This window comes from Rissa tridactyla, chromosome 2 (genome assembly GCF_028500815.1).
Source record: "Rissa tridactyla isolate bRisTri1 chromosome 2, bRisTri1.patW.cur.20221130, whole genome shotgun sequence".
Taxonomy (NCBI): Eukaryota; Metazoa; Chordata; class Aves; order Charadriiformes; family Laridae; genus Rissa; species Rissa tridactyla.
In genome coordinates, this window is record NC_071467.1 from 23,497,741 (window position 1) to 23,568,921 (window position 71,181).

Below are 71,181 nucleotides of genomic sequence, written 5' to 3' on the forward strand. Positions count from 1 at the left end.
TCCCTTAAGGTCAAATGTCTCGTAGTGGCCAAACCCATGCAGGGCCTGTACTGCAGCCTGCCAAAGCGAGCAACGTGTTCAGTCACAGCGCGTGGGTTAGCCACTAGCATGGCACTGCATGCTCATGGCCATGGAGAACTTCAGGTACTCACCACTTCAGGTCTTCCCATCTCAGCCTGGGATGCTGTTGCCCACTCTCCATGAGAAATCAAGAACTCAAAGATTACTGCCTTCTCTGCGTACCGGCACCCTTCACTGATGCTCCAAACTTCCCATATACATATAAAAGCAGCCCAAATTGAAGGCTTCAGCAGTATGTGTGATGGGAGCCTGTCGGTATGTTTAAGCACCCTCCTGAGCTAATCTTGCATGAGCGACTGCTCCTGAGGATCCAGTAGCCAAGTTCCCAACATGAATATGCTGCATTAGTTGCATTTGCTTTTGTTTCTTTCAGACAAATGTTTCTATTTGCCTCATGACATGACAACACCCACAAAGCAGCCAAATGGCTTTTACAAGCTGCTATTTAGTTGCTTCACACCGGTAAAGACTAGTTATACTAGTCTTAGGAAGTTGACCTGCATCCTTTCAGCTGTTATTATCTCAACAAACGGGCCAACCTTATGCTAGCTAGCTCTTGCCCTGTCTTGTTTCAATCAGTTGGCACAGTGGCTCTTTTTTCAAGGATTCATATTTCATTTGCATAAGAACGTTAATGGACTAATTTCAGAAATAAACGCCCAGCTTAACTCTGCTGTACCCTTAGGAAAAGTCCTCTCCATTCTGAAGGCTTTTGGTGTTTTCCTTGTCCTCCACTGGCTCACAAAGGCACACACGAGAGAGGTCATGCTCCTCTGTGCCACTTTCAGAAACAGTGGCCTTGACGATCACAAAATACAGCCAATGTTTCCTGTCTGGTTTATGCTAAACTCATAAATCATCTTTTCTACTAGCAGCATCAATGCAGAGTAAGACCACAGCAGGCAGGACAGAGAATCTTACCGCTGGCAAACATCTGGGCTTTGCATTCAACTATGGTGTGGTTAGCACATGTGGCTGGGGGCAGTGCCACGTTCAGGGCTCTGTTTGCACATTTCACCTGAGGCAATGACAGGTATTTAGGAAAAAAAAAATAATCCTAGAAGCGGGAAATCCCAAATCTCCCTGCACAGGGCACAGAGCCCAACTGCTCTGTGCAGAACTAAGCTCCTGTGTTTCCTCTTTTTGTTCTCTGTGATTTTTGCATCCACAGCCATGCTGTAGTGCGTTCCCCGTTCCAGTGAGGAAAGAGTAGAAAATCTTTCTTTATCCTTGAAATAGCCTGCAACTTGCTGGTTTCTGTGAGGAGGTGGTGGATGTGTGCTCAGGCCCATCCAGCTGAGCAGATATTCCAAGTGCCAGACAGCAGTCTCCAACACGCAGGGAAGATGATGCCTGTTTTATCCCGTCCTTCACACTCCCTTTCTCTTTTGCTATGAGCTGTGCAGAGAGATTGTGCTTTGTCAAGGTTAATGAGATATATATTCTACATTTGATCTCTCCATTTAAAGCTTAATTACTGCCCTAGAAAGCTCCAGTCCTTGGAAATCAGCATCTTTGTGTAACAGAAAGACGGAGCCCTCAGCTATTTCACACTACATGAAAGAAGCACCATGTCAGTTCATGTTGTGAGGTAGCTCTGTTTTCTGTGATTAGGTCAATCATAGGTTTTCCTCAAGTGCTCTCTACCCTCTGCTCTCATCCTCCTCCTTCCTCTCATCCTCCTCCTTCCTCTCTCATACCTAACTCCTTGACACCCCTGTAAGGACACCCAGCTGGGGTGCGTGGTCCCCAAGGCCTCGGAGATCCTTCAACCCCTTGTGGAAAGATTTCCTTCCCGTGAAGGCACTTCCCCATTTGGTTGACAATTCCTGTCCAGAGATGCTTTCATGCTGTCTGCATGACTTTCTATCTGTCCATCCCTTGAGCCAGATGCCTATCTCCATGTGGATGCTTTCCCTGGCACATAGCTATGGGCCTTGTGAAACAAAAGAGAGAAGGCCCAGAAACCCAAGAGAAGCAAATGCTACAAACGCAGGGCTAGCTCCATGCAGAACATATGCACCATTCTGTGGGTGCTTCTAGCTATGACAGCCTGATGCAGCACAAGCTGGGGTGAGGGGAGAACTGAGCCGTGCTGCTGCTCCCGCTGGGGCCATCACCCTACACCAAGACCTGGTAATGAAATGGCAACATCATCTCTGGCACCTCTGTCCAACCTGGGTACCATGGCAGAGCCAAGGCCTGCAGTATTGCACTGGGTGAAGGGTGCATTGGAGCAAGAAGAGCAAGTAATACATCAGGTCAGAAACTTCCATCAGGCGGGATACGAAGCAGCACAGGCCAAACCTCCAGACTGCGTCAGCGGAGTACATTACGCTGAGCTGCACTAATTAGTAGCCTAAAGAGAAACAGCATCAGCATGGATGAGTTCTCTCTGAATCAAGTCTCCCTGCAGAGACCTGCTCGTGCATCAGCCCTTTCTGCAGGCATTGCACCAGCTTCCAGCTCTGGCTCCTGCTCATTGTGTTGGTCTTCTCCCATGCTGACGTCAAGCAGACCTGGCAGGTACCTTCTGGGGGGACAAGGAGAGCGGTGGGGTCACTCAGGCTCATAAGTGCTGAGGTGTATTGGGCAGGAAGCTGAATGCTTTTTTGGAAACACTTCTGGGCCATGCGCTTTCCCAAGGAGGCAGGGTAAATGGGTCACCAGGAGGTGCTAGCAGTGGCTCCTCAAGTGTCGGCAGGGAACATTTGCACTGGGATGTGTTTCTGAAGTCAGGATTATGTGTGTTCTCTGAGCTTTATATAGTCACTTCTGCTAAGAGAGGAATAGCCATATGTCTAATGTGGTTTAAGATTTTAACAAATTATTCACCAGACAGTTACTCTGAACAATAATGTTTTTAGCATGGCCCATGAATATATAAATATAAATGATCATATAATAGAATCATAGAATCTTAGAATGGTTAGAGTTGGAAGGGACCTTAAAGATCATCTAGTTCCACTCCCCCCGCCATGGGCAGAGACACCTCCCACCAGACCAGGCTGCTCAAAGCCCCATCCAGCCTGGCCTTGAACACTTCCAGGGATGGGGCATCCACAGCTTCTCTGGGCAACCTGTTCCAGTGCCTCACCACCCTCACAGTAGAGAATTTCTTCCTTATATCTAATTTAAATCTACCCTCTCTCAGTTTAAAACTGTTACCCCTCGTCCCATCACTACGCTCCCTGATAGAGTCCCTCCCCAACTTTGCTGTAGGCCCCCCTTAAATACTGAAAGGCCACGATAAGGCCTCCCCGGAGCCTTCTCTTCTCCAGGCTGAACAACCCCAACTCTCTCAGCTTGCCTTCATAGGAGAGGTGCTCCAGCCCTCTGATTATCTTCGTGGCCCTCTTCTAGACTCGCTAATAATGAAAATATTGGGGCTCCCTCAAACAGTCTTATTCATGGCTCTTTCAAACACACTCTGAAATTAATGGAGCAGTTACAACTCATCAAACATACATAGATATTACTGTGGGCAAGATAAAACATTCCTAAATGTAGCTGCATGACTCTTACTTGTTACATTCGAGGTGAGTGTCCTTCCAAGGCCAGTGCTACAATTGCAGTTATTCAGAAGTAAAAAATACTCAACCTCTGTGTTTCAGTTTGAGACAACTTGGTGAAAGCAAATCCAAAGAATATGCGCAACTCAACTTTGCAAAATTTAATTTTTAACTTTTACTTTCACATAGTTGTTCTATTGGTTGTTTAGCCCAAAATGACTCAAAATTCCTTGATTACCTAAAGAACAAGTAATGAGAACAGCAGCCAGCCCTCTTCCAGCGTCACAGAAAGGGAAGAGCTCTTTGCCTCTCTGTTCCAGCCTGTTGTCTTCCCAGGGCAGTTGTGCTTAGTCTTACCAGAAGAGCATCAGGTTATGACCCTCCACATTTTCCGGCTGAAAATTGCTCCGTTCTTGGAAAAAAACTCTTTTGTAATGCTTGTCCTAACTATCTTTTGTTGTGCTATACTATTAGCAGCATTTCCTTGAGCCATATAATTTTGAACATCTCTAACCTGTGATAGCTAGTGCCAAAGCCTATATATTTAATGCAAAGAGAAACAAAAATCTTTCTTCTAAAGCAGCCTGTTCTGGAGTCCGCTTTTAGTTTTATAATCTACACACCTTCCCTTTTGCCATACTGCTCATGTTTAGTTCAGCTGTAATTGCTCTGAAGTCTGAGGTGGTGGCAGGGCTGCATGTTCTAGCTAGCTGCGAGCAGGTGCTCTTGCTTCAGGGAACCGCTACCTGTGACAAGGTGCCTAATCCTGTCTCTCCTTCCCCATTTCTTTCTTCTGCCCGTGGATGGCTACAGCCATTCTCATAGTGGCATTTCCTCCTTCCTTTTGAGACCAGAGGGTTATATGGTATCAGAAGTTGGCCCAGAAGGGCAGTGCCTGAGATGATGGCTGAGCCAGCTGAGGAGGTTTAGGGCTGAACTTCCAGAGCTGTGCAGAGAGAAGCTGGCATCTTTTCCTCCAGCAATGCTTTTGCTGTTTAGTTTGCATTTCTGCTTTGGGCTGAGAGGTTACATTTTCTGTAAAAAGAAGATGGCAGCTCAGTGACAGTCTTTTCAGTGAGAAAAATGTTTGGGTACAGGCTTTTCCTTGGTGTCCCAGAAGACAATAGTGTTCTTTTTGCAGGCATATAGCATATTTATTCACATATCGCGTATAACAAAGTTATTCATACTTTTAAACAAACAAACAAACAAGCAAACCAGTAATAATAGAGGTGAGTCTCTCATCTTCTACTGCAACAATAAGGTTAAACCAATCAAGATGTCATCACCACTCTGGGAGGTGTCTCTGGTTACGACAGCTCTGACGCAGGGAGGGGAAACTCCTCTCGGAAGTGTCAGGACATGCCCAGCAGTGGCGATGCGTAATGTTTCCTGTTATCATGGGATCTTTCATTAAACATGACGAGAAAACAACATATGTCATGCTAGGAAAGCCGTCCATGCTCCATGTACTGTAGCTGCAGCCCGCGAGGTGGCAGAAGGAAGCGGGTGTCATCACAGGCTCAGCCCACTTGGGCTGTGCTTCTCTTTAGTGCTGGTATTTTGAATTTTGGAAAAGGAAGGCAAAAGAAAAAACAATTGAAGAACAGAAGCATGTTTAACTTTCATGTAAAAGCTCCCCTGAGTAGAAGAGTATAAGCTACTATGAGGGTTATTTATATACATTAAAAACAATCAAGAGAGTTGCAGAAAATAAAGTGCATGTCTTGGCTCCCTTTTAGTACCATGTATTTCAAAAAAGTAAGGCAAATAATAGCAATGGCCAGGAATTATTTTATGCCTCCTTGTGAAGTGATGACTGCCAAGAAGATGCCCACAGACAGCTCTGTTGCAATACAAATTGGCACTTTATCAAACCAACTCCCTACCAAGCCCACCTGGCCTGTATGTTTATTGACTTGTTTATTGACCAGATTTATATCTGGTGGTAATGAGTTAAAAAAAATTGAGCTTGTTCAGCTCTTCAGTCTTACACATATTAATATCCTGAAGGAATGCAATACATTAATTTATTCAGGAATCAGCAGTCATCCTCTCAAGCTCCAGGAAACCTGGGTCCTAGTGAAGCTTCTGGGGGAATCCCAGAATACAATTTACCCACACAGACTGCAGCTCTGGGCTTCCCTTTTTGGAGAAGACACAGTGGTAGCGTTACTGAATGGCATCCCCCATAGCCATGTACTTGGGGGATTTGCTTCCTGGCAGAACTGTGCATCGAGTAGACAAATCCTATATATATATGTATATATATATGATTGATAGATAGATAGATAGATAGATAGATAGATAGATAGATAGATAGATAGATAGATAGATAGATATGTTAAGCTCCTGGGTGTTCTTTTGCCGGACTCCCAAGGTGTCCTGCCTCTGCTGCGACTGTCTGCTGCAAGAAAGGAAGCTCATGCAAACACCCAGTCTCATCCTATATTGCAAAGGACTTTTAAACCACAGCTGCAAGATACTAGTCTGCCCAGCGCGATAGCTCAGCAATATGGCTTTGCTATTCGTTTCTTGGGAAAAGACACAGAAAACAGAAGAATAATCTGCTTAATTCCCCCATTTGGCGGGGGGGGGAGGTCAACGTGAGCTCATCACATCTCCGACAGCAGAGATCCTGTGCAAAAGACCCTCTGTGTGCCTGCTGCCTGTGCAACCCTGTGTGTGGCCCAAAGGAAAGGCCGTGATGAGAGCTCATGACCACAAAGCACAAAGTCTGAGGAAACGCGGGATTATTCAGTCTGCCCCTCACTCCTGCACACAGTGTTGCTGGGCTGGGGTCACGTGTTGTATTTCCCAGAGAAAAGTGAGTGAGGTCTTTACAGTCTTTATAGTAGATCATAATTAGAGTGCCCGGGGACTACACACCTTCCTTGCCACTGCTGCTCTGATGAACTAGGCTCACTGGCCATTACCCGAGGAGTTTTGCTGGCTGAGCTGCCTCTGCTCTGGATTCCTTGGAAGCATGGTCCACAGCAGTCAGTGCTCACCAGCTCAACCTGCAACACCTGCAGAAAGCACTTGAGGAAGGGCTCCCTTTTGCTCCAAGGCTATTGTGTTATTTCTGCTCTATATTCCCTTCACTAACTTAAATTTCCATAAAGCTCCCCCACGAGCAGGCTGACACTACCGTCTCAGGAACCTGCAGTGTTTCTCGCAGATCCAGCGAAAGCATCAAGCACCCACCACTGGGGAACGTTCCTGCTCTGGCGCTCTTTGGATACCAACTTGGGTTGTTCTGTCTTTGGAAACCGTAAGTCCTTCCTAGTGGGGCCTGCCTGGTGCTGTTTTATCACTACAGAGCACAGTACACTTATGGTACCACTGTTTAATTAACATTCATACAATTTGCTGATGATCCTCCTTTATTTCTCTTGTGCTGCAGCTTTGGGCAACTGTAGATATCCTCAGCAAAAAAAAATGACTGTAAGGTCATTTGCATCTAAGAATTTCTATGGATTTAGTGCCAGCGCTCTTAGTTATAATAACAAGCCTTACCCAAAAAAGTTAAAAAGCGATTGAGCAGCAGAGCTAATCTGTGTTTTCCCATGGATTTATAGCTGGATTCTCTGGTGTCCAGCAAGACACAAACTCCCACCAAAATTTGTGCAGGTGGGATGCATTGTCTCTTCCGTGCTGGTCCTGTAGTCTCTAAGAGCAAAACCCGCAGTGCAGCTTGCAGGGCCTGGGGAGGATGCTCTGTGCACGGATGACTGCCTCTGCTGATTAACTGCTCCCTCAGATTTTTGACTGAAATCAGCCAATGGGCCCAAAACTGCTAGTGGGACAGACTGAATGGTTGCATAAGCCTCCTTTCCATGGGAAAATGCTGCAGAAGAATATATGGTCAGACCAACTGCGTGCATGTCACTAACTGCACTCTGAGTAAGCCAATTTACCTCAACCAGCCTGATCCTGTCAACAAAATGTAACTACTAAAATAGGAGACGTGCCAGTAAAGCCTAAGTAGCTCTGATAACATTGTGTATGGAACAGAAAGGTTAAGATAAAGTCGATGGAAAGAATTTAAAGCCGGGTGAGATCTGAGGCTGAAGCAGAGCTCTGATGAGCCAGGAGCCCTGGGCTCAGCTGAGCTTTTCCATTTCTGTGGCAGAAGTACCCCCTGCGCTCGTAAAGGCTCCCCCTGGGAGGAGAGACTGCCAGGGACCGATAGCAGGGTGCTACGCTCCTCCTGAAGAAAAAGTCCTTAAAAATGCAGTCATCATCTTAATTGCTGCCTCTGTCTGTTGGCAATAGAAAAGAAATCAGAGCTACTTCTGAGTTAGTGAGGTTGCACATGCTGGGCCAACATACTGCAGAGGCAAAGCCGGCGGATGTTGTGCTAGAAGTAAATTGGACTCTATAGCTTGAATAGATGCCAAGGAGCAAGTTTGATCATCTCCAAAACAGCAGCTAGCAGACCATGAAGAGAAGCTGGCAGGAAAACGCAGTGATCAGCTGTCAAGATCTGTGACACGTCCTGTGGATGAGGAGCTCAGGGCCAGGTACCGCATTCTTGTACCATGTGCAAGCTGCAAATGAACAACTACACCTCTTTTAAATTCACTTGTGGGCCTTCTGGAAAGAGTCAAACACAGGCAACAACGTTCAAACCAGTAGAGGTGGGCTGGATTCCTCCCAGTATTTCTATATCACACATAAGACTTCATTAAATAGAGAGCAGAACCAGAGAGGAGGCCAAGTACAGCTGTTGCCTGAGCGTTTGCCATGCACCTAATGCTAATGGAGCTGTTTACGTCAGTGCTAGCGAGCAATGCAGCCCATAGTATTACATAGGATTAGCTCTTAGGATGCCTTGCAAGCAAATCAAAGTTCAGAAATTCTTAGTTGCACCTTCCTTAGATGTTAAAGGAATAAAGTTATTCACAGCTGACATTATCTGTCATGGTACTACTTCTGTCCTTATTCAGACTAGCGCTGGCTAAGGCTCCGCTGTGGCGTGTGCCATTTGATTGTTGTTAGCCCCATTCAAAGCCAGTGCCTGAAGGGCAGCAGTGGAGACTTTACTGGACAGCAGCTACCCCAAAGGGGTAAGGGTTTAACTTCTCTAGAGAATTTCACAGCAGGTTGGAACGCGTTCACTAACACCAGGCTTGTCCAGCCTGCACTCAGCCCTTTCTTTGAAGAATGGATATTGGATACTTTTTGAGGATTACCAGTATTGTGGTGGATATCATTGCCATGGTCTTTCTATAGCAGCACAATGGAACAGCTGTTTCCCCCTTGGCATCTGAGTAACGAGATCTTGAGGCCTTTCCTAGAGGCCACCTGACACTTTTGGTCAAAAGGGACATTACTAGACTGTACCAGGGCAAGTAACCCTAATGCTACAGTCTGCTGTCTCCCTCATCACAAGGAATTTAAGAGCTGCAGGCACTCAGGAGCAATGAGGCTTTCTACTGTGTGATCAAGTTGGTTCATTTCTGCTCCAGTAAATCCCACCTAAGACTCTTCAGGATTCACTAAGGTTAGATGAGACACAACATGCAAGTATGCTTACTGGTTTAATATCCCCTTGCCATCATGCTTTCTCCTAACTGCTAAAACCAAGTATTTTGCACCAAGAAAGATGCTGGATGAAGTGATCACCGGTTTCCACAGCCACAATGCCTTTGCCCAGGGCAGGATGCTGATGTGTCAGGGTCTCTGTGTGTTGTGCAGCACACCCACACAGACTGCAAGCACATCTAACACCCCTGCTGAGATTTAAGAATGTAGATGTCCCATCATGAGACAGCTGACGGGCAGGGGATCCAGCATCCGAAGGTGGTGCATTCCACAGGATCAGAAAAAACAGAAGTGAATAGTGAGCCTGCCAGCTGTGCCCTTCACTGATTCTAGAGTTGTCATATAATTCTCCCCGACAGCCCTGAACAAATTCATAGAGACTTGACCAAAGCCTTTTCTCTTGCCTGGGCTGTGCTAAGCACAAGGGTGGCTTCTTCCACCTCCTCCTCTTTCCCAAGACAAAGATTTCCACTTTCTTTGCAGGCGGGTGTGGTAAAAAGCCACCTCCAGTGCTGAGCCAGCAAAGCCATACGTTCTTCCCTCTATCATCACTGTTTGCCCAAGCACCTCGCCCTCCGCAGCGCCTCTCTGAGCGATGAGAGCCACAGGCTCTCGAGCTGCGTAGAGCACAAAGGTTGTTTCCTGACCCAGGCCAAGGTCTAATTAGTGGAGTTAAGAGCTATAGTGCCTGTGAGGAGAGTTGGTCAGGGAGGCTCTATGCCGGCACAGGCTGCAGGGTTGGAGCTACAAGGAAGAAGGTATTTGAGCTTCAGAGTAAGCTACATCAGCCTGAGCCCTTCCATCAGTCTGTTTTACTTGGCCGGCTCCATCTGGGTACTGCTGGAGGTTTCCAAGTCAAAGGTGGTGTCTGAATATCCATAGTGGTTAGTGAACATCAGGCTTTACCTTTTTCTTCATGGAAACTTTGCCTGGCATATGGGAAGGGACATCCAGAGAAAGATTTGGGGAAGATCCTCAGGACTTCTGACCACCCAGTAAAGCAGTCAGGACAGTGTCTCCAACAGGGGTGCTGCTCACCAGTGAGACCCAGGCCTGGTTACTCCAGGGAGCAGGTCGACTCTGCAGTGTATGTCCACCCACGACCTGCGTGTCCTCAGCACAGTGTTAGGAAGTCAAGAGAGAAATACAGGTATCCTGTTTATAAAAACTAATGGAAACCATGGGAACAGACTGGGACCTGACTACACAAAATCTCAAAAAAAGCTTGTAGATGGGAAGCCACCCTCAGTGTCAGCCTTTTTACTAGTGTCGGTCCCACAAGGGCCTGTTCTTAGCAAAGCACTATTCAATGTCAGAAAGAAAGGTAAAAAAAGAATCTGATCCTGATTTTAAATATCTGAGGAAAAGATTTCTCTCACCAAAGAACTCTTTACAGTATCCGAGAAAAATATAGAGGCAACAAGCCTGGGAGATCATTTCCAGTCTAAATTTATCTTGCTTAAAGGTGCACATTTTTAAATAGGGAACAGCTGAAGTGTGAAAGGGCTCAGGCTGTGCTGGCAGCCTTGGTTTGAGCTTTGCACAGCTGGAGTTATTTGTTACCGTGGGTGCCGGGACACAGGGGGCAGTGCCAGAAAGAGCTGGGACAGGGGGTTTGGAGAAGGGTACACTGGAGATGTGGAAGAAGGAAGGCTCAGGTGCAGGATGGTAAGGGATTGCAATCTTGTCTTGGGGATGGAGAGAGAGTGCAGCAGGCAGGTCTTGAAGCTCTGTACCTGTCTAAGCATGGGCAGGATCAATCAGACCTTTGTTTTCTATCCTGGTCTTTTTGCCCATGGAAGCATTGTAAAAGACACTTCCCCATTGGGACAGATATGCAAGTCTCCAGCACCAGGCATTTCCACTTCAGTTCATTATAATTTTTCAGACAAGTTGCAAGAGCACAATTTTTCAAATTAGCTTTACAGACCAGCAGTCAGATTAAAATGAGTCGTCTTTTTTTTTTTCTTTAATCAGGTAGTTTAAATGAGAGCTTTAAATTTTTCTAACTTAGTAAATACTAATGTGCAAAGTCTGTACCTAATGTTACCTCATAACCAGGTCTTGTTTCTTTTCAGCTCTGGGACTCTCCTTTAAGCGCTATTCTGTCTTGCCTGATTAGAGATGTGCACTGAGTATTTTCACAGCAGCATAATTCATCCTCCTTGGTTTTCTCCTGCAGTTTCCAAGCAAAAGCCAGGCTAAAGGACACAGTGAAAAAAAAGCCCTCTGCCTGTGCTGCTCAGACACCAGCCATATAGCAGGAACAGGGATTTCTGTTCCTCCATTTGTGGCAGTCTGTCTTAAGAGTAAACTTATGAGCGTCTACTGAGTAGATGCCCCATGACTGTGCGCTTCATATATCCACAGTAACCCAGCTGCAGTAATACTGACAATCAGCACGTACGTTCCACCTCACTGCCCTGCAAGTAATGTCTTTTGCCATTACTTAGCTGCAGTCTTTTGGCATTGCTGGCTGCTTCCAGAAATGTTTTCTGTTCTGCATCCCATAGCGCATTGCTCTGCTGCTATGGGATCTTTTGCAGAAAGCAAGGGGATACAGTGGCCTGGTGCAAACCAAATCATTCTCCTGATTTCTCTTGCCAAGTCCTATTTAGCCACCAGTGTTTGTGAGCTAGACCTTACTATGTTCAAAGGGCTGTCAGCAGCTGGCAGGAAACACTCGCGATCAGAGCAATCCTCACAGCTCAGTTTGCAGTAGGCTCTTTGGATTCCTGCCTTTACGTCATGCAGTGACTTCAGAGTGAGTGTAACAGGGCATCTGAAAAGGAAAAAGTTGAAATCCAGCAGATGTTTCTCGTGGATCTCTTCCTGAAGCAGCAGACTGCTGGGGCTGAGCCAGCACTGTGGATCTGTGAAAACCAGCAGTGTGTGTGTGGCACTTTCCAATGTCCAAGGCTGCTTTCCTTCCATGAGGAATGTCCTGCAGCTGCGGGGCCCTTTCCTGTGTACTGACTCTCTGTGTGCTCATTCTGGGATGTGTCATTCTGGGATGCACCCTTGGCCTCTGCTTCCTGGCCCAGCAAGATTTCACATGCTATTTGGACAGCAGAAAGAGCTTCCCACCCTGGCCTTAGCAGTTCCAGAATGGCAGTGAAATCTGCAGGTGGATGACTGAAAGACAGATGGAGAGGCTGCCTGGGGATGAGAAGTAACTGCCCCTTCTGCAAGATACAATAAGCAGCTACCAAAATATTTGCTAGTACGAGGGCGGAGGCTTGCAGATGGGCCTGAAGAAGGAAGCAAGCAGAGCTGGTGGATGCTTTGAGCCACCTCAACGTAGAGGCATCTCTGGGATGTGCAGAGAAAGCGGGATGTACTGCCCTCCTTGAGGCTAGAGGCAAGTTGTCAACAATGTTGGCATGTTCGTGAGAGGTTTTAATTACAATTGCTGCACATATTTTAATGTGCACATGACATAGTGCAAGGATTTTTTTCATGCTTCATACATATATTTAACTATATTGGTGGAGAGGAGGGAAATCTAGGTATTCTGAATTAATTAAAAATGTACGGATATATTGGTTTTCACGATAAGGCAGGCACTTGAACCTACACGAGACTCAAAAGCATGAATGGAGGGCACACGCAAAAAAGGAATGAACACATCGGATCAATTGGTGTGCATTTAAAAATAGTAACTGCACGCAATGCTGTGCAAAGCTAAAATCTATTTTAAACTGTTTATACAGAATGGAAGCGTATGTTCTCAAGGTCTCCAGTTTGTCTATGTGGGTTGGTCAAAAAAGTTGTGACATGCCGAGGTAGGCATTTGTGCCTTGTTTTTAGCAAAAGTCACATCCAACAACATGGATTTAAAAGAGAAGAGACTGCAAAATACTTAAGAGGCCACAAAGCAATCTTTGCCCATGCTCTTCAGGAGGTGCATATGCCTTGCACACCTTTGAGGAACTGTATCTCCAAGCTTCTGACTGCCTTCCTCTCTGGCATTCTTCATTCTTTGCTCAAGCCCTTTCTTTTTTTGTCTCTCGGAGGATGTGATCAGCTCTATGTCACATCCTCCCTTGAACATTGTTTTGCCCTTCCAATGGAGAGGAGTGTTCGCTGAAGCAGCTGTGTTCATGATTGCCACAAAGGGTCAGGAGCTATGGGAGGGAAAAAAAAAAGAGAAAGGGCAATTAGTTGTAGTCTCTGTGCCAGCAAAAGTAAAGAAACACAACACAACCTAACATCAACTTTGGGACACCCTTCCCTGGGTTTGTCCTAATTTAAGGTTTGGTGGCAAAAGTATTTCCATAGGCTGCCTCATTGCACAGGATCCTGGGCCCATGGTAGGGGTGAGGTAGAAGCGACCATTGTATCAACTTTTGGAAAAGGTTAACAGATGTGTGGGCACCTGGCAGGCTGCCAGCTCACTGGGGGTGTGGAAGAAGAGGGGACAGTCCTGCTAGGAAGGATAATGTCACTCTTGTTTATGTACCTCTGAAGTCTGCTGATGGGAGGATCAGTATGGTGAGCAGCACAGGGAGGCTGTCAATATGGTGGACATCACATGAAGTTGTCCTTGTTCTGGTGGGTGTCACCTATCAGGTGTCCCTGAAACAACAAGACTGTTCAGAATGGCAGCAGGCAAACTAGGAAAAGATGCTGCATTGCTGCTAATGGGGCTGGTTCTTCAAAGCTAATGTGGAAGTGTAAGGGTATCACAAGCTTGAGGAGCCCTGCCAAGATTGCTGCATTGCTGTGCCGGCTTCCTTCAAAACAGAGCACGGTCTTTGGCTTTCTTTCTCATTTTATTTACTCTTTTTTTATTTTTCCCTTTCATTTTCCATTTTTAAACCTTACAGATCAGCATACTGTACACTACAAAATACTTGGTTCTACAGTAACATGCAGAAAGAGGCATACCATCACTTGCCTTAAAATATTTCTTTCTGCAGTATATATGTATTGTGATTTGGTATCATCTCATACCAGTGCAGAGCTAAGAATCTACTGAATCTATGAACCAAATATGTGATTTAAGATCTCACTCTTTTTTGTATTTGCCACGACAGCGATACTGGGCAATCCCATGAGGTGCCAACACTCCCACTGCAGAAAAGCAGCACACAGCAACCAGGGTCAACGGAGGGACAGGAGTTAATGTTGTGTCAGGGAGGCATGAACTGGATGTATGAGAGCTGGAGCAGTGGTTGTGAAAAAATGCATTCACAGGAAAAAGAATGGTATGCTAACGCATGGGAAAGGGAGGAGGTAGAAGTCCATAAAGCAGAAAAAGGATAAATGAGCAAAACGCTACCCTGTCAGTCCTGTGAGCTAGGTTAAGGGCTGTTGCACAATGTTTTATATCAAACAATACTACCTGTAGAGGACTTCAGCCTGTCTGGAGTTCTGCCTGTGACCATGTCACCTTGAAATTCAGCGATACTGACTCTGATCTACCACCGCATTGGCTTTGAATATCCTTTCAAAGGATACTGGCTTAAAATTCTGTGTCTTACAACCTTCAACTGCAAAGCCAATCTCTGCTGTTCTGCATTCTTGTCAACATTGGTCTGCATCCACAAAATCTAGTGTGAAGATCTCTGTCACTTGCAGGGCTCAGGGCATGTCCTCTTCCCTTCCCTTAACTTGTTCAGACGTGCCGAGGGGTCACGGTGGGACACCAAATGAAATCAATCAATAGCCAGGCACACGGTACTGGCACACATACTCCCTGCAAGTGAATAGCAAAGGGCAGCACTTGACCACAAGCCAGCGTTTAGCTGGTGAGATGATGTTTGATCAATGAGACACTGGATCAATAGCGATCACGGAAGCAAACAAGCAGGAAAAAGATGCAGGCAGCGAGCGCAGTCAGGAACAGCAGTGGGAGGACCTGGCAGGCAGACAGGAGTTGATTCAGAAGGGAGATGCAGCCCCACCTATGCTGCTGTGAGCAAACTTGACCTGCACCTCAGAACAATTGCTTTCAAAATGGGTTTAATAACACATGTCGAAATGTCAGCTGGTGCATAGCAGGGAATTGTGCTGGGGATGCCAGTCACACTAAGGTGACAGACCTCAAACTGACTTGCAACAAAATACAAGTGTCAACAAGTTACTGTTGAGCAGAACAGATATTTTGATCTAATGACAGAAATTGCACCTCTGTGCAGGCACAGAAAATGATGGGGGGCTGGAATCCAAAGAGATGGGAAATGAGCATGAGAATAATGAACAATGAAGACTTTGAAAAGAAAAACTAAAAAATAATCCTGTCTTACAGCATTGCTCCTTCCTGTTTCTTTTGCTGCTTTCCTCCTGAGTAGACCAGCATTTTGCTTTTTCTGGTCATGTTGTTCACTACATTCATGCTTGGCCTTAAATTGGAGTCTTGTTCCTCATCAACAATCTCATCGTGAGAAGATAATAATGTATTCTTTAAAGAAAAAATTGGACTATTCTTAGGAGCTCCATGAGAGCTAAAATGCCTTATCCATGCACATATGGAGCTGTGTTTTCTATATGTATGATGCTGCCACAGATTTCAGTGAATTGTAACCACTGAAACATTTTTCTAAGGCTTGGCTTGGGGATAATGACAAACTCCTTGCAGTTGGTCTACCCTTAACTACTGAGAGGTATTCTTGATTTTCACTCTATTTTAATGCAGAATACTTGGTAATATCTGTGGGGTTTATGAGTTGTTTTTAAATGAGAAAACAACAATTAAACAAGAAGCACGTATACAAATGCTGCAGTATATTTCTAGCAATTTAAAGATACAACATTTCAGTCTAAAGCTTACGTTTATTTTTCATTTTAACTTCTATTTATACTTTCATTCATATACTCTGGCTTGCTTCACCTCGTATGGGAGGAACACAAAGCAGAGGAAGTCCGTAAGTCAGATAAACTGCAATTACGATGGGTTCATTTTGTCAGAGCTATGCAAAGCATCCAGCACACAGACCGGTCTCGCCTCTCCACCAGCTCACCGTATCTATCACCCGTGTATCTCTGCTAACGGGCACACATGCATGGAAATATCCCTTTTGCTGTGATAAGTAAGTTTCTTGCAGTGAATGAATTTTGAAAAATAATTTAGAGCGAATGGGAAATTTTCCTCGTTCTCTTCATAGTAGAAATCTCAACTATTGGAACTCGTATTCTTTTTTCACGCCGGGTTTTTGTTTCCTAGCAGCCTCTTCGGAAGCACCTAAATTGCACAGCCGTGCTTTGGGCAATACAGGGACCAATGCTGTGACCAGGATCTACAGCACAAAGGGACAAAAGTCAGAGCAGCCAGAGGGAAGGCCGTAGTCCCCCATCCTGCCAGGAGATCCTCCGTTCCACCAAAAGCAGAAAAACGTTCAGAGACCAGTTCAACATGGGTTCAAGAAATCTGCTGTATTCGAAATTCTTGTCCAGCCAGGTGCACAGCAGCACCATAGTATGGGGACATGACACTTGAAAGCCACCTCCGGTTCCACATCTGAGGCCAGCAGTCTTCCTAAAATAGTATCAGCCAGGAAAGAGCCTACTTTTTCACTCAGCAGTCTTCTCTCTGATCAAAGCGAAACCTCATTCTGAAAGCCACCTGCTTCCAAGCACAGAACCCAAAATGCCTACCTCTCCCCACCGCCCCACAAGCATGCGCACATGTACTTTCTGGTTTTTTATAGTTGCGTATTTTCATAAAGTGCCAAATGTACTGACAAGATCATTTCAATGCATTTTGGATTGCACTGCCCAGGTATAAGCATTTTTATTGCTGTCAGTTTAATATGGAAGAGATCACTGAAAACAGGAAAAATAGAACTTCGTTTGTTATCATAGGCTTATGTTTGACTGTCTTAGATCTTGTCACATCCAGACCTACTTCCAGTGACTTAAATGTCAATAATCTGCTAAATAGTTCCCCTGTAACTGCCATTGTGCTCTGGGCACGACTCATAATGATGGCCCAAAATGTTCACTGTACTGCTTTGGGGACTTTTTTTGTTGCTTTTCTTCTCTCTCAGATGGAAGGGAACATTGCAGCCACCTAGTCTAGGCCTCTGTAAAATGCATAGCCAATACCTAGTAATTCCTCCAGTAAGTGTATTATGTTTGCTGTTTTGCCCCAGACACAAACTGTTCAAGACTACAGGCTTATTTTAAAGACACAACAATTGCTCAAAGACTGGTAGAATGTCATCTCTGAGCAGAGATGCTGCCTCTATTTCTCCTTTTCCTACCAGGTGTATAATCTGAGAAGGCGCAGACGTTCAGCCTTCCCTTGGGATATATGAAAATGTTGATAGAAAATACAGTGCTAAAGTAAAGTGCTCCTTTAGCCTTCTTTACAGGACCCGCCTACATCTGTATTCAGGCAAGCCAATACCTTTCAAATCGCTTGCGCTGTGAATGCAGCCTGTGACTTCCTCTGCGGTTCTTGCTTTAAATGACACAATAAGATCTAGCGCACTTCAACTTGAAGAAAATTCTGCTTCTCATCTCTGGCCGTTTCCTTCTGCTTTCAGTTCATTTAACCCCTGTAGCCTCTGCATGGGCTTTCTGTGTGAGCTGACACCTGAACAGAATTTCATCCTCTCCGGGATCCCTGCCCGGCCTCCAGCCCCTTCCGTACAGCCTCCCCAGAGCCATTCTCCTGGATCCCACTGAGGAGGAGCAGTAACTATTTTTAGGCTGTGCCGGTATGCTAAGCACAGAGGAATGTGGCTGCGAGCAGGGCCTGCCGGGAACAGAGGAGATGGTCTGAGGGTAGGCTCCTACCGCAGTCCCACCGGCGCTGCGGCGCGGCGCTGCCCACGGCCTGCCAAGGCCGGACGGAGCTCGTTGAAAACCTACCTGCGGGGCAGCGGGGGCCATGATGCTGGGGAACAGCGCGGGCAGAGCTCGGCTGGATCTCTGGCCGCAGTCATGCCACGTCCCTCATCCTTTCCCGAGCACCAGGCCCCCGGCCATGCCGGACATTGGCCCCTGAGGCGTGAGGCACGGCCCTTGCCTCGCAGCCCCCTCAGGGCCGAGGCGGCCTCCGCGGGCCTCGCCCTGCCCCCGAGGACGGCGACCGCCAGCCCAGCCGCCCGGCTGCCAGGACCGGAGGCCGGCGACAACCGCGGCCTCCCGCCTCCCCGGGACCCCCTCACGGCAGGGCGGGGCGGCCAGCGCGCGCCCAGGGCAGGCCCGCGCGGCGGCGGCAGCGCCCTCCCCCCCGCGTTATGTAAGAGGCGGGCGCCGCCATTGGCCGGTGGGGCCGGGTCGCGCGCTGCCAGGGCCGGGCAGCGCGGGCGCCGGGGCGGGGCTGCGCATGCGCAGTGTTCCCCCGCCTCTCCTCCTCCTCCTCCTCTCGGGCAGGCGGCGGCGGCGGCTGCTGCGGGGCCGCGCGGAGCCTTCTCCTCCCGCTCGCCAGGGCCGCCCAGGCCGGATCGCCCAGGCCGGGTGAGCGGCGGGCGCCGGCCCTTCGTGCGGCGCAGCGCAGTGGGGCGGGTGGGGTGGGGGTCGGGGCGGGTGTGACGGGAGCGGGCCTGGCATGGCGCGGCGGAGCAGGCCCGCCCTGGGGGGGAAGGGGGCGGCCCGGCAGCGAGACGCGCTGCGCTCCCGGCCTGCCGTGGGCGGCCTTCCCGCGGCTGGGGCTCCGCGCCGGGGCCCGCTTCCTTCCTCGGACCCCTTCCCGCGGGGCGTGTGGTGGGGCTGGTCGGGCTGCGGCCGCCCCCGCCCCGCGGGGGCCTCCCGGCGGGGCCGTGGCCTCCCTCTGCCCCTTCGCGCTTCAGGCCGGGCCCAGGCCGCGGGCTGCCCTCGCGGTGGTGCCGGGCGAAGGCCGAGCCTGGCGCTCCCCCGGCCCAAGCCCTTGGCTGCCGGGCCGGGGAAGCCAGGGTACCTCAAGCCGCCGTTTGTTTCTGGAAGTGACAGCGGAAGCAGCTGTCGGTGTCCGGTTTTAGGACTTGAAACTCTCTGCTCAGGTTCTGGCTACTTACAAGGAAATGACCCAGCGTGAGGCATTAACATACTGAGGGTCCAGCCTCGCTGCTTTGTAATGCCCCTACTGTTGCCATTATGATTTGGCAGCACGTTTTTGTGGGGTGTTAGGCTTCCTGTGGGCTCGCACATTTTTATTTCAAAACAGCAGGCCGGTTTGCTGGACTCTCTGAGGGTGTGCCTGATAGGGAAAACAACACTTATCTATGTTGTGCAACTGAAATACAGATTTAGCCTTGTAGATGAGTTCATCATTCTTTTAAACGAACTTTGGGATTATTTTTGTCACTTCGAATACTGATAGTCCAAATAGTCTTAATTTTCCAGCAATTGCGTATTCACTCTGTGTGTTTCAACTGTATTAGTGTAATCTGCAGTATTTAAATTTGCAGTATTTCTTACATTATCTTGGATTTTTGGTCTTGGGTATCATATGGAGGTTGATATTTTTAAGCAGATGTTTGTGTTCATGTTTTCTTGTTTGTCTTAAATAAAATGAGCAGTTGCCAAATACATACAAGCTCAATGTGTTTGGCTGTTGCAATGTACTACTTAACAGGCTCTTATCAAGGGACTAAAATATTAAGTAATATCCAAACACTTCATGAAAGTAATTATTTTTTATTATATCTGAATATTTTCTATCAGGAACGCCTGATTTCTATTTTATTAGCATTACAGTAATCCTTCAGAACTGAAGTAAAACCTACAGTTCCTTCTAGTGTATGCAAAGCTGTTGGCAATATCTCTCCTTTATTTTATTCTTTTTAGATGAGAATTCAGTGTTCAATTTAGTGTTCTCATTGAGCCATGTTGTACATAAACAGTGTGAGGCCCTGGCTGGGACGTTCTGGTGTAACTAGCATACAGTGAAACGTAGGCTGATATTTTTAGTCTTATTCAATGCTGTATCTTATGGAAACTGTAGAATGCCACATGTATTTCTGTATGCTGGTTAATAAAATTTGTGTTTTCTCGTGTTCAATTTTGTTAGCCATATGGACTTCTAAATTCTCCTTTAGAGAAACTGATGGGGGAAGAGAAGGGAACGCTGAAGGTGTAGTGTAATGCTTATGCAGAGGGTTACGTGGTGGTGTTAAATACAGTGAAAGAACTGGACTGTGGCCTGAGAGGTGCCTCTCAAGCCGCAAGAGCTGTTCTGGGTCTCAGGACCATCTTTCTGCTCAGTGTTAAGCACTGTGATACATGTCCAGAAATTCTTCCTCTACTAGTGAATTTCCAGATGTAGTTGGTGTTTCATAGAAACTTCATTTTCATAATGGTTTTAAGGGCTTTTCACACGCATTTACTGTAGGTCGGTCTTTGTTTGGATAGGCTGTTCTCCCTCTTGCAGCAGTACAAGGCTGTCAGTCCTTGTTGGAAGGACTGCATGACGGACCTGTGGTAGCCACGCAGTGTCTCTCATGAATACCAAACTTACAGCAAATGCCCAGGCTGTGTAGAGGGGCAGTGACCAACCAGCCAATCTTCTGAGCATGTTAGACTTTACTAGTTGTCCTGCAAACAATGGACGTGGCTATCTGTCCTGTGCTTGTATAGTAAGCCTTGTGCTTCTTTGAGTGCCGCACAACTGGATTGTGTGTGGGCTGTGAGGGACTGCGAGAGAGCTAATAGCGGAAAGTGGGCTGCTGGGTGATATAACCACGCTCTGAAGCCTGCGCTTTTGGTGTGCCCAAATCCTGCCTGGCGTCTGCTCTGGGGGTGGGGTGCAAACTGAATAGGGTGGCCTAGTGGGCTGCATGCGGGTGGAGCGTTACTGTTGTAAAATGTGCTGTTCTGGTGCTCCCTGAAATGTGATTTTTGTATCTTGTTTCTTTCTATGGTGGACCTTCTAATGGCATATGGCAATAGTGTTTGCTTCCTTTATGCTGTTGTGTTATATAGAGTAATGGCTTCTGATGGGGGCGATTTTACTTCTTTCTAAGAAATATGTATGCATGTAAAGTTGGTTGAAAATCAAAATGAGTGGCCACCTGGAAAAATAGCCTTGAATAAAAGGGGATGACCTATTGTTCTTGGCATTTCCAAAGCAGCTCACAAGCACATGCACCAGAAGACAGTACTATAGCTCGGGTAATGCTTTGATTTGCCTTTCTTGGAACCTGTTTCAAGTCCTAGAAATAAAGGTTGAGTCTTAAGCTTTAAAAAAAAAAAAAAGAAACAACTAAATTTTACTGTACCCGTGAAAACAGATAATAAGTATCTGTTAACTGTAAAGGAAACTTTAATTATTATGACTATTGAAAACACTTTTCAAAAGTAGACCTTGGAGCTCTTTGTAGAGGAAGAAACCTTAGAATCACCTAATAATTCTGGTACGTATTTTAAGGATACTAGAACCAGAGAGGCTTTATGTAGTAAAGAACTTGAATGGATGTCTGTCGTATATAAGTTATGTGAGTTGTAGGCCTTATGGACAGAGTGCATGACTGCTTTATGCTCATGGTTATGGCTTCTGAGTCAGCTAGCAGCAGTTGTTTCTCACATTTGTAGACTAAATGTCTTCTTTTTGTTTGTAGATATGGCTCGTGGACAGCAGAAGATTCAGTCGCAGCAGAAAAATGCTAAAAAGCAAGCTGAGCAAAAAAAGAAACAAGGACATGATCAGAAGGCTGCAGCCAAGGCTGCCTTGATATATACCTGCACTGTCTGTAGGGTAAGACAAAATATTATTGTAGGCAGGTCTAGCTTCCAGCCTAGAGCAGAATTTTTAGAAGATTATATACTGGAAACTAAAATACTTCTTAAATGGCTGTCTAGCTTGTTGCTATAAGCATTTGCATCTGTTATGCGACATGCTTACAGATTACTCAGCTCTACTGATAATTGAGATATGAGAAAATTTGAGAGGTCATGTACAGATCTGTTTTGGGTAGTTATTTTGCCTTTTGAACTGCAGGCGTCTGCATGTGCTGTTAGCACAGTATGTAAAAAGTGTGAGATCACTTCCTGTTCAGCCTCCAAATGGAAACATCTTTTCTTTGTGATGGAATTGGCCCATCTTAGAATCACTGATTATTGATATTAATGAGGAGAGGAAAAGTGGTGGTGCTTTAGTGTAAGTCTGATACACAGTAACTTCTACTAGAATAAATGACTTGACAGAAGATCAGAAATGTGAGCACTAATCAGATTATACTTTCCTTCTGGCTGATTTTCCTGAATGTGCTTGTTCTGGAGCTGAAGGATAAACTTGCCATTTTCACTCAAATGGTCAGTCCCAGAATAGATGTGTCACTTTGAATGTCTTAAATAAGATTCCAAATTCGGGGCTGCTCGCTTAAGTACTTGTAACCAGTTCCTTTTCTTGTGAAATCAGGCTGTAGCAGCAATCGCTTTGGGTAGTTGATGCCTGCAACTGTGTAGCAGCAGCGGTCTGAGGTAGCTTGTGCCAAGCAGAGAATCAGTCTGTGACACATAACTCTTTGACCTGTTGAGAAATAAAAAAAATAGCTTTTGGAAAGATTTGATTCTGAAAAGGATACATGTTTATCTTTTAAGTGTTGAAAAAGAGAATGGTAGGAAGGGAGGTTTTCCAACAAACCAGTATGTGAAGTGTAAGATCTGCAGGGAAATTTCTAGCAAGAATACTGTCATCAACATGCCAAAACAGTGAGATACTCATGCTTAAATGCACCTCTCTGAAAATCTGAGGTTAAATATTCTGTCTTAATCTGCAGCTAAGTTAATGTCTCTTCTGTCATTAGAGCGGTGTCATTGAGGAGACTGTTTGCTTCAGGAAAAAGAAAATAAAATGTAGGGGGGGGAACAGGTTTTGTAGTATCATTTAACTCTTGTACTGTGCATAAAGTTAAATGTCTCTCTTTAATCAGACACAAATGCCGGATCCCAAGACCTTCAAACAGCACTTTGAGAGCAAGCATCCTAAGACTCCACTTCCTCCAGAACTGGCTGATGTTCAGGCGTAAAGTTGTCTACAGGTCATTACCTTAACTTTTAAATGATTGTCTGTGAAAGTTATATTATGAATCAGTTTTTTTTTTTACCACCAACAACTGAGACTTAAAACTTGGTTCTTTTCCTTTAATATAAAAATTAACTATAGGTTAAATTTATACCCCTGAAATGTTATACAGGAGAAACAAACTAATAGTTATGTGGGTGAAATGGCAGTGGCATTTCACTGTGTATGGAGGTTGTTTTAAAAGGGATTAATGTTATTTCAAATGGTCATTCTTAGAGTTGTAGGAATACTTTATTATTTAGTTCTTGCGTTAAAATGTTAGTTTTGCTTTGAACAAAATACATATAATAAATGCAATCTGTCTGTTGCTACAAAACATGTAATGGAAATAGTTGTTTAGTATATTTCCAACAATTGAGCCTTTTTGTTCCTGAAGCTATGCAAGTGAATGCAGGTTTTTCTGCATTCAAATATAAAACTTAACCTCTGTGTTAACTATAGAAGAGATTTCCCAATAGCCAGTTGTTAGGCTGTAACTGAAAGTGGCTATAATAAAAGGCTGAAATGAGGTAAAAACCAGTATTATGGTATTTCATTCACATAAAGGTAAACAGCATTGTGTAACAGTTCAGCTTAACTGAGTTATTCTTGTTTTTTATAGGTGAAATCATGGCACCTATTGACTCTTCTACTGTCAGACCTTACATAACAAACCTGCAGCTGCTTTTCTAAAACTGTTGATCAGCAAAAATGAAGGGGCTACAGAAACATTCATATTTTTATGCTGTTCCCTCTTGGGCTTCATGCAAAGACAATTCTGTGTAAATGTACAGTTGTGCCCTATTTGGAAATCCTGAAAAATCAGTCCATACTTGTTATAAAAAATTTTTTACAATTGTAATTATATTGATGTTCATATTGTGTAAAATAACTCATTTAATAAAGTAGTACTTTGATTTTACAATATCACAGATTAAATCCTTGTAGAAGTTCTGTTTCAACTTTCTGCATTATCTGCCTTATAAAATAAAAAAAAGACAAAGTGGAATTTTTCCCCATCCTGCCAAAACATGAGCAGTGTCATTCCACTGAAAGTAATGTACATTACAGTAAATTAATCTTAAGCGAAGAGGGAAGCTGCTCAGATTTACTGTTGAGTGTGCTGCCTGCTTGAGCCCGGTCACTAGTGGTCAAGTTGTTGGCTCAAGGCGCAGCAGACTCCCTAGGAATTGCGTGAGAATCATGAGACTTCCTTCTACGTTTTTGTCCTGTGTACTGGAGTCTAATACTGCAAGCCATTTTGAATGGGATTCCTTTACAATGAGGGATCACGTTCCTTGGAGTCATGCACTGGAGAGACTCCTGTTACACATCATATTTGGTAGATGGCTGAGAGGTGGCAGGACTGAAAGCTTCTGGGTATGCTGGCTTGAAAAATGCTTGCAAATATTAGATTAAAGCGGCTCTGCTCTTAGTTGAAAAATTGATTTGAAAATATTTTTAATCATATTTTGAGCAGTCAGCCGCACATGTTCTCCCACAAATGCGTCTGGTTATTTCAGTAGCAGCTCTTCAAGAAATATGTAAAATAGCCAGCCATTAATAACCTTTCTTCACAACTAGCTTGAAATAAGCCTGTTGGAAAAGAGCCAAAGTAACTAAAATAATATGGCTACTTTAAGAAATCGGATGTGATTAAAGTTGCATTGACAAGAAAAAGCTGGATAATAACTCTCTGGCCAAGAACATTTGAGCAGCTAAACATAATTACCCTTAAAGTGTTCTGGGCTCAGTTCTAATCCCAGATATACAGCACAGAAGTAGTGGAGAAACGTCTGAATTGTGCTAGAAGGTCTGCTATACAAAATCCCATCTTTGGCATTTGGAGGGAGCTTATTTAAGAGCTTTAGTTTTGACCTTGCAGTAAGTAACAACACTAGAATTGCTGTGATTTACTGAGGTTACAACGGATGTAAAAACTCTGGCAGTCCAAGTAACCTTTGCTGCGCAGCAGGACTGTACATCTGACCTTCAAATGGCTTCCTAAAATCTAGGACCATAGTCTCAAAGACTCATTCACTTAAAAGGATGCACTTGGTATTTTATTATATAAAGTCAAAGCCTTTGTCTTCGTCTGCTCATTTGCTCTTTATTGAACTACTTCTGTGAGACTAGCTTCCTGTCCTCTTTGCTGTGACAGTATCTCTGTAAATACTTAATTTGGCATAAAGTTTCTCTGTATGATAGTCACTCTGGGATAACCTGTACACCACTTAACTTTTATAGATAATGTTGTTCTCCTCTGAGAGTAATCCACTACTGCACTTGTACACCTGACATCAGAATGTAACGCTTCATTTATTTTTCTTTAATGTTATCGATACATATATCCTGACAAACTGGCTCCCACAAGGCAAGAAATCTGCTCTCGACCTTTGTGCTGTATGGGGGAGAGGTACTTAAATGTTCTGATGCTGTAGTTTGTCTAAAAAATACTCTGAGCGCAAATGGATAAAGATGTCTCTTGCACTGATTGGTATTTGGTAATCTGGTTTTACTTTGAAAAATGTTTTGGGATGTATCCCTATAGCTTGGTCCTGAGGTGAAATATGTGTTCTATTCCTTCAATTCAGATTGTGTAGCATTAAATAAAAAGATTTTGTTTCATAAGCAATCTCTCTTAATGAGCACTGGAGAGCTGGAAAGCTGCATCACTAGCAGGATGGTTAACTTCAGTGAGAGTTTATTTTCAACAGTTTATGATGCTTAAGTTGAAAATACCCTACGAAGTGGTGGGTTTTTATGTATTAGAATGCAAGGTTGATCCTCAGTTCAATAAGATCCCTAGCTGCAGTAGCTGCAATCTCAATTACAAAAATAAATGAAAACTGTGACTGAATTGTTATAAAGGCTTTATAAGTATAGGGGGAGTGCTATACTAAACGGGGAAATCGTCCTCATTTAGAATATCTGCAATATTCCTTGTACCTAAAAGGCCAGAGGAAGCACTAGGAGTTCTTCATCATCTCTTCCTGATCTGGAGGATGGCACCCTGTTACCTGGCTAAAGACACAGTTGTGCATTGTAATGTGTCTGATTAAAGAGAATTAAAAAACTAAATTGTAAAATGTCATATTTCCTGCCTGCTTTTAAAAACAAGTATTACTGCACTTACAAAGTTAATTTCCTGGCTTTGGGCAGTCCTGGAGCTTGAAGCTGTCAAACTTCACAAGAAAAGAAAAATAGGCCTGGAAAGTTTCCCATGTTCCCTTGGGAAAGATTCGTCTTTGTGCAGGGGCAGCATTTAGGTAAAGGGTTCTCATGTTGTCAGTATGGGCATTAGCTGTCACTGATAGTTGCGGAGCAACTTTAAAAAATTATTTTGGATTTTCAGAAGCCCACATCTCTTCTGGGAGTCTCTTTAAATGACATCTGAAATAGCATTTTAAGCAAGGCTTAAAATGTTTTGGGAAGTCTCAATCTAGATACTCAGAGTAAAAGTTATCATGTGTGATTATGATGAGGCCATCCTGGGGACTACTGAGTAGTCAAGAACAGTTTTGTAATTTGTGTCACTCAGACGAGTTTCTGTACCTCTACTGTACCTATCTCTAAGGGTTTCTGGTTTCTTGCTATCAAAAAGCTGCGTGAAAAATAAATAAAAGTTGAAGACAGTTGCTATGTAGCCTTAAGGAAGTAGTTGGCTTTGTGCAGTGCTCTTGAAGCGTCCCTGGAGACTATCCCTTTTGGTTATTTGCTGTTGAGCTGAAAACACTTCAGCTCAAGTAAAGCTAATAATGATCACGGGCTGTTTGCAAGCCACATAGTAATGAAGGAATTTGTAGCATTTTTGTAAACTGTATTGAATTGTTTTCCCATCTTGATAAGAAGAGCAAATAGATGGAATTTCTTTTATCACCAAATACTGATAGGCTTGAGGTCTGTTTTGTTTCCTGTTTTCTTAGAAACAAGTTGGGGAGTCTTTGGCTTTAATAAAAGCATGGTCTTCCCAACTCAGTTTGTCCTGCAGAAGCTGTAAACAAAGTAAAGGTCAGCTTGTATTTCTGCCTACTCAGCCCCATTCTGTTGTGTGTAATTTTAGGGCCTTTGATTTGCCTGTTTAGAACCTCGCAGATTTTGCAGGGAACTTTGAATTCAGCCCCAAAACTCATGTTTGGACTGGTGTTCAGTATGTGGTTTTCCATATTCTGTAGCAGCATCAGCAATGTTGCGCTAGTGCGAACAGTGGGAGGGTGTAAAGTTCTCTCTTTAGAATTTTGCAATCTGTTCTGAAAATTATTTGGAATTTTTAAAATGCATTGTCTATTGTGTTACAGGTTTTACATAGATAAGGCACAATAGATACTGGGGGAGTTACCTTGGTAGCTTTCAAAAAAAGGTGGAGTAGGCTGGGTGTACATTGTACAATTCTCTCATATGGCTTTTAGCATAAGAGGACAGGAGGGCAACAGGAGGAGTCTGTAGTTGTCCCGACACTATTACACAACAGGAATCGGTTCAAGCAGTGTCTCAGGTTTTTCAGGAAATACGGCACAGCTTTCCTCTGAGAAATACCGTCCATTAAATATATCAAGTTAAGGTCCATCCAGCACTCTGATGGCATGGAAAACATATTTGTGCGTTCCCTGTTTGTAGCTGTTAGAAAAATCACAAACAGTGTGCAAAACATCACTAGATGCTGAAGAACTCTCAGCGAAGCAAGGACTACGGGAAATCGGAGAAAGTTATCTAGTCTATCTCCTCGCTCTGAGATTGGATCAAATCTGCCAAGACTAACAAGCGTTTCTCTAACTTCTTGTTGAAAGCTTCCAACAAAAGGGATCCCATGCCCTTAGAAGCAGCACGGACCACTGTTGAACCATACAGCTGGAGAGTTACCACAGTAGATGTGGTGAGTAGTGCCCTCATTTGAACATTACTATCATGTTCTCATCGTCTTCTCTCTTAAGTAAACCCAGTTAATTGAATCACTCTTCATAGGTCATGTCTTCTAAGTCTAGTGATTGTTGGTGCTCTTCTCTGGATCCTCTCCAGTTTGACAGCTCTTCAATGGTGTGGTCCAAAATGTGACCCAAAGTGCTGGCTGAGGCTAGTGCAGAGTAGCTGGAACAATTAACTTCTGGCTTTTGCATATATCGGTGCTGTTAATGCACTCTGGAATGATACTTGCCTTTTTGCAACAGCATCACATTGACTTGCATTCTGTTCATGGTCTGTGAACATCCCAGATCCATTTGGGTACCACTAGTAATCTCCGTTTTGTGCCTATGTATTTAGTGCCCGCATATCTGTCTCTAATGGATCTCAGACCAAATCTGTCAAGATACCACCAGTCTAGTCCCGTCTCCTGTGCCGTTTACAGTTCATACAAGTATGGTATCATGGGGAAGCCCTGCAGATGTCCTCTTTTACTCTATAGTGTGAGTTGTTCATGAACACACTGAATGGGATGGATCCCAGGCAAAGCCTTGCCAGGACCCTGCTTGGGTATCTTCCCAGGTTCCCAGTAAGCCTTTTGTAATTACTCTTTGAGGGCGTTTTGTACTGCTGTGGTTCTCCTTATGGTCAGTGTGGATTGGAGTACCCTGTTTCACCTGTAAGGACTTCACAGAATGACTAGGCCTTTACAGCAACAGGGAGATTTGGGATCCTGTGCGCCTGTGGCCACCGGCCCAGTTTTCATGAAGAAGGAAATGGATGGTGGTGGGGTCTGGCATATTTGTTCCTGACAAATCCACGCTGGCTGCCTGTTCCTGGGTTACTTTTCCATATGCTTTTACAAATAAATAGAATTTTATAAAAGTTACTCAAGCCTTTTTCCAGGTGTAGGTTGACTGACAAGAGTCCCTCGTCTCTCTTTAAATTCCTTGTGCTTCTCCCACTACTTTCTCAGGCTCTTTTCTGTTCACAGGCTCTGTGAGTTCTCAGGGCAACACTCATGGTCCACGCTGACGTGGCTGATGGCTGGAGCATCCTAGGATAAGAGTCATGAGCTATTGTCAACTTGAAATACCATCTAAGTCCTCTGAATACTTCAACTTACTCTTTCAACTTCTTTACATGCTTTCTTGAAGTCAAAAGTGCTGTTTGTTACCTACTCATAAATCCTATCTTTCATTTTTCTTTCCTTCCTCATCAAGTAATGTACCTATACTGAACTTTATCTTTCCCTAGATATTTATAGGCTTTGTATCTGCCTTTTAGAACCTCAGCTGTTTTTTGGCTCTGATAATGAAGCTGTTATTTGTTGACTTTTGGGCCACCTAAAGCCCAGCCACCTGTCTGTCTCTCAGGAGCCGCACTAACTCTTACATTTACGCAGCACGCTGCACAGCCTTTGAAAATCCCTTTTAGTTTTTTTGTTGAGTTTTTTTTTTTGCACAGTTTGCCCACTGTGAAACTATCAGAAGCTCTGCGTACTCCGTCCTGATCAGTTCATGGTCCCAAATGTGCCAGCGCTGCAGACTTTCTCACTAAAGTTTGAGCTGTGCTAAGTGTTTACTTACCCGCAGGTTGGCAGTGAGAAGGACACGACAGACCAGGCTGGCCTGTTAAATCTCCTGGGTGCGCAATAGCTGTTATGCTGTATATAAAACTGTATAGCACTAATTAGAGGAAGTGTCCGAGTGACTTTTCACCGGACATCATTCTGACCATTTCTTCCTCTTGTTTTCAAGGCCGTCCCTAAGCTTTAATCATTGCGGTCTGGTCTTTTCCATATGGATGCTGATGCCATCCAGCCCCTTGCCAGGAGTAGATGGTGTCTGTCTGCTTTACCTTTTGTTTTCCGATAACGGGGTAATACCCACACTGCCTTTGTGTCTTAGACGGTGCTTTGCACAATGAAAGTACCCCTGGAAAACAAATGCATGTTAATTGCACAGCATGGTCTCAGGCCAACAGGATGGGCCTTCATCTTTCGCTTCTTATTCCTGGTGTGCCATCAATTTCCAGAAGCCATTACCTGCTGATAGTTTTAAGTCCTTTTGGTATACATGTTTTCTTTACCTCTAAATGGTCACTATGTATTTTGCAATAAGACGGTTGCTTTATTTTTAATTATTTGTGGATCTTTTGAAGGGTGAAAACTGAGTATTTATTTCCAACCAAAGGAATAACTGAAGAATGATGTCTTCTGAAAAAAAAAATACATCCAAAATGTTTATATATGTCCTGCTGGGATTCAGAATTCTTATGGTCATTACTCTCTTTCTGTTACAGTAATGCTTAGCACAATGGCACTTTCTGTTGCTGAAAGTGACAAATTTCAGTTTTCGTGTCACAGGGGACTGTGTGCTGTATGAGAACTGAGCAGGATGGTCTCTGTGCAATGGAGCTCCTTTTTCCCTCCACACAGGAACAGAGGGAAAAATAATTTACATTTGTGACTAGATTTCACTTGCTGTATTTTGTATTTAGAAAGTAAATTTAGATTGTTTGTGATTTTAGAAAAATTTGCTTAACCCTTAGATAAATTTTCTAAAGGGTGCCTGCTGCTGGTATTAGCTCTTACCAGATCAATGCTAAAAGAGAATATTTTTTGTAATGAGGCCTAAGAAATACTGTTTATGGAGGATGATGTCAAGAAGGGTTAGGAAATAGCACACAGCTGCTTTTTGCTGCTGCAGTAAATCATTCAAAGAATTTGCTATTATGCAGCTGAAAGAATGTGACACTGTTGGGACCACAACTGCCCCTAGCGAACAAGGACAACTCCTCAGCTTCTGGCCTGCTTTCTAAACGCACAAAGCATGCTTGTATTTTTCTCAAGTAATAATTGAATTCTGCATCGCTGAAGTCAGCAGGAACTTAATTTTGTCATTTGCTAAACATTCACGTGCATGTGAAGAAAGTTGCTGCTTTGAACACCTTTGTGAAGTCTGTAAATGACGTACGTTACTAGAATCAGTTAAACTGACCTCTCTATCAGAAGACGCGATTTCTATGTGTCCAGGAGATGGATGCACTAGTCTGTCCTAGAAAATATACACAGTGCTGTACCAAGACAGATTTCACAAACCGTAGTTTATAACATCATAAGATGTTTTTAGACTCCAGGCACTGTCAATCCTCAAAATTTCTCCTGCTATTTTATCATAAGCCTTTTAATTGGGAATGCCGTGTGGGCAATATGACTCTCTGGACCTCACAGGAACTAGCGCCCCATGGACAGAGATTTGGAAACCACTCTGTTAGACGCTTCTGAAATTAATTGTCTCTCTTGCTTGCTCTGCGGCTCCAGGCATTTTCTCAGGACCCAAACATCTCTGTGTCACCCTCCCTTCCCCAGCTGGGGTGGGTGGACGGGTAGGAGCACGACCATGTAACAATGAACTACTGACTGCTAATACTAACGCGATTGCACTGTCTATTTTTAGTCAGTGGTGGCCGGACTTCACCTTTCACTCCTACGAAGGGACAGAAGCAACCCGGCATCTGCAGAGGTGCTTTCTGGGGCTGCTGCTTCTGGACACCAGCCTGCCTTCCTCTCGAAATGAGGGTTGTGGAGCCACACGAGCAGTCTAACCAGTCGTGTCTGGTCGGCGCAAGGTCCGAACTGTCAAACCCTTTGGCTGAAGACAGACGAATGTGACAGAAAGGGAGGTGTCTTAAAGGCAATCCTGTCGCCGTAAGCTTTGTGAAAATAGGCAGCTGGTAGAGGAAAGGCGCTCTCAGTCATTATGAGTGCGCACGGTGGGTTAGAGCTGCGAAATAACCTCCCGCAATGCTGGACGCCAGAGAAACAACCGAGAAATACCCAAACCACATGACAAATTTCCATCGGTGCTTGTGTATTTCTTTAGTCAGGAAGAATTCAGGCTGAAGCACCTGATATCGAGTGCCTGGACCAGACTTGCTCAGTGTCAGAGCTTTGGCCATGGTGGCTCTGTGGGCAGCAGAGTCATTTTTAGCTCTCACTGCCCGGGACAAGGTGGTCCTTCTGCCTCCCTCTTCCCTGCTCCCAGCTGCGAGCCCCAGCACCACCCGGCATCGAGTGCTTCTTGGGAACTTTCATGAGCCAAGTCAACCCAGCACCCTGACAGAAAAAGATCCCTTTGACTTCTGCTGGGCAAGTGAGCGAAATCAGCCCCTGGAAGAGTCTGACAAACGGAGGTGCCCATGCCGGCGAGCTTGTGGCTGGGAGCAAGGAAGTGACGGGAGTCTGTATTTCTGTACGAGAGCAGCAAAGACAAAGAGCTTTCCCTTGACAGCTGCCCTGTGCGAGGGAAGGAGGAGAGGGAGAGGTGGGATCCCAATTAGAGACTGTAAGAACAGTTCACTCTGTGTTTGCTTCCATTAAATGTTTACTTTTGAGCACTTGAGGCTGGCTCAGAATTGATTGGTTGCTAATGATGGTCAAGGTCCATTTAAAGGCAGTAAACTAACAATATCGTGGAGAGATTGTATTTTATATGGCACCCGTGACAGATACTTTGCAAGTGCCCCCACACCATCCCTCTAACTAACGTGGTAATGAATGTGCTCAGTGCTTGGGTGATTTTTTTTTTTCCTCTTCCATCCCTCCTTGTTGTGGGGTGTGTCTGTACCAGACCTCCATATGGTGCATTGATCCTTACCCAGGTACTCATATCTCCAAGTATTCTTGAACAGGCTTGTATATAATTGGAAAAACTGTATGGAAACTTAAACAGAGCTGATGCTGAGACTTCGTTGTCAGCAGGGATGTTTATGGGGGATGTTTTGACCAGAACTCAACTCCAGCAGATCACATGCTGTAGAGCTGGCAGGGATGGAAAGGAAGTCGTTCCATTTCCAGGGAGCTCCACGGGAGGAAATGAACAGGAATGAAGCAGTTACCGTTCAGGAGGAGACTAGAACACAGGAACGGCAACATCGGAAAATGCCACCAAAAAACCCAAAGGCCAGCCATGAACTCAACAGCCGAAAAGAGTGCTGCTTCCCAGAATTTCTTTGCAAATGGCTCTGGGTCTCAGGCAGGTATAAGCTCTACCAAGAGCTCGTTGGCTCAGTTGCTAAAACCGATTATGGGAAAGTATTGAAATGTCATTCCTGCTGAAGGTTAGTTGTCCAGCTTCTTAAAACAAGTAAAGCTATTACTTTACCCCTGGAGAGTGAATGGAAGCTGATTATAATGAAACAGATGGTGTAGAATTTAACTTAAAATCAAGATTCTTCATTATTGAGACTGGTCTATCTCAAGCCACGCTTCAGGCAAATTGGTATGCGGAGACATTAAACAAATAACCCCAGTGGTTACCCTTGGTTCAGTTTCTTAGTTACCAGATTTCAGAGTGCTAGACACATTACTTATTTTTGAGATAGGCATCTCTTGTTTTTCCTAAGCTATAGTAAACCCCACCTGTTTTAAGAGGTGGATCCCAATCTGTGGATTCATATTGTGTAGAAACCACCCTTCTTTTAATTTAAGAAGGTATGTAAAAAACATTATTTATTATTATTTATTTTGGTTTTGTCTTCCAACAGCTACCATTTTCTAGCCTCTCCATTCTTATACCAGGCTTTTTCTCATCCCCATTTCCAGACAGCTTTCTAGGAGAGCTGTATAAGTCTTTCCTCTTCAAAAACATGAGTCAGCTACCATTTTTACTCCCAATAACTCCTCAATCTGCCTCTTTGCTGTGGAATAAATCTCAGCCTCTCTCGCTGACATTTCCACGTGCCAAAAGCTGTAGCTCCATCCTGCTTGCAGAAAACTCTTTACCTTCTGCCCACAGCTCTTCACCCCTTCTTCCTTTCTCCGTTGCTACCAGTCTCTTTCTTTCCCTTTGGGTTGTACATGAGCCCTTGGCTTGGTTTGGATCTCCATCTAGATCACCTCGTCCAAGTTGGACTCTTGCTGATTCTTCTGCCTTCCTTAGTCAATGCTTTTTTCCAGGTCCCTGGCATCTCCTCCGTGTAGCGTCCCTTCCTCTAGTGTGTAGCCTTCACATACGCTGCCTGGTCCTGCTCATCGCTTAGAGAATGGCCATCCAGAAAGCTGCCCAAAAGATCGGTCTCCTCGTCTGTCGCTTTTCCATATTCGCCTCCTCTCTGTACCATCCTCCCTCTCCCTAGACCTCACTGCCTCCCTTCAAACCCCTCCACAAAACCCTGCTTTGCCAGGATGCATCCCACAAGTCACTAACAGCTGCCGGGCTGCTCCTGCTGCCCTCCCGGTCTCTGCCCTCGCTATTTCCTCGCGCCTCTCCATCTGCCCGTACCCCACCGCCGTCTGTGCCGCATCCACCGGTGGGCTCTCAAACAGCACCTGGCACAGCTGGCTCCGGCTCCACGGCCAGGGCTCTTTGGCCCTTCCAAAAGGCAAACTGGTCACAGCCACGCCATCCTTTTTCTCAGGTCACATTGACAAGCCTTTCCCTGCAGAATAGGTATCTTGCTTTAACAGAAGTTGTGACAGCTGCTAGATGCTGAAACAACTCTTTCTTTGCCTCTCTGTTGTCTTCACTGGATAAGCAGTTCATGGGCAGATGAGGGGCTCTCTTGCTCCTTCAACGAGTTAATAATTTACTCCAGGTTTTTGTTTTTCAGACTATATATTTTTTATTATTTTAGGATTTACCTTAGCCTTTTAGGATTTGCCCTTAGCATCCAAATTCATGCAAAGGCATCTTTTTAAGACCACATTTCCCTCTGCCACGCTTCCTTCTCCTTTTCTGCCCTCTGTCGCACGTGCAACCTTATTTAGTGATGAGGAACTGGCAAGTCAGAAAGATAAGGGCAAGGCTTGGGACCAAATGTGGCAGAGAGCAGGACGGCACATCCGTGGTCCCCCCCACCCGATGTCCTCTGCTCTCTGCTTTGCCGTGCGACTTTCGGCACAGCAGTGGCCAGGTAGGTTTTTTACTGCACCATGAATGTTCACCTGGTAAAGAGCTGCCCCGGAGAGGAGGGCTGGGGAGCAGCCCCCACCCGGTCTCCCCACGCTTAAAACCACCACGGTACTGAGCAGCCCTCTTTCTGAAGTGAGAAACCAGACAGCTCCTTAAAAATCCTTGGGTGTGTTTCACCGCTATGTATTTAATGTAATTAGTTCCCAGGTCAAGGCTTACCACTCCACGTTTTACCCCCGGTGAACCCTGAGCTGCCAGCACCTTGCAGATCGGCTTTGCTGAATTTCCAGCACCTCCTGCCCAACCTGTTTACTTCTCCCTCTTTCTCGTGCTTCATCATCTCATTTATTTTTCATTTAGTGCTCTTCTGTCTGGAAAGACAAGTCTTGTGCGAGAGGAAACGAATCCCCAGGCCCCCTGATCTCCTCCTCAGCACAGCGCAAGGCGAGAGCGGGCAGTATGGAATCCATGTGAGAGATCCCACGTGCCCAGCTCAGATGCCGAACAAATCAGAGGAGTGGGACTTGCTGGGGCTGGCCCTTAGTTTTTGGCCATGAGGGCAAGAAGCTGGTCTCTGTTTTGCAGCCATTACCTTTGTCTTTAGCAGCATCACTCAGCCACCTCTCGGGATCCTTTAATGTGCCTTAGTCCTCTATAACTGTCATCCCAAGTGTTGCTTGCATGTTTGCCTGCTGTATCCTATATTTTCCAAAGCACAGTTACTTTTTGGGCACAAACGGCCGGGTCCTGGACTTGCTCAACTTGACCGTGGCTCTGCATAAATACAATTCACGTATGTCTTGATATGGGGCCATGAATTGTCAAAAACATACCCTACGTGCTGATTCAACTTCAGTTGGAGTAGGGTTAGCCCAAAATTTCAAACTTCCTTTGCAGGTGGCATCTCTTCCTGCACGTACGTTTTCCCTTAAAAAAAATAATCCAAGCTCTTTATAATCACGATTTATAAAGCTGTATTTTCACTCTTAATCCCTTGCCATTTCAGACAGAGCTATAGGGATACTCCCTCAAGCAGCTACCAGTGTATTCCCCTTCCATGCTGATTTAAATTAACCAAACAATAACCCCTTCAGTAATTAAAACACACACAAAAATCAGACCAAAAAGCTTCCTGTTTAAATCTGTGTTAAACCAATTCATCGGAGTGACACGATTAAAATCTTTGGGCCAAATCCTCCTTGTCCTCTTCATGTAAGCAGTGCTTTTGAGAGCAAAGGGATGAGTGAGAACAGCATTTGGTCCGTACATTAATAATGTATATCCTTGACTGACAGGGAATGGGCTGGCAGAACAAATGAAAGCACCCTGGGGTAAGAGGAAGAAAGCCTCGGCTCGCTGCTACAAACTGCACAAGCATAAAAGTACATTTTGTTCCACTATTAAATAAGGAGATTTGGGATATAATACTGTCTCCTTCTGCAGCCCTTCCATTTTCTGCTCATGGCAAAGAGGATAAAACTGTCCACAGCTGTAATTGCTCCGTCCAGCGCTCACATGCCTGGGAGAATTAATCGTGATCTGCCAAAGCTACTTCTCTTAGCTGCAAAGCAGCACGCGTTTGTACGGTAAACATCTACTGACCTTTGAGTCCAAGTACACCAAAGGCTCTGTCCTCCGGGTCCCAGCTGCCAGCTTCACGGCTGGGGTGGCGCGTGGTGGACATCCACAGCCTCCATGTTTCACCTAGCTTTTTCCTGGCCAGAAGGGCATTGCTGTCTCGCTTCTAATTAAGTCATTTGGGAGTGGATCCATGGAGAAAAGAGCTGCAATCCCACACGAGCAGCCCCAACCCCCGTGGGTGTGGGATGGCCAGGACACGCTGGGTGGGTGTCTCTGGGGGGGCACACACAGGTGTCTCCTGCGGTGTCTCCTGGGCAGACACCCACCCAGGACACCGCTGCCCAGGAGCAGGTGGAGCTGGCATCCAACCTTCCTGGCTCCATCTCTATGTAATGTCTTGGGGGGGGTTAGCGTTCATTCGAGTTGGATTTACTGCTTTCCTTGGTTTGTTTGGTTTTTTTACAAGAGGAATTCTAGACAGACACTATCTAGTGAATTCAATAATGAGGGAAACAAAGCAAATTCCAGGAACAAATTACCTCAAATTTTACACGGTGTAATAACGCTGCGCTTCTACCATCCTTCCAGCCATTTGATAGTGATTGTTGTAGTTGAAATGAATTCATAATGTTCCCGTCTAGCTTCTGCCAAGCAGCTCTTCCCTATTTGTTACTGGGCTGTTTCTCTGGATAATTTTTGTAACTTTATTGTACCTGGTATTTTTCATTCCTCCAAAGCAAAGCCAAGAAACTCCTGCATCAGTGCTGAAGGCAGTCAGGGAGGGTGAGTCAGCTTTTCACTTCCAGTCATAAAAGTAAGGCTCAGTAACCAACGAAGCTGCTAATTAGGGTGAGCACCTTGCCATTTCCTTGGTCTTGAGCACCTAATTTCTACCATGGTATAATTCTTACACTAAAATATATTGGAAGAAGCTTTTTTGGATGCTATGCAGCCCAAAGGCAGGACGATGCCCTCATGCCTGGGCTCCCCTTCTGCAGAGCAGCTGAGCAGCCCTGGGCACAGCTGCGTTTCTTCCCCGGCTGGAGCCCACATGCGGCCATTGCCGGCACACGTGTCCAAGGCCGTCCCGCGGGAATGCCTGCAGCCGCCCAGCCCCGTGGGTGGATTGGGGTTTCCACGACCCGGCAAGCCTGGCCTTGAGACCCAAGAGGAGGAGCGAGGGCAGGAACGCGTGCGGGGCAGGGGTGCCTGGGGTGGAACGGGAGGCCCCAGGGGTGAGGTGGGCTCTGTGAGGGTAGTGAAAAGATAATACCCCAGCTGGTTATGGGGAAGTATGTGCTTTATAACACATGAAGAGCAACTAAGGAAAAAAAAAAGTAATCCTGTGCACTAGTTTCCATCCTGCCATTTGAAAGCTTTCTTCTTCAGTGGCTGAAAAGGAAAGTGCCCAAGTCAAGCTCTTCTTCTGGGTAAACAAGAGAAGATACAACCCCAAAAGGCTCTGCTTCCCACCCAAGGTGGGGCTGGGAGGGGTGGGGGTGGTGTCTCCTCATGGGGTTTCAGTCCTGTATTGATTTGGACAGCTAGTTTAGAAAAGACATGACTTTTAGAAAGTCAACGTACATGAGGGCAGTCCTGCTCCTGAAGTTTGAATGGTTTTAGAGCATGACCCAAACTCTTGGTCTGCATATATGGGCAAGTAAATTGTAGTTTAAAAATATATTTCATTTAAAATATTATTTCTTTTTACAAAGTTTTTTTTTTAAGACTTTTTAAATCCTGCTCATCTGTCTGGCTGAAGCCTCTGCAAAGCTTTTGTGCCACCTGAGCTGCTGTTCAGCAGAAGCAGGGAGACGTTGCAGCTCAGCTCTGCAATCCCAGTGGTAGGCTGAAACCCAGGGTAGGTGACACCAGCCAGCTACCGGTGACCGGTGTGCGCCCGGGCCAGCCTCACGACAGTACTGCCTGTTGCCTGGCCATGTGGAATAGTGTCTGGCCACGCAGTCCTTACTCTGAGGTTTGAGGAGCCTGAGGCTGGCTGGCAGGAGACAGGGAATGGCTGAGATAAGGTGAAGAATGTGGAGAGGGGACAAAACAGCAAGGAAAACTGGGACGGCAGGTGAGGAGAGGGGGTGACTGACCTAGAAGAGAGCAGGGAAATGGGGATGAGTTGAATGACAAGTGACTGGTGTGAGTGGGGGGTTGAAGGAAACGGGGTGTCACTGGGGGTGTCCCCTCCCAAGCATGCGATGGAGCCCAGGAGTCGCCTGCCATGAGCAAGCCCTTGTGAAACCGGGTGCCTGTGGTAGTGGGGTAGTGCCGGGGTCATGGGCTGGGCACTCCATCCACACCTGCATGTGGCCCTGACGAACACTGGGGGGCTTGCTGGGTTCGTTTTTTGGGGTTGAAGGGGTTAATTCCATGTACAAAACCCTGTGGGAAGGTAGCAATGACAGATACCTACAGCTGGGAAATGCTTACCACCTACACAAACTTTAATTCAGGCTCTGGAAACCAGTTACTGTGATACAGTCTCTAACGGCAGCCCCACAGGCATCTTTCCCAGCGATGCGGGGCCCAGCGCCCTTCCCGATGGCAAGAGAAGATGTGATTCCCCCACTCCCAGATTTGGGCTGTGGACACAAGTCCTCTCACTCAAGGCGGGAGGCAACCCCATTCTTTCATTGTTCATCTTTTCTTCATTAGAGCCTGGTTTAAGTTCGAGCCTCACGAGGTGGGGAGGGAAGGTCAGGATGTCTGAAGGGTGACGGTAGGAAGCTGCAGATCCCAGGAGCGGGGAAAGTCTCGTGGATTTTCTTGCCTGATTTGGGATAGACTATAACGTCAAGCCCCTGCAAGCTTCATATGTTGTGTTGGGCCCAGAAATGCTACCGGGGCTGTCCCTCTGGAGGCATTCAGCCCTGAGAAGTACTGAAGCTTTGTATTTACCCTGAAAGCACACTGTCCCTTCAACACCCAAGAGCATCTCTCAGGCAGCGGGAAGGATGTGTGGAGGCCTTATTGACCAAACCAGGGTGGGAATGTGCCATCGGCAGTGCTGTGAGAGCAGCCGCCAATCCTGCACTTTCCACTTTCTAGCTCAAAAGCTTTTGCCAGCGTCCATCACACAACAGATGGTTAAAGTCTTGCTCTCTCCTCAGATGTGGTACCACGAGGATGCCATTGGTCGCTGCTCCATCAACAGGAGAAGGCACAAAGCCTCCACAGATGCTGGTGCTTCTCCCTGCCCTGCTCACTGGCTCAGCAGCGAGCTCCTGCCAGCTTTGGTGATGGTTAGTGCCTATCCCAGGCTTATCCCATGGGGGATTTAAACCAGGGGAGCTCCCCGAGTCAGAGACCCCATTTGCTGGTACCCATGTTACTGGCAGAAAAATCAGGAATGTCATGACCAGCAGATCACAGGCTTCTCCTCCTGCAGGGCTTTGGGTAGCAGACCACCAGCAATGATCCCTGGGTGCTGTGTGTAAAGCATATTTTTTTCCAGGACAGGGCTAGTCTTGATTTGTGATGAGCTCCTTGCACATTACCCCAAGGCAGAAAAAGCAGATTTGGCCACAAGGTGTGACAAACTGCTGGAGTGTTTGAAAAATCAAACCAGAAGCTTCTAGAGAGTTGTGAGATGCTCAAAAATGAGACTTGAAAATTTTGTATTTGGGTATTTGAAGTTATGAATCAGTTTGTAATTCCCACGCTAGCAGCCCCACGTAGTTCATATGTTCATATAACAACTAGAGGCAGCAAATAAGCGACCTTGTGTCCTGCCTCCTGGCAGACCAACCCTGAAATATTCCTGTTGGAACCGAGGGCTGGTGCCTGCTTCCATACTTAGGGACCTAGATGGGTGCTGCCAGGTTTTCTAAGCCCAAGGGTCAGAGGTGTAAATCCCACTGACCCTCCCAGGGGATGTGAGCAAGGTCTGGCAACATGGTGCTTTTGGGGTGAGCCGGGGCCAGCACAGCCCTGGCAGGCACAGCTGTGAAACCAGGTAGCCCCCAGCACCATCAGACACTCACGCGATGGAGGACTTGAGCTGGAGCCGGTGGATGCCTTGGGGCTCCCAAGGATGTTCTCCTCTCACCGGGCTAACGGGGCTGGGCAGGAGAGATGGACAGACCAGCTGGTCCTTCTGAACCGAAAGGAGAATTTTAGCCTCCTCTGGGAGATGGTAACAGTTCAAAAAAGAGGAATATATTTTTGACCAAAAATCATGGCTTGACACCCCTTTCCTTATAACTCTGCTCCTTTACCTAGCCAGAGGTGCAGTGGAGGTGGTGCTCTCTTCAAGGGCTCCCGTGGGCTGTGCTGCTCCCCACAGTCACCTGAGTCCCCCCGTGGGAGCCGGCTGTGGCTGTGCGGTGGCAGGGATGGAGGCTGTGCTCCCCAGACAGCGGTCGAGGGGAGGACAGGAAAACACCACACGTCTCGCTCGTGGCTGATTCACCGACTGGCTCAGCTGAGTTCATTTGTTCCTGGTTTAATGTTTGCTTTTAGCGATGCTGGATGTATTATACTCTGGAAAGATTAATTGTCAGGGTGACGGGAGCTTTGTTCTCTTTACTACTCACCAAAGCTAAATAAATAGAGAGTTCCTTTCCTGGACCTTACAACTCTAAGATTTGGCCAAATTCCCTGAGTGTCACTGTGCTGCAGTCAGCAGCGTTATGCTGGCCGGCGTTTTGGCATCCTTCCTTATTCTTCCTTATCCTTCCTTGCCCTTCCTTTTTCCCAGCTTCCTCCTCTGCTGTGAAAACCCTCATGGCGGCTCCCTCAGGCAAACTTGCCTTTTCGCCCATGACCTGCTCAGGTTTTTCTCTCTCTCCTCTCTTCTTCCTGCAGCTCCTGGGCCAGGGATCCTCCCCAAGCCGCCCCAGCCCCCTCCTGCGCTGCGCTGCCTTTCTCCCTTTCCCTCGGTGCCTCCGGTGCCCAGGAAATCCCCCTTAATTAGTGCAGGCCCAAATCCCCCCTCCCCTTCCTTCTGAAAACCACGGAGGACCTCACCTACCTTGTAAAGCACAGAGCCAAACCCTCGGGGCAAACCAACCACCCAGCCGGTGCGCTGCCAAAACGGAGCCTGCACGAAGGCAGGACCTTCCCTCCTGCCCTTCCCCTCTTTTCACAACCCTCCTTCTGCCTCAGAGCCCATTCATTCCTCATGGCCTCGTCGCGGGCTCTTGCAGAAACACGGCTCTGCCAACCGGCACCCATGGCGCATGCCGGCATGTCAGAATAAGATGCGGCATTTTGGCTGGCGCCCCGCAGTAGCCTTTGTGCGGGGCTGGGGCTTCTGCACCGCGTGGCATGCTGGAAGGCAACGGGGTTTGGGGCTTCAGCATCACACAGGGTTTTGATTAAAACATCCCTGTTTTACGGTGAAAACCCCGCTGGACGCTGCGATTTGCACCGTGATGAATGTGGACTGGATGCTGCAAATAAGCTTAAGCTACATACACGTTTCAGAATCAAGGTAATAAGGAAGAGGAGGCTGAAATCATCCCTCTATCCATTGCCTTCATGCCAGAGAGCTTTCACACGGTGGCGTGGCCGCTCTGGAGCTCATGCAGCAGTTCCTGCTGGAGGATCGGGGCAGGACCCTGGGATGCCAGTCTCCCTGCGCTGGTGGAGAAACCTCACCATGGCTGCTCCTCTCCATGCAGAAAGAACAAAAACCCACTGAAATCCACCTTCCTTCGGTATTCCTGGGTCATGGCGAACCTAGTGTGGCACTGACAGAGCAACCAGTAATACATAACACTACATTAGTAGCTACCAAAAGAGCAAGAAAAAGCCAGCAGTGTTGGGCTAGATGTGTCAGAAGTGACACAGCTAGAGCTGATCCTGCCTTGTGGCAGCCTGATAAGCTGTAAGGTATTTCCAAGACTCTTTCCAGCTCTTTTTTTTCTGTGGTTTCCATGAGTCAGTCCCTCCTGTAATCGTCCCATCTGCAGGCTGGGGCTCTGCCCGTGGCTGGGGCTCATCCTCCTGCACAGCCGGCTCCTCACCAAGCAGCTCCTCCGGCTTAATGGGGCTGGGAGGTGCCGACAGGAGGTCCTGTCCCGCTGGAAGCTCCTAAGGGCAGTCATGGATCTGTCACTGGCCTCCTGGAGGACAAATCCAGGCTCGAGGGAATGTACAGCACATCTTTTCCCGCTAAACATATTCCCAGGGGGGGAAGCGGCAGTTTAGCGCTCACTCCCTTAATAAATACCTGCAGAAAGAAATGCAGCTTCGGGCAAAAGGGCAGCATTGGCTTGTTGCAGTCAGAGGCTTTGATTAGCCGGCGAGGATAACGGCACGGGGCTGCTGCGTAAGCAGATGTTGAGGCAGAGCATCTTTCACCTCTGCAGCGAGGGCATGGGCTGGGATCCAGCCGTTCCCTTGGCCAGCCGAGCCCATGGATTACTCAGAGCACAGTGGTCCCAGCCCAAAAGCAGCCTGGATCGCGGCGGAGAGGCGGCGGAGAGGCAGCATTCGCGCCGAACGGCAACCAGCGGCACGCTCCAGAAAAGCAGCTTCGTTCTCTTTGCATCCTGCGCTCAGAGAAGCCGAAAACACCTCTGCACCATGTGTTCGACAGCCGGGGCGTCACTTCTGAAGGCTGCCAAGCTGATAACAGCAGCAAAACCCAAATAACCCACTTTCACTAGAGCTGGGCTCCCAACCCGAGTGCTGCTGGGACGCTTGCTGGTCTGACTCACGCAGTTTATCCCAGGGTCTCTCCTCTACCCTGCGTTTCTGCAGAGCAAATACCGGCTCCCTTCACTCTCCTGTCTCTTTACCTACCATATCTAATCCATGTTTTTCTAACAAGATTGTTATCGTGTTGTCAGAGGCCTCTGGCTTAGGAAGGCCTGTATGTCTAACTTCAGTCTCCCATAGCAGCTCTTCCCAACCTCACTTACCGGAGCTGCTTGTATAGCATGCCCAGGGTTTCAGCAATGTTAAGGCTTGTACATATTTGTTTTGCCACTGAGCTTTCATAGCAGTAATTAGTTTAAAGAAACCGAGGGTGTACAAAGTGGCCCCATGAGAGCAGAGGCAGCTTGGCTTGGGCTATTGCCACGGCCTCTTGCAAACAGCTCCCCAGAGCATCTCCGCCAGCGAGGCGCAAGGCCAGGAAACGAGGACTCCTCCAGACCCGCTCAGCTGCCAGGTTTCACCGTCCCCCTTGCTGCCCAGGGCAACATCTCTGATCAGGAGATGCCTCTTCCCTACAGGACAGCCGAGCGACCTGCAGGCCACGGTGCTGGGACAGCCATGTGTCTCAGAAACCGATAAGCTGAGTTTTATAACGCGTATTCAGTAAGTGCCTTTACGTAAGAAGGTGAGGGTGGTCACCCGGGGTCAGGCCACCTGGGCGCGGGAGCTGCCGGCCGCAGAGCCCACGTGCCGACGGGAGGAAGCAGGGTGCAGCCGGGGGGTGTTTCCCCCAGCGCTCCTCCAATTTCCAGCCGCTCAGAGCTAAACCAGGTGAATAAAACAAGCGGCAGTTGGCTGGCAAAGTCATTTTTTTATTATTTTTTTTTTACCTGGTGCAAATTTCCCCTGAGCTGCGCACTGTTGTTATTGTGCAAAAAATAGAGCAAGATATTTATTAACTCTCAAAGGAACCAAACTAGAAAAGCAGGAGCGGGGCACCCTCATTCGCTCCGGAGGCTGAAACTGGGGCACCAACCTGCGGCGGCGGCAGCCTCTGCCCGGGCTGCAGGGACGGCACGGGGGGGGGACACTAGCCCACTGGCCGTGGGCAGAGGGTGGGCGAGGGGGGACGAGTGTCCTGCCGAGACAACAAGCCACAGCCCTGCTGCAATGCTGAAACGTGGCAAAAAAGCCAAAAGCCCAACACTGCTGGCTTTTTCTTGGTCTTTTGGTAGCTATTCATGTAGTGTTATGTATTACTGGTTGCTCTGTCAGTGCCACACTAGGTTCGCCATGATCCAGGAATACTGAAGGAAGGTGGATTTCAGTGGGTTTTTGTTCTTTCTGCATGGAGAGGAGCAGCCATGGTGAGGTTTCTCCACCAGAGCAGGGAGACTGGCATCCTGGGGTCCTGCCCCGATGCTCCAGCAGTAACAGAGGACACGGTGTTTTCATCAAGCTCTTGAATAACCCATTCTTGCAGCTGAGCAAGAAAGAGGGGATTTTAATGCGATGATCGCCTCTGTTTCACACACCCCCTGTGTGGGACTGCCCGCCGGTGAGGTGGCACCACGTGTCCCCTCGGCTGTGGGGACAGGCTGAGCTGCAGCGGCCACTGCAGGGCTGCTGGCTGCAGAGCCCCGCTCGCCATTAGCTGGCATTGGCGCTGCTGGCAAAGCTCGCTCTGGAGGTGTGTTACTAAAGATACATGCTCAGGCTGTAAGGCATGAGGAGCTTCGGCTGTTCCCTGAGACACCTCCAACATCCCCTGGCCGTCTGCCTGTTCCCCTCTCCCTCCCGTAAAGCACGAGCCAGGGTTAAAACAAGGCCAGGGACTCTCAGCCGGCTTTGTCTGACTTTACCTATTTCCAACAGAGTTGTATGTTATGAATATCCCAAAAGCCTTTTCTACCCTTGTTTCGCATTGACATTTGAGAGGACTGAACTGCTGGGAAAGCTGCAGCCCGCACTGGAGCCAGCTCAGCTCAGAATTGGGCAATCGATACGGGGTCAAATTTTGTACAGGTCCATTAGCAATCGCTCTGTTGGATGCTGCGACAGAAGTAATGCCGTGCACCTAACTGCCGAGTCCTTGCTTTGTTTTGTGCTGCTCTTCCCAGATCCAAGTTATCACTGGCTGCATTTACGCTTTTGCCTGGTAATGGCAAAATGTTTAGCATATTTTGTATATTCTGGGCTCAGCTTTAGCCTCCGGTGACAGGCAGCCCCTGCCGGAGAAGCAGCAGCCTCTGAGCAGCCCAGTGCAACGCATCGCTGCCGTCCGAGAGGGGACGCAGAGGAGAGCGCTCTGCTGAGCTGGAACGGCAAGAGAAGCCTTAACAGGAAAAATAATTAAGCTATAGCACAGTTCCTGGTTATTACCTGAGCAATATTTGGCTGGGGTGCTGGAGCTAACATGTCTACCTCTGTGAAAACAGCCACAGGCATTTTACTTGCATGGAAATTGCCCATCACGCAGAAACCAGGGAAGATCCGCTGGGGTATCGCAAGGGAGGGGAAAAATGACTTTTAAACCAGCAGAAGGTAAATGAGCAGCATTTCCTCGCTTTCTGGCTTGCTGAGCCATCCCAGGCAATAAATGGTTCAAAGACTGATGGGGGGAGCTTTAACCCCCTGCAGACCCTGGGGAGTGGGGCCCGGGGACGCTCAGTGCTGCCTGGCGGGGTCTCCAGCCCTGGGCACCACAGTGTGGGGAGACGCAGGAGGGGGGAACGTGGCCCGAGATGCGCTGGGAAGAGGCATGAATCCACCACTCTGCTTTTACGTGGGATTTTGTGGCTCTCCCCGGCTTTAGCTATATGCACACAAACATTTAAAGGGATTTGTGTTTACAGCTGCCAGGTGAGCAGGACACCACACTGGGACCCCTCGAAATTCATCCCCTGTATCGGGATGTAAGCATCGGGAAATCTTGCTCCAGATGGCTGTCCCCTGGGCTGCAAAGTCAGCACTGCGGTGGCAGGGCCAGGGGCTGGCGGGGGGCACGGGCCAGGGTTCATCGGCATCAACCCCTGCCAAAAAATACAGCCTAAGAGCTTGCAGGGCTGAGGCTGTGGTGTCTGCACACGCTGGGGAAGCCATACGTTTGTTTACTGCAAATGTCTCCATAGAAACTCTTTCTCCGGGGCTGAAGATACGGATCCAAGCTGTGGCGGAGCGCGCTTTCTGCCCCCAGCACACCTCCGCCAGCGGCCTCGGCAGTTTTCACGGCAGAATTGTTTGGCAGGAAATAATTCAGACTAACGAATCCCCCTGTGCTCCTGAAATTGTGTGGAATTTAAAACGCTAAATTAACTAAATAATTTTAAGCATGCAAGCCCTGTAATTATAAAGGGAGGCAAAGCATAAAGCCTGCCTGTTCCAATGTTTTCAGGCTATAATTCTTGAAACCATCCAGTAAAACAGACCGAGCTGAGAAGCAGAGAAACTGCACCAACAAAGGGCCGCTCCGGACTCTAAAATGGCATGGCAAACGCTTGGGAGTTTCGAAGGGCTCCTCCAAAGCCGGAGGTAAACTCAGAAACAGCTGAAGTGGTTGAATTCCCAAACAGTCCTCAGGCAAGCGCAGGAAGGTCCCAGTTGCTGACATGAGCGTGATAGAAGTGCCTTGCCGCCTCTTGACCTGTGATTGACTCAACCGACAGGCAAGAGAATACATACAGCAAAGGGAAAGAGAAGAAAATGAACCAAATACCTAGAGAAGCAAAGCTGGTGACGGAACTGAGAAGTAACTTGTGGCCAAGGGGCTGCACGGGGAAAGGCGAGATGAAATGTATGAGGGCAGGAAGTTTGGTGAGTAAGGCAGAACCTTGGGTGTCAGAGGGTGTTAGAGGCTGCAATGTCACGATGGGATAACGAGAGAGAGAGGAACAAGAAAGCCAAGGGTGGGATAGGGAGCCAACATCGCAGATATTTAAGAAGCAGTAGGAGAAGGCACAGTCCACTTCTCCTTTGGACTAGCTCCTTTAAAAGGGAAGGAAAATGATTATGGCCCTGCATCATGGCTTCCTCCTCCCCTGCTGTCCCAAGGGCAGGACAAGCCCTGAGGACAGGCAGCGTCCCCAGGGTGGGGGGGCAAAGCCATGGGAGCACGTAACCCTCTTCCCTGGGTTACACGGCCGGGCGGCTGCCGCGGCACCATGCCTCTTCACCCTCACCCTTTGCAGGGGCTTCTGTCTGAGAAACTGCTTTCCTGTTTCAGACCATCATATTTCACTGCATGGAGAGAGAAAACAAGGGAGCTTGTGCTGCAGTAGCCCATAATAGTGCTGCGCTCTTACACCAGGCTGCACTTGCATGACAGCTTTAAAGATGCTACCACGTGGCAGCCCTGAAGTGACCTTTTAATTCTGCCTCCCTCTGTTTAATTACTTTTTTTTAATATATCTCTGGATTGTCTCTGCTCTGGAGTCTCAGATGCCATCCTCTCCCGTTCCAGCCCCCCTCTGCCCACCCCCCAGTGCTGTCTGTCTCTCCCCGAGCTGGGATCTCACGGTGCCACACCTGCCTCCAGATCTCCCCGGGGAGCCAGAGCCGCCCTGCAGGAGAGGTCACACAAACACAAGTGCTCAGTTAAAAATAAAGCAATAAATAATAATCATAACAACAAGTTTTGGCCTCGCACCAGTGCCCGCCGTAGATCACGAGCTCGCCTTTGCCGCAGCCTGGAGCAGGATCTGGCCCACTACACAGGTCCTTCCCACCAAGCCGCCGTCTCCTGCTGAGCCTGACAGCACAAGGCTTGTCCTTCCACCTCGGCAGGTACCTCCGAGGGACAAATTCTGCCTGCAAGTCCCCAGGCTGGTTGCTGGCAGGCTGTGGACAGGAGGGAAGGGAGGAGGGTGAGAGCCGGGGAGAGGTTTCTCCCCGCAGTTCTGCAGAGCGGCTCCATCGCCCTCGCTGCCACCACCCCCCCGCAGCGGCACCTGGCCCCAAAATGTCCCTTGCCAAGGGGACAGCAACCCCTCCAGCGCTGTGTCTGTGTGGGGATGCCAGGTAGAGGGAGCTGCAGCCCAGGCCCCTGCCAGCTGGGGGGACAGATAAAGTGACACCCCCGCTGCCAACATCAAGTCACTCCTTGCTCCTCGTGGTGCCAGGAGCATCGCCGGCACAGCGGGGCTGGGTGTCCTGCCACCCGTTAGGCACAAGTGACAGAGGCGGATTTGGCGGGACATGCTGGGGCAATGGCAGGTGCCGCTGTGAGCGGCGCAGGGGCAGCAGCATATCCAGCAACCCTCCTGCTTGCCATGTCCCCACATCCCCAGCAGCTGCCAGCCTGGGGCAGGGGAGAGGGATGCGGCTGCTTTTATTTTGGTTCCTTGTCGTGCTGCTGCTTTTGCCTTTCACCCTGATCAACATGGGCCTTGGGGGCTGGGATTAAGCCCAGCTGGGCTTCGTCTTCCTCTGCTGAGGTTATGTACCACCGGCTTTCACAGGCTGGTCCCTAGGGACATCTAAGCGTGAGTCTCTGCACCCCCAGGGGGTGCCCCCTGGCAGAGCTGCCGGCAGGGACAAGTGTCCCCTCTTCACGAGCCACATGGCTGTTGACAGCATTACACATCCCCTGTATTGCAAATACATTTGTCTGTGGGCCCAGCCTCCCTCTCATCAGGTACTAATGAGGTTTTTGTATATAGCCGCAGTGCCTTGTGCGGCAGATGGTGTTGGGTGAGATTTGGATTATTCCTGTTCTGCTGGTTTGTCTCTCAAACGTGCTAACTCGTGTGATGCTCGGCTGTGCTTATTGCAGGAGCCCCGTCAAGGACCCTTTCAAAATGCACCTGCCTGAACGTTTGCTGGGAGCTGCAGCTTCATCTAAAACGGAGGGTAATGGCTGCTGCTAGGCCTGAAAATAATCATTCGGGTCCAACCGCTCCTTGACCGATAAGGCACTTGGAAAAGATTGATTTTCATTTCTACCTAAAATAAACATGTTTTATTGTACCTTGTGATTCCCTTGCCTGGAAATCGGTGTCATGGGTGGGCCACCAGCACCGTGCCCAGCTCTGGGATCAGCACGTGTCCACTCCCTCTGCTGGCAAACAGTGCACAAAACTGTAGGTCCTACAGAAACACACCGTGATCTCCTGGGTTTGAGTTCAACACACATGCCAGGGAATTCTGACTCTTCTTTCTCTTTTGCCTTTAAAAACAAAAGAAAACACCATCCCGTAGCTGCCTGATGGACGTGTGGCTGAATGGTCCTTCAACGCAACGTTACTTTGCTGCCTGACCGAAAACAGCTGGAACATGCCACGAATCCAGCCTGTCCGCGGCAGCACTGTGCCCACTCCTCGCTCGGCTTCATCTCCAAACGCTGGAGCACTTAAGGCTGGCACTGGGGAAAGGTGGGGAGGAGGCACCGGGCTGTGTCCGAGTGGGAGCACAGAGGGCAGGGAGCCCCCATGGCGCCGGGCTGTTGGTCAGCCCTCTTGCTGACGGTCCAACTGCCTCCTGCCCTGACGGGTCCCTGCAAGCAGCTGGCAACAGCTGGAGCAGTGTGAGGGCACGAGGGCAGCTGGTGCCACCATGGCAGGGACGCTGTGTGCATGTTGCGTCTTCACTATCACAGCACGGCACAAGCAGGCAAGTCTGTGAGGGAGATATGAGGATGCGCTTGGGGTGAACGAAAAGATCCAGTTGCCTTCTAGGCCAGTCTGACTCTCAAACTGGAGTAACCAGAAACCATTGCCTCTTTTAAGACATTACAGAAAGGTGGGGGGAAGCTCCTAAGAGAAGATCCCCATGTGGGGGCTGTGGATGGACCCTTTTCAGCCCCCATGGGGATCCTGAGGGCAGGACTGGTGTGAGGACACCACGGTTCCCAGCTCCCCATCCCTCGGGGAGCAGCCAGCCCTTGCTGGGGCTTGCAGGAGTGTGTTGTCTCACAGGAGCTGTGAGCACAACCAGCACAACCTGCTGCGAGGGACAACAGATGACGGCACGGGTCATGCCAGCAGGCTCTGTGCTGTCCCCTCGCCTTCCCAGTGCCACCATCCCCACGTCACCTGTTCAGTGTCTGCTTGCTCCTTTCTCTGCTGGTGGATCAGGCTGTTCGATGGATTCGTCAGACCCTTGTGGCAGAGTCCTGATTCTTCTCTGGTTGCTGCTGTTACCAACCTGGAGAAGGGGTTAATCAGCCTCACAGACCTCATCTGTCCCAGAGCTGCTGCACATCGCAATTAACTAATTAATACTCAAATTGTGGTAACACCCACAGGCACCAATCTTGTAAACAGCATGTAAAAATAGTATTTTCCCAATCTAGCAAACAATGAGGATATTTGAACTATAAGCCCTACTTTTTCAAGGCCTATTAAAACTGTGCTGTAACCTGATGGGTGCCCTTCAGGACCTGGGAACCCCTTCAGACGGGTCCTGCTCTGAAAGAGTTGTTTCTGTTGGAAGCTCATACTTATCCTGCCCTGAGGCTAGCCTTTGCTTTTTGTTTTGCTTCCAGCTTGAATACTGATGGTTAAATACATGAAATATTGGGAGCTTTGGCTGCTAAAGGGTGCTATTCAAACAGGTGCAGCATGATGTGCAAGACATGGGTGCAGATTTTTGGGACAACTAAGTCCCTCTGAAAATGCTTTAAATAGGCTGTCCCTTGCCATCCCATTTTTCGCCCTGTAGCCTCTAGTAATGATCTGCCTTGTTCAAATACCAGCCTTGCTCTCCAGGCTCCCAGGCCTGTGTCTCTCTGCTGAGCTGGCAGAAATGATGGGCAGGTCCCGTGCAGGTCCCTGGGAAGCCAGAGCACCAGTTCATTAAAATCCAAGCAACCAGACTCCCTGCAGACCATCGTTACTCCGAGACGCTACCGCCTGTGCTTGGTTTGAAGTGTGGACCCAAGTACCCACGGCCTCAGGACCACGGATGATCTCCCAAGCCCACCCCTTCCCCTTTCCTCCATCCGCCTCTCATTTCAAAGCCCCGTTTTGGCTCCCGCCACCGCAGCTCACAATCACTTCAGGATAAGCATCTATTCATTATCATTCATTCCAGGTTGCTCACTCTGAGAGGGAGGACAAACTGCTTCTCCATCAAGAGATGGCTTGCTGCTTGGGTCACATGCCTTGCAAGAAAACTTTTCTTCTGTGAAAGGAACCAGAAAGTCTTCTGAGACTGCTTGACTTTGACTGTGTAAGTCACCGCCATTTTAAAAACAAGCAAATATGTCCATTTAAAAGGAAACTTTTCCTAAAGACAGACATAAAGCAGCGTGTAGCTGGAATAAAGCAAGGTACAGATGCTTCAGGGCCCTAGGAAGTCTGCCCGGTCACTGTATTTGTATTATAATTGGTCCACCCAAGTATTAGAAGTTTTGCAGGCTGAGTAGCAAGATAAGAGGCGCTCTTGATTGTGAGTGGAGGTGAACTTCAGACACACACCAGGCAAAATCTCCATGGAAATTCTGCAGCCTGCACAGCAACGGCCTCTGCCTGCCACAGGAGAGCCAGCCCCTTCCCCCAGATGCCTCCTTTACCGGAGCAGCCACCGCGACCAGTGGGCAAACGCCGGAGCAGGCCTGGAAGCTGCCCATGCCGACAGTACAGCATGCCCAGAGAGAGCCATAACATGCAAAGCCATAAAGGACTACTGGGAAAACAATCTGCTGGCCCAAAACATGCGCTAAAACTTAATCAAAGCTAAACCCAATTCAACAGGGCGGCATTACCCAGCCTGTGCAGGTTAAATATATCTCATCATACTGCAGACTCCGCAGGAAAAAGTCAGGGGGCAATTTTCTTTACTCCTACACAGGCAAAGTCAGAAGGACCTACAGTAAAAGCAGCTGATTTTCTCCAGCATAAGTAAAAGCAGCCTGGTATGGTCCCATAGCTTGAGCATTAGGCAAAATTTCAATTCCCAGAGATTTTTTTCCACTCGTGGCAGAAACCAAGGCGGGGAGTTGGGTAGCTGTGGTGCTGTTTGCAGTGGCTGCTGGCACTGCTGTGTCCCTGGCCGTCGCAGGAGCCTGCAGCAGAGACCCGCTTCGCTCAGCAGCGTAGAGCGAGAGGCTCCGTGCCCCAGCTCCCTCAGCTCCTATGGACCACTGCTCCTGCTTGCTTCTTCATCTTCTCTGCCTTGCTTTTCCAGTAGCTGTCTTTCCCGCTCCCCCAGTGGCATCCATTGCCCTCCCCAATGTATTTGAGAAAATCCCGTGGACCAAATGGTTCTGTTTCTCCACATTAGCCTGCATGTTGACAAAAGCCTTCATTATCTCACTATATAGATTTAATTGCTGCCCATCGAAGCTGAATAAAGGTGTCCTGTACAACTGCTGGCTTCAACCCCAGCAGGGACGGCTACAACATATTGCTGTAGTGCAAACATGGATCAAAGGCTGAAGTCTTTATCCAGGCACAGCCAGGGCTTTGATCCCAGCAGGAATTTTGCCCAAGCATCTACTAAGAATTTCATTGATTGTTCCCAGTAAAGTTCCTCAGGTATTTCACATCGGGATAAACCTAAATAGAAAACACAGGTAAAACTCGAGTGTTGGGACTGAAGAGAAAATGGAACAGGGAAGGGAAATGCAAAAGAGGGCAGACAGTAATAAGTACAAGCAGCTGTTGTCATGATGAATCCCACATGCCTGTAACGAGATGGTCTCAAGGTCATTGCCTGTTCATGCTTTAACGTAACACCGGAGACAAAAGGAGGCTGAGCTTGGTGGGATCTGGAACAGGTATGTTTTCTCCTCCTAATCTACCTGGGAAAAAAGCCAAAAATTCTTCTCATTCAAATGATGACAAATAACTTCACCCCGGTGTAATCATGGAAAACTGTATCTCACCCTATGCCAAGGCCAGGCTACCACAGTGTGTTACACAACCGCTGGCTACTGAGACAGACACTCCAGAAACTGAACTTGCCGATGTCCTGGAAAGCCAGACTGTGGGAAGCTCACACCCAGTCTTGAGACACACATGTAAGACTCTGGGCCTGAACTTTCACATTTAGTTTCGCTATTTCCAAGACTGTTGCTGCAAGTAGATTCCTCCTGCTTGTGACTGGCCACCATACAGCAACTCTGGGGCACTATGAATGGGGACGCAGGGTCATTAAAGCAATTGCTAATTACAGCTGGTAGTTAAGGCCATGGCCTCCGAGTTACTTGTTTTAAACAACCGCTGAGTGCAAAAATTACAGCTCTGACTATGAGAGGCCCACGAAGCCATAAGAATTTCTTGTGAAAATCAGCTATGTGATTCATAAAGGGTGATTTTAAAGCAGCACGGTTGATCCAGGAGCCTTAGAGTCTCGTATTGTTCTAGGGGCAGCTTCTGAGATAGACCAGGCCACTCCGGGGGAGCTTGTGCCCTTTTTGAGACCTTCCACTTGCTCTTGAGGCTCATTTAAAGAAAAAAAAAGCATGGGAAAGCACCTTATGGTTGCAAAGATATCTTTAAAAACAGTGTGAATAAACACAGGGGTGCACAAGTGGTGAATATAAGCTTGTATATAAGTGACCTGCCCAGTTCCCCTAATGCTGACCAACACTTTCTCCCCGGTTAATTATTTTTCCACCCGATTAGCAGGTAAGGAGGACAAGTGTTTTGACCTTGCTGTAAGTGGTATTTTGTTTCTCTCCTACAGCTTGATAAATCTTGGGTCAATATGGTTCACGTGTTACCATCCAGGTCTGACTGTGGAGCTGGGGGACAGGATGCTGGGTGTCATGGAGCCGGAGCCGATGCCCAAAGCCTACAGCCTGGTGGCCACCCCAACACCCAGAGCTGGGATTGCCCTGGGACAGAACAGGAGCTGAGCTGCTGCAGCGACCTGCGGTATGTTAGCAGTCACGCTTCAGACTCCAGTTGGCAGCTTTGAGGAATAAAATCACTTAATTTTCCAGTTAAAGCTCCATTGCTGGTGATACCAGGAGCTGGGGTTAGCTCTGCAGCACACACACGTGCATATACATACGCGTGCTTACCACCAGCCTTCTCTTTTTACAGTGTTATGCCACTGAACTCCAGGCAAGCTAACCTGAGCCTCCAAGGTGTTAACCATAGCATGACAACTCTCTTGAGGTTAATTCTCTCCCTCAGTTCTGCATAGTTCCAATGGGGTTTGTTTTATTAAAAAAAAAATAATTAAATGTTTTTCTCGTTAAACTACAGATCTTGGACGCAGTAACTCTGTGCTTATTTTCTTTTTTTTTGCCTGTAACACTTCTGCAGCTTAATGCTTCCAGCCTTCTTGCTCCCTCTCAGTTCCCTAGTGACTCATCTAGGCAGGTATTTTCTAACCGTCCTATGCAGCCTCCTAAGAGATGATGTTCTTTCCAGGTACCCGCTGAAAAGTGCAACGGCTCAGAATAGAGCAGAAATGGTACGGCAATATGTCAGTCTGGAATGAGTAATTCAGTTCTTTGCATAGCAGAGGTTGGGTTTGTTACAAGAAAAAAAAAGGGGGAAAGATCTTAAAGGCAGGATACCTTCATAACAAGCTATACATACCTCCATTTAATTCACTCTTCAGTTGGAGTCGCAAGCAGCTCTTAGCATTCAGTGCTCTACAGTGGTAAAACTATAAGCATCCTTAACTCCTGTGTCATTCTGCCTGCCCTTAACATCTTAGAAATTTAATTTTAAGGAGACAGGTTCTTCCTGGAAAACAAAACAAACAAACAAAAAAAAACAAACACCAGCTTATGAAATTTGAAATGCTATTTCCACATGGTTAATACCACATTTGAGGTCATCTCCTCAAGGGACCATGCAAATGAAGAGTACAAGCTTCTGCCTTCACATATCATATTAAAAGAGGATCTCAAGTGCTTTGTTTTCTAGTGTTCTGGTTCCAGCGTGAGCACTGCCTGTCAGTGCCACCCACAGCACCAGTCACAGGAAGGACTCCTGTGGACTTCATCTTAGTTTTGAAGGGTTTTTTTTCTGTAGGACAACATAATCCAAAGTAGCCTGATTCCAATTATTTCATAGTACATGCTAACATAGAAGAGGAAGGCCAGGCCAGCCTCAAATCCAAACTTGCTTGTCTCTGCTCAAGTGGAAATAAAAATTACTACTAAGTCGTGAAGTTTTCTTGCATGGGTAAATTCTGATGGTGAACAACCACCAGTGCTGAGGTCCCAGCCAAAGACTGAGCTCACACTTCTGATTTATGGCACATAAATCAAGATGACTTATGTGATGAAAGCACTTGTATTATTCGCCTGTCCATGTGTTGCTGTCTTTCTTATTTTATTTCTTTATTATGGGGAAAAATTGTAAAGGCTCCCCAGGTAGAGAAAATTACATCTCTTATTTCCTGCTGGCGTTCAGAATGAAGGAGATTTTCTCATAGTTTTTAAATTACAGTGTCTAAACCCTGAATTAAGACTATCCAAGGGTGTTCCCAGTGTGGTAAAGGAAGGCTCTGCAAAGGGGTAATCCTACCTTACCTAACCATCTTGGTGGACTTCAACACACTTGCTCTGGAGGCTCCTGACAGCTGGATCCAGTCCATCCCATTGTGGCCTGTCTTGAATACCAGGCAAGTTCCCCGCTTTGTTTGCCATCCTAATAAACATCACGCTTTCTGGGAGAAATTATTTCAGCTCTCTGAAGATGAAAGGGAGCCATGAAAAACTAGAATAAGGCTCTTACTTTCTTCAGAGCTCTGAAGAGAGGGAGGGTTTCCAGCTCCCTGACTAGCAGCTCCCTTGCTGACATGAGATTTGGCACTTTCTCCTGCTCTTTCTGATGAGAGGCAGCCAAGGAGGAACCAGCCTGCTTCTACTCATGCATTGGAGATGTCTTCACACACTCACACACACACACACACACACATATGAACGCTTGCACACTCAGGTATGGCTTCCCTTCCTTCCCCCAGCTCCTCCTGATGCCTTCTCCATACATGGCAAATTAATAAAGTGAACAACTGCTCCTGGCAGCAAAATAAGGCGAGAGCACGGAGATGGAAGGAGCAGCAAAAGCAGAAGCAGTAGGGGCACAGTAGATCTGTGAAAACAGGCCAGGCGATGGAGTGGGGCTAACCCGGTCAGATTAATCATTTTGGCTCCCAGCTCAGCAGTATGGCCATGCTGGGGGCTCAAAACCCTTGCACTGGAACAGCACAGTCCTGAGAGGGACGTTGGGTTTGCCATGTGTGGCCAACACCACCACAATACGTCCCATTTTTGGCCAGGTACCCCAAAGCTGCTCCACCAGTGATGCTTTCTCTGCAGCACGTGGTTGGCCAGCCCCATAATCACCTCCACACCACAGCCCAGCTTCATCAGGGGTCAGTGTGGCCTCCATGTTTCCCATGGGTAGCACCCATCAGACTGTTCTATAACTGCCTTTTCCCACCCAGATGGAGAAACCAACTGGTTTGCATGGATTGCACACCTCCATGAGCCTCAGGCTTTCTGCATAGGTATGCTTCACCTGGAGATGGGTTGTGGCAGCTATTTCACATCAGAAGGAGCTTGATACCAGAGCACAGTAAGTGCTGGTGGCTCAGCCAGGCCAGGAGTGGGGCACTGAGGGTGACACGAGGCAGTTCAGTCCACAGCCCCCACACAAGGAGAGCAGGGCAAGGCCCCCAGCCATAGCCAGGGGCAGCCAAGAGTCTGGGTCCCTGAAGCCTAAAGCTTTGGCCACCAAATCCTAGTCACGTGTCTCAGAAACCTCAAATATGGTAAATTCAACCTCTGTCTCTATCTGAGCAGCCAGCCTTCTCAAAGTGGGAGTAGCAGTCAAGGCAGCAGGGTCAGAATGACACCAGACAGCAATGACAACTGGGACAGGCTGGTGTAGATACCTTCAGAAGCAATTCCCCACCATTTCTGTCACAGGCAGGTCTAATCAAGGAAACACAAAAGACACAGTTGGAAGGGACCTCAGAAGGTCTTTATCCAGCCACCTGCTCGAGCAGAACTGACAGTAACTCTAGACCAGGTCAGCTCTGACTTTGCCTGGGCAAGTCCTGAAAAACTCCAAGGACAGAGATGCTACAGCCTTGCTGACTGGATACATCCTTCCAGCACTGCACTCCCTCTTCATGATTTCTATTATTTTTTTCTTAATGTTCAGTCCAAATCACCCAAGCTACAGCTTGTGGCCATTGCCCCTTGTTTTACCTTCTGCCATTACAAAAAAGAGTTTGTCTCCATTGCATTTGTAACTGCCTTTCCAGTAGTTATATGTTACTATTACTTCCTCCATATCTCCTCTTAAAAACAAGCCCAGATCCCTCAATCCCATCCCCCTAACCATCTTAGTAGCCTTCCGCTGGCTCTTCTCCAGTTTCTCAGCCTCCTTCTGGAACAGTGTTCCAGAAGTGTCTCAACAGCATGGAGTAAAAGGAGCAATAAAAAAGGTTTAAAGAAAGCTTTGGAACATTTCTTGTTGAAGATGGGCATCTGACTAATAGGAATAAAGCAAAAAGCGGAGGCATTCAGTGTGGTTTTTCCCTCAGCCTTTAATGATACTGATAGACCTTGGGCTGCCTGGTCCCCTGAGTCGGAATACCACAAGTGTGGGAACACTGACTTTCCGTTTGTGGACACTGAAGTTGTACGGGACCAGCTGTATCAGCTGAATGTTCACTAGTCCATGGGGCCTGATGGGATTCATCCCAGAGTACTGAAGGAGCTCACAGATGTTATGGCAGGACCACTTTCAATCATCTACCAAAGGTCTCAGGAGTCTGGGGAGTTCCCTGGTGACTGGAAGTTAGCCAATGTTATTCCAATTTACAAAAAGGCTGTGAGGAAGAGATCCAGGGAACTACAGACCTGTTAGTCCAACCTCATTTCCTGGAGAAATTATATGGAAGATTATACTAAGTACTACTGAAAGACATTTAAAGAATAATGCAATCATCAGGCACAGTCAACAAGGGTTCACAAAGGGAAAGTCCTGTTTAACTAATTAAATATCCTTCTATGATAAGGCCACCTACCTAGTGGATGAAGGGAAGGCAGTGGATGTAGTTTTTCTGGATTTTAGTAAGGCTTTTAACACTATTCCTCACAGCATCCTTCCGGACCAGCTGTCCAACTGTTGGATGAGCAGGTTCATGGTGCGCTGGGTGAAGAACTGGCTGAAGGGCAGGCTCAAAGGGTTGTAGTGAATGGGGCTACATCTGGCTGGAGACTGGTCACCAGTGGTTTTCCTCAGAGCTCAATTCTAGGGCCAGCCCTCTTCAATGTAGTTATCAACGATCTGGATGCAGGAGTTGAATGCTCCATTAGCAAGTTTGCTGATGATACCAAACTGGGAGGTGACGTCGATTGTCTTGAGGAACAACAAGCCTTGCAGAGGGATTTCAATAGATTGGAACATTGGGCTACGATTAATGGGATGACATTTAACAAGTCGAAATGCCATATTCTGCACTTGGGACAGAGTAACACCAGGCACAAGTGTAATTTGGGAGAGGAGTGGCTGGAGAGCAGCCCTGCAGAAAGAGATCTGGGGATGCTGGTTAACGGCAAGCTCAGTAAAAGTCAGCAGTGAGCCCTGGCAGCCAAGAGGGCAAACCACATCCTGGGGTGCATCAAACACTGTGTAACCAGCTGGTCAAAAGAGGTGATGATCCCACTGTATTCAGTGTTGGTGCAGCCTCACCTTGAGCACTGTGTGCAGTTCTGGGCCCCAACATTGAAGAAGGATGTGAAGGTCCTTGAATGCCTCCGGGGAGGGCAGCAAAGCTGGAGAAAGGATAGCTGGAAGAAATGTCCCATGAGGAGTGACTAAGGACTTCGGGCTTGTCTAGTTTGGAGAAAAGGAGGCTGAGGGGTGATGTTATTGCTCTGTACAGCTTCCTGAGGACGGGAAGTGGAGAGGGAGGTGCTGATCTCTTCTCCCTGGGATCCAGTGACAGGACACATGGGAATGGTTCAAAGGTGTGCCAGGGGAGGTTTAGACTGGACATTAGGAAGTTTGTCTTTACCGAGAGGGTGGTCAGTCACTGGAACAGGCTTCCTAGAGAGATGATTGACACCCCAAGCCTGTGAGAGTTTAAGAGGCATTTAGACAATGCCCTTAACAACATGCTTTAATTTGGTCAGCCCTGAATTGGTCAGGCAGTTGGACTAGATGATCATCGTAGGTCCCTTCCAACTGAATCCATTGGACCAATGAGGTCCATTCATTCCATTCCATTCCATTCTATTCTGCCCTGTTCTCTCCCTCTGATCTGCTGGCTCCAATCCTCCTGCTGCAGTCCAGTATGCAGTTTGCATTATCTACAATGAGAGCACACTGTTGGCTCATATTCTTCTTCATCACCATGAACTTCTGAACTTCTTTCTGTACTTGTCTTTGCTGTTAGCATACTTCTTCCTACCCTTTATGTCTCTTGTTAGTTTTACTTCCAAAGGGACTTTGACCTTCCTGATTTTGTTCTTAGATCCCCAGTCAGTTCTTTTACACTCTTCATTTTCTGTCTCCTTTTTTCCACTTCTTCTTTGCACTCCCTTTTGGCAGTTTAGTTCACTGAGAAGTTCCTTGCTTAGGCAAGCAGGCCTTCTGAAATTCCTGGTCTGAGTTCCCAACAGGACAGTTTGTTCCTCAGCTCTCAATGTTTCCTTTAAAAATTAGCAATCTCTCCTGGGCACCTTTTCCCCTTGTGTCAGCTTCCAAGGTAACTCTTCCTAGCAATTCCCTAAACAAGATGAAATCTGCTCTGCTGAAGTAGAGAGTCCCGATTCTGCTGCTTGCCTGCCCAGTCTTGCTCCAGAGCTTGAAGCCAGTCATCTCAGGATGAGGAGGTAGACTCATGGTCTCAGCTGTCAGCTCATACACCACTAATGAGATTTCTTTCATATTACCATTATTAATGGTGTTTAGATGCAGACCTCCATTAATGTTTGCCATTTCAGTGCTAAGAGAAGAGGTGTCTTTCTGGGCACTTCTCAATACACGCTCACAAGTGGTTGTGTAATGCTTTATGTCACCAGTACACCAAACGAAGCCTAAGCAATTAGAGGTATGATGCTAGCAACTACTAGAAAATATTAAAGGTCCTGGAGTGGTTGGGCAAGAAATGAAACAGCAGCAGCTCTGCTCTCCCCAAAGTTTCAAGGGGAAATAAAGCCCCATCATATTTTTCTCACTTGAATTCTCTGCCCCAGAAGGAAGAAGTATTTACATGGCAGTGTGGCCAATTTTTGCACCTTTCCTTTTGCTGCCTGCTTGCCACATCCAGGCCTTGAGGACCTAACTCTGATGGTGTCTGCTACCAGAGGGCTCCTGCTGGCAGAGGCTGTTGAGGGCTACTCTGACGCCGAAGCCATGGCCTGCATGGTCTCTTCTGACTGCTGTTTGAGTCAGCTCAGCTGGTCCCTCCTCAGCCTTCTCCTCGCAAAGCAGAACAGGGTAGTGACTGTGTACGACTGCAGCATCCTCCCATAGGGCTGCATCATCTTTGCTGTCTTCCCTGCCAGGGATCACTATTGTTGTAACTGCTTCCACCTGCTTTTATGCCAGGGTAAATCTGGGACATAATTAACCTATTTTATATTATGTAATTAGAGACACCCATAAATGAGAAATAAGCTGGGTTTTACCCAGATATCCTGCCTAAAAGCTTGGCCTCAAACTGCTCTCACAGCCCTCCAGGAAGAGAGCTTTGAGTGGTGCCATGCTCCAAGAGGCAGCTCCTGTCCCAGTCTCACAAGGTGCTGCTGTTGGAGACCCAGCCTGCACTTAGAAACCCAACTCTGCAAGCCTTTGCAATCAATTGACCTAAATATCTACTGGCATTTGCTAAGGCAGGTGACTAAACCCGAGGGGCTGCAGCTGACAACTGTTCACCCCAGAGACTAATAGCTGGGGACAGCATGTGTGGAAGCCCATGAGACTTCCCCACAGACATCCAGTGCAGCGTAAGTGGAAAGAGAGGGGAGGTGATGAGGGGTGTCAGAAAGACAGGCAGCCCTCTGCCTCCTGGGGAAAATGTATTTGCTGGGAGGATGGCATTGCCCAGGGCAAGGGGAGACAGCTTCTTTCAAGAAACCTTCCAAATGGCAGCAAGCAGGCTGGCCCCACAAACCTGCCTCAAAGCAGGGTGGTACGTGCCTGAGCACCAGGCACAGCCATGTCCACTTTTCTTTTCATGTTTATTAGACCAGTCGTTGCTTGATTTCACCACGTAAAATAGGAGTTTGGGAGCATTGACTCTCCCTCCACTGGAAGAGCCAATAGCCCAGTCCACAAGGGGTCTTGTGTAGGCATTGGGGATTCAAATCTTCTGCAAAAGGGGCTTGCACCCTGTTGGAAAAGGATTGGAGAGGCACCCCTTCCCTTCTGAAAGGCATGGTACCTCCTCTTGTCTGGGTTTGGAAGGAAATTCTTTACTGTAAGAGTAGTGAGGCACTGGAACAGGTTGCCCAGGGAAGCTGGGGATGCCTCATCCCTGAAAGTGTTCAAGGCCAGGCTGGATGGGGCTTTGTGCCTAGTAGGAGGTGTCCCTGTCCATGGCAGGGGGGTTGCAACTAGATGATCTTTAAGGTCCCTTCCAACCTGAACCATTCTGTGATTCTGTGAAAGGTTTTGGCACCTAACTTCAAGAGGAAGAGGGAGGTAAGGGCAGCGAATCCCGAGTGCAGGCTCGTCTCCCTCTGTGTGAGAATCTTAAATTTTGATAATGGGCAGGGCACAGCCCCAAGAGCTGTCTCACACGTGTCCTGTTGGCCACCTTTGGGGGCTCCCTGCTCAGCACACTTGCTGTGGGGATCCTGCTTGGGGGATTTCTTCCCTGCATGCTGCCAGTGGTCTGTAGTGCATATGTTAGAGTCCAGTAAGAGGCAGAGTGCCCAGCCTTGGCTGCAGCTGATGTTGGAGCTCCGTGGTCTGCCACCAAGACTCTCCATAGCTTCCCAGCTGGAGGTATGAATGGAGCGAAGGGGCTGTTGGTGCTGCACCTTCACCCAAGTGAGCGCAGCCTGCCTCCAGCAAGGCAAAGTAAACTCCATTCCACTGGGCCTGCTGGTGTCTGGTCCCTGTGCCCCACACAACCCCTACACAACACACGGCCCACTCAGAGGGTCAGTGCTCCACGCTGGGCCCCACAGGGGCAATCACCTCGGCACAGCGCTGCAGACCCTGCCATGCAGGCTGTGCCAGCATGATAGAAGGTGAGCAGGAAAAGCAGAGAATTGTAAAGAAGCGCTGTGAGTTCAGGATGTGGGATTTCATGCAGGACACCAAGTTCAGACCTGCAGAGATGCCACATCCCTTTTTGCAGCGTTCACTCAGCTGAGCCTGCACCAGCACCTCAAGGCCTTGACTTCAGGTTCTGCATTGCTGCCAGGATTGCAGAACCTCAAGGCCTTGACTTCAGGTTCTGCATTGCTGCCAGGATTGCAGAACCTCAAGGCCTTGACTTCAGGTTCTGCATTGCTGCCAGGATTGCAGGGAGCCCATTTTCTCCTCCTTCAGCTCCTTTTCAAGACGGCTGACCACCTGGGGACTGAAATTTCACCATTTTTTCTCATGTTAATCCTCATGTCTGTACATAATTTCAGCAGTCCTGTAATTCCATCAGCACGATTCACTTTCAGTCCTGAGCTGAGCCCCAGTACTGCTGGGTTGCAAGAAGAGACTTGTGTCCCTTGGCTCTCAGCTGGGTTTCTGGAGATGTAGTTTTCATTCCGGTCTTTGGTGCACAACATTAAGCAAATGATCTGCAGTCAGGTTTTTCAAGCACACAGCATTCACCGGCAGAGCTTGGTCTTCAAGGCGTACAGGTCTTGCTAATGCACGATGATGGAGAGGCAGATTTTAGTAGGAGATTTAGATATATTTTTTTTGTGCCAGCCAGAGAACTGACATCTTAGAGCAGTCTGGCTGCTCTGAGCTTGGCTTTCCTCATGAAGTTCTTTACCGGGGTATTTGTAAGGAAAACCATAGGCTTTTGAGGCAGCAAGCCTTGTGAACTAATGCTGGGGAAAGTCCTAGGCACTGGAACCGGATGGTCGCTGCTGTTAAACTGCTTGAATGCCCCCTGACATGCAAAAAAATTTTTGGGCGTAGTTCAGACCAACGACAGGCCAGGGACCTTTCCTGACAAGGTGTTCTCTTTTGGAGGCTGAGAGAGTTTAGTGGGTGGGAGGCGGGTTGGCCTCAGCGCCTGAGGTTGGTTCAAAGTGTGTCTGATGTACCCATATTAATGCCACCCCAGATTCTACAGTACAGGAGAACCGGCAAAAATAAAATGCATAATAAAACCACTGATATTTGAGAGGCTGCTGGTTTAGTTTATTTCGCCAATGGGTGAAGAAGTCATATGGTTAATCCTATACATAAGCATGCACACATCACACTCGGAGTATGAAATAATACTCAATGAGTCAAAAATACAAGCTTAGGCTTTGTCGGTTTGAATGCTACTCTCAGGCTTTCCTGAATGTAATTGTTATTTGTAAGTATTCTCAAACACTTCAGAAAAAAACATTTTTATGCTGTGGGTTGCCTGCAAATGTTCATTTTGACAAGTTGCTGTCTGTTACTGGTATTGGACTAGTCACACAGTGTATCTTATGTTCCCTAACTGGATGACAAGCTTGTAAAACAGAAGAATAGCAAGTGACAGATACTAGCATGATTTCTGGTTATTTTTTATAGTTCCTGATTTCATGGGCACTGAAAGCTGTATGAACACCATTAACGGACTATTAGGAATGAGGAGGTTATTGGAAAATATGCCAGCAGTGGCTAGCCTTGTCAGAAAATGAAAGGCTTGATGATGAATCAGGTAGCTTCCCTTCATACAATTAGCATTCAGTTGCTGAGATGTACAATGAAAGGTTTATAGGAAACAACAGAAAGGACACAGTAAGGTTTGACATGTGAAAGACTTGTCTAAAAACTCCTGGTGCATCAGGGAAAATGTTTCACAGATGTTTCACTTGTATTTAAACACAGGGGAGAAAAAAAGGGAAATATCCTTAAAGCTCAAAACAACAACCCAGCAGCCCAGAGGCTAATAATCTTCTCGCTCTCTCAAGATGTTCTCCATACCACTCTTTTTCCACTGTAATGAATTCAACACCGTTTCAAGCTAGAACAACAATCATACAGAAGCATCTTGTTCTCAGGAACTTCTACCTAACATGTACACAGCAAGCACCTGGTGTCCCAATTAATTCTTGCACAGAACTGCAATAATTAACCATCTGATTCCTGGATTTCCGCTCAGTGCAAACTACCAGTCTAGCAAACAAACATATGCCATCCATCAACCAAACAAGCTATTTAAATTAACTGTAAGATTACAAACAGCTCAGAATTTCAATTGCTTTTTAAAAAATACATTTCTGAATAAAAATTAGGCTTCAAACGTTAATGTTTAGCTAAAAGGATAATAATTTGTCACAAAGAGAAACTGCCATATGGGGTATGTGGCTTTGGTAGCACTCTTTAGCCACAAGAGGAGTCAAGAAATTAGTCAGGGTGTTTAAAAGATGGTAGGATAGTCCTCTAGAACGTCCTTCGCAGTTATTCCCCAGACTCAGTTCTTCTCTGCTCAAGACTTCACGTTCTAACCTGGCACAATTATCGAAAGGGATTTTGAAGGTGAAACATGATCTTCAAGTCAACATATGAGTGTGCCTAAGTTGAGATGTGGATGCTAAAGCAACATGTTCGTTTCAGTCTCTTTTTCCTTAAAGCTCCCTATAAAGAAAATAGGCCTTTTGGTGGCCTATGGGAGGTGAAGGTCAGGTAAGAATATCTACAGATGTCAAAAAGTTATTCAAATAAGTAAATTTGTGACCATAGTGGTGAAGAGTTTTGAAGAACCTAAAACAATCCAGCTGAAGGGCAACACAAGGCACAGGAGATGCAATGCAGGTAAACCAAGAAAGAACCTAAAAGGAAAAAAATCAGTGCCTGCTACACATTGCAGAATCTTAAATGAAACCATTGACTCTGTAAAGACATGTGGACATAATGCTAGCTTTAGGAAGGGGCCACAGAAGTAGCACATAAATGAAAAGAGAAAGTCTGCATAAAAATGCAACATGGTTCACATGCCACATGTCCCCTGCCAGCCCCACTGAGTGTGATGGGAACCAAGATGAAGAAAGCACCGTGAGCCCAGCAACAAGGCCACCCTCCCTGTACTTAGCAGACATCAGCAATTTAGAAAGGGCTTATGAGGGCCCCATAAAGAGCAGGTCTCTCCTGTAAATGATTTCAGTTCAACAAACACCTCCACAGCCAGTTCTCAAAGATGAACAGCACAGGCTCAGTGAAGTAAAAAGATTCAAATTCGTATATAAATTGTGAACAGAAGTCAAATATAAAAAAGAGGCTCCCCAAGGAACTATTTCAGCCTCAGCATTATCATTTAATTCAAATCTCATTAATCACTATGCCAACCATCCAGGTCTGAAGGCAGAATGACCCATTTCTGATGGGGGTAGTAACTGAGGGACTGCCAGTGTCATGCCCTCCCTGCAAAGGAAAGACAGAGAGGCCTGAAAAGAACAAAATTTACCTAAGTTAAGGTGGTTCAGGACCTCATTCCAGCAACCAGTGCTACCTTTCTCACCACATACTCAAAAAGGAAGGACAGAGATGTTATTCCTCCCTTCGCACCACCACAGACAAGGTGGAGTCAAACACCCATCAGCTGAGGCAGAATTCACCCAACACCAATCAGGGAGAAGCTGGGCGGCTCCTGTGTGTCGGCCGTCTTCCTCTCCACTGCCATCAATGGAGAGAGATGGGCGCTCTCACGGGTGACTCACCACCTTCCTAAGTGAGGTGCCTAGAGTAGGTGGGATGACTCATCCTCAGGGTGGTCCTCTCCACGGATGTTCACAGGATCCTAGATCATAGCATAAATTATATGCCTGCTTCTCAGATGGGAGGCGAAATGAATTCCTGTCTTGCATGACAAGACATTACTTTCTCTGTTTTCTTGCACATACTTATGACCTAGGACTTTTGGAGGAAAGCACAACCTTGTCTGAGACCTGATGCATTTAGTTAAGGCCTTATGTATACAGGAGGCTAAAACTATAAAATGGTTCTCACAACTTTAGACAATTCGTGCTTCTATTATATTACAACTCAGGCCCTTTCTTTCATGTGGTGGCAGTGCCATAAAGGCCAGCATGAGATTAATGTCCAGATTCTGGCAGGTGACCAGTGTAGGCAGCACCACACTGGTTGTCATGTTCTAGCCAGCAATGCAGAACATTTTAGCACTCAGGTGGTAAAACGTATGGGACATTAAACACAGAACATTTTGACATCTTGTTCTGTGTTTGCCATCTTCCCATGAATCCACAGCATCCTTAGCAGACGTGCTGCGGAGTGGATTGTCAGAAAGTCTGTAGTCTTCTTTAAGAGCTCGTTATGTAAAGACCAAAACTGAAAAAATTAGAATAGCTTAATAAGTACGCGTAGTAGAAGGATTTTGTTTTTCTTGTAATAATAGAACCAAGGAAAAAGTTCTTACCTTAGGTCAGATGCAGAGAGAAATTCAGTAATTATCTGGAACCTGCACCAACTCCTCGGTATGCCTGGGCACCTGTCAGGCAGATGTCTCCTCTCTGCATGGAGACTGGCTGAACTGCCAGCACAGGACCCAGAAAACAAAAAGCAGGACTCAGAAAGAGTATTAGGATTTCCTTTCAGGGAAATCCAGAGATCTGCCAGTGGGCCATCTGGGATGCCACCTCTACTCTCTGATCTTTGTTAACACATCTCTGGATCAAAAGCGTAAAGTCCTCCTGAAGGCAAAAAAAGTTTGACTTCATCGTTTATGGAGTCAGGCCACAAGGACGGGATCCAAAAGCTTAGCTTTCCATCCAGATGCGCCTTTGTTGATATCTTCCCTAAGGGGATAAACATCTTCCTGTCTGTCAGACTGTGGTTATGTTAAATGCTTTAAAACCCTGTCTCATAACGAACACCACTGAGAGCATCAGCTCTGTACAGCAGATGGCTGCAAAACATGAGCACCCTGAGAAATCCAGAGGATGGCCCTGAGCTGTGCTTTTACGTTATCTGCCTTCAGCTGACACTGGAAAACCCAATACATCACTTTGACACGGAGGGTGCTAAGCCTCCACCAGAGTTAACACCCTAGCAGAGGCCCTGCCTTCTCGAAATGTGAAGTTTGAAAGTGTGATTTCACTTCTTATACATACAGTGGCCATTTTACACCTGTAGGAATACCTTTTGCGCATCTCATAACTAGGTTTTTTTTATTTTCTTGGCACAATTTGAAACGACACCTCTCTGGGCCTCTTGGAAATCTAAAGGAGTGGATAAAATTGCCTGTCTTTCAGTCGAGGAACACAAAATGAGCACTGTATTTCAAAACTGGTTAATAATGTTCACGGAGAGCTTGATTCCACCAAAGTTAGTCATGCTGAGTAGTTTCTTATTCTACAAGTAGCCTATTCATCTCAATTAGATTAGTCACAGCACAAGGAGAGAAGAATTGGACTCTGAATAATTTCAATTAATTTTCTGCTGTAAAAAAAGCGCTATTAATTAATATTTCTCATTTCCGCAGCATTTGGCAAATATGTTTTAACTATGCATAAATATTACTCATTTCATACGTTTTCTTCCCATAAAACGTATCTTGATGGTTTGTCAAGTTCCACTTAGCTTTTTAATACAGTTTTTGTCTCAGCATAATTCACTGCATAATCTAAACAGACATGCCAGCCCAGAGCAGGCATAGCTTTACTCTGCTAGAGTTTAGAGTACTTGCAATTAGGGCCACATTTCTCAGGTACAGAATTAGAAGAGTTATGTGGCTGATCCCATGAAAACTACTAACATTTAATATTGTCTTTCCCGTGTAGGAAAGTGCTTAGTCCTTTAACATTATCTTACCTACGTAGGGAAGTGCATTCACTCCTCATGGTTGAACACAATGCAATTTTGAAATTGGTAAATCAAAACTCTCCTCCGCTCTTTCATGCTGTGTAGGTTCTACTTCTCAGTAGGATAAGATGTCCTCTTCATGTAAATATGGTGTTGGTAAATACATTGCAGAGTATCAGTATGCGTGTATCTCTAAATATGGGTGAGGGGGGTGTTGTGGAGAGCCTATAGCATAGACATATGGCATCGGGATCAGAGGTGATGGCTTTGCTCCAAAGCATAACTGAAGGAAGGACCTGTGCTTCTAGAAAGAGGTGCTACAGCTAGATGAAGTCCATCCATCAGAGGGTGGTGCTTCCCCTGCACCCAGGCAGGAGAGCAGGGGGCACTGGCCTCCAAAAGCAGGGGTGGGAGGTTGTTCCTGAGCGTAGCCCGGCTGGTCCCGTGTGCTAAGGGCTCAGTTTTCCTATCAGTGCCCATCATAACCTCATAAAGAGTGAAGTGGAGGAATATTCATCTGCCATTGACAGCACCAGAGGGAGATCGAAGAGGCCAGGGCACCCAGGTGAATTTTGGGTTTGAGGTTCTCCAGCTCCAGTCTGACAGAGACGATCCTGAACCATTTCTACCGACAGAGCTGTTCTGCAACTCCGTACTGTGGGGAAGCGGAGCGGGCACTGTTTGTTTGCCTGATCTGACGCCGGGTGAATGCCAGTACTTACTGGCAGTTGGACAGGTTTCCGTCAGAAGTATCTTTAGCTGGTGAAAATATCTGGCTAGCTCTGCGCAAGGGAGGCTTCTGCAAGAACCTCTGGAAACATCTGAACAACATGTTCCGTCTGCTGGCCCCCGTATCCACAGTGTTTTTAGGTGGCATTTGACGAGGTCCAAGTTTGTGCTTATGTCTAAGAGCTTGTCTTTGACACGCTACAAGTGAGCTATAAAGGTTAGAGGAAAATCTGAAATAGGGAGCATCTGTATCTGTTTTCGCTGGATGCGTAGACATTTCTCTTTTTGAATTCTCCTGTGAAACTGATACCTGTCAGAAGTTTCACTCTGTCGTTTTACATATCCATACCGATTCTCTCCCCTGTATCACCGCTCCTGACAGATACCCAGTCATCCCATCCTCTACACGCAGCTGATCTCTAAGAGGCTAGCCAGAAAATTAAGGAACCATCCCGAGAACCGCAAAGCAGACGGATGCCTCACTTCCATTCATTTCTACGGGTATTAGGCTGCGTTGTAGATCAGGACCTTAGTCATTCTGAACACAGAATGTAAGCAAAAGAAAAAGTCATGAATGCAAAAGAGGTATTCACGGCACTGCACTGGGTTATACAGACAACACTACAGAGGAGTAGCTTTGGGGAAAACAATGTTTGTCAGCAGCCTTGAATACTGAAAATTTAAAATCAATGAGCAGAGAAACTAAAGAGATGATCAGACCTCTTCAACCGTCAAACAGAATGCGGTATTAATTTGCTGCTCTATCAAACCCTGAAATGCCATCCTTAATAGATAGGGACTGATTTGCTAAGTTCAGTGTTATTTGCCTCTGGGATTTATAGGGATAAGAGCAAGATCAGATAGAATTAACACTTTATCCTATAATATCTCACTTCTCTGAGAGCATCAGAACACACTTTACAAATAGCAATGATCCTTCACCAATACACGGTACGCCAAGTACACTGCCACCTCAGAAGAATGGACGAAGGACCACTGTTGCTCTCCTCCTTAGTGAATATAATAATAAGGAAGAAACAAGGACAACTTTCCATGACTGCTTTGCTTCATGGACATTTCTTTTAGAGCATTTCTTGTAAAATAATTAAAACTAAATGGGGCACATAGGTACTATTTTTCCGTACCACAGAAAAGATCTTCCCATAGGACCAGTAATGGCATACTACAGCAGCAATACTGGTTTCCGTAATCTCAGAAGCCGCATTTTCTAGTTGCTGACACTGAACAGCTGGTCTGATTTGTTTCACATAACAAAGACGGTATAAATTAAGTTGCCATGTGAATCGAGAATGAATCCCACACACAAAGAGATATGCAATACCTTTTATTTAGCTTTGTGCTCTAGAAGTGTTCGCATTACTGAAACCTACCATCCTGCGGTGAGGGAAAGGTACATATCGTGCCATTTCTTTGAACACCAAAGGCACTCCTTTAGGCTTTGATTTTAAGAGTAGGTGAATCCATATGAAATATATATTTTTATATTTACAGCTCTGAAGAAAATTTCTGCAGTGTGGCTGTGTTTTCCCTCAGCAATTTCAGTCTTTTATCCTATTTGGCATTCACACAAGTGCAGTCATATATACAGGGGTTAATGAAGATACAGCTTGCTGATGGTACCCCAGAGAGCTGCGTTTTATCACAGTGATGGAACTTCAACAGATATCTCACTTACCTGTCAATCTGGAGGTGTAAGACTGAGGGTTTCTATGTTCTCACTTCACTCATACAAGTACTGCCTTTAAAATAAATTGTTTCTGGCAGTGGTCAGCTGTCATTTCTGAATGACCTAGTTCCCTCCTGAGGGATGATTCCTAAAATCACTTAATTCAAAGGCAGTGATCCTTACTTCTTTAAAAACAGTTTGGAAAAAAAAAAAAAGAATACTGAATTCAGTGTTGTGTTTATCTGGCCAGCTCTTCTGTGCTGTCTCAGAAATACCATACTTACAAGAGAAAGTTCATTTTTGGCATATCCAATCAAGTAAGGGTTAGTACCTGTCATGTGGGAAAAAGTATCAAATAGGCAGCTTCAAAGAGTCGTCCCATCACCTCGTTCTTTGCCCATTTTTGCTTTAGAAATACTGGCTTTTGCCTGCCCTTCCAACTGCCGGCAAGGGGAGGCAACTGGGAACCTCACAACAGGGACAAATTCAGCCTGATTGGGCCGCCTTCTCCTTTCTCTTCTTTGAGCAAAAACCTCTCTGAACCCATCGGAGGGACAGGCTCTTTCCCTCAGACGTTTGAGCATATCTCTACGTCATTTCCTCTCCTGGAACAGGGCCATCACGTTTCCCTTCTTGGAAGAGTTTTCTCAGTGCGCAAAGGACCAACATGCAGCCCCCAGTGAGGGATGTGCTGATGGCTGCACTGCTCAAGGAACACCACCGCTGCAGTCTTGTCCACAGCCACAACCTGCTGCACGGGTGCCCCCAGCACCCTGGAGGATCACGGGGAGCTTCCACGGGGTGAAAATGCTCTCCAAATCCTGCTTAT

General features: G+C 47.0%; 1 protein-coding gene and 1 long non-coding RNA gene across 3 annotated transcripts; one reads left to right on the forward strand and one right to left on the reverse strand.

Moving 5' to 3' along the window:
* Positions 1 to 10,720: 10,720 nt before the first annotated feature.
* LOC128906139 (uncharacterized) lies at positions 10,721 to 18,285 on the reverse strand. Of its 2 annotated transcripts, XR_008465075.1 has the most exons (4): positions 17,964 to 18,285; positions 17,497 to 17,847; positions 13,606 to 13,721; positions 10,721 to 13,270 (listed from the first exon to the last, which is right to left on the reverse strand). It is a non-coding gene; the product is annotated as an uncharacterized LOC128906139 (long non-coding RNA). The 2 variants fall into 2 exon arrangements; XR_008465074.1 differs by lacking the exon at positions 17,497 to 17,847 and having other exon boundaries at positions 17,964 to 18,274.
* Positions 18,286 to 18,417: 132 nt separating this feature from the next.
* ZNF706 (zinc finger protein 706) lies at positions 18,418 to 25,707 on the forward strand. The gene is made up of 4 exons (XM_054191867.1): positions 18,418 to 18,554; positions 21,632 to 21,768; positions 22,946 to 23,053; positions 23,699 to 25,707. Exons 2-3 carry the CDS (start codon positions 21,634 to 21,636, stop codon positions 23,039 to 23,041), a joined length of 231 nt encoding a protein of 76 aa, XP_054047842.1. The 5' UTR covers positions 18,418 to 18,554; positions 21,632 to 21,633; the 3' UTR covers positions 23,042 to 23,053; positions 23,699 to 25,707.
* Positions 25,708 to 71,181: the final 45,474 nt, after the last annotated feature.

What these genes read in the sequence shown, in the direction of transcription:
- ZNF706 (XM_054191867.1), top strand. Translation starts at nt 21,634, where the DNA reads ATGGCTCGTGGACAGCAGAAGATTCAGTCGCAGCAGAAAAATGCTAAA. An exon ending in ATACCTGCACTGTCTGTAGG is followed by an intron (nt 21,769 to 22,945) that starts GTAAGACAAAAT and finishes CTCTTTAATCAG; the next exon opens with ACACAAATGCCGGATCCCAA.